The sequence below is a fragment of the Diospyros lotus genome, chromosome 10 (assembly GCF_014633365.1).
Source record: "Diospyros lotus cultivar Yz01 chromosome 10, ASM1463336v1, whole genome shotgun sequence".
Taxonomy (NCBI): domain Eukaryota; kingdom Viridiplantae; phylum Streptophyta; class Magnoliopsida; order Ericales; family Ebenaceae; genus Diospyros; species Diospyros lotus.
Window position 1 is genome coordinate 21,765,587 of NC_068347.1, and position 72,089 is coordinate 21,837,675.

Genomic DNA, 72,089 nt, shown 5'->3' on the forward strand with positions numbered 1-72,089 from the left:
GTTAGTGATGTTCCTTAATACTATATTTAGATGACGTCTAGCATGTGTGTAAAATACATATGATATATCTATGTATATCTTCATAAAAGACAAGTTTGCCATCATTCATTACTCTCTAGTCTGTTATATAAATGAATCCTGAATTTTCTGTTTGAGAGTCTTATTCTTAAAGGTGATAAGAATTTGTGATGAGATTATCTGATAACTGAATTTTTTAAATATTCCTAGTTTTTAGATTAATCGAATGGGGACTCTGATTAATCGAATATGGACGATATGATATTTACTATCTTGATTAATGTGAGATACTAATGGTTAAGAGTGATGAGTCACATCCCATATGGTATGTGATGTTTTTAGTAAACTCGTTGGTGGTTGTTGGAGAACAACATGCTAAATGTGACATCGATGATTGATCACATGGCATTGTGAATAATGATCTTGTCATCGAGTTGTGAATGTATAACTTATCCTTTGACTTAAACTGACACAGTTGTCTTGTGTATTGGTGTGCGGGATTTTCTAATGCATCGAATCATCTAATTGCGAGGTGGGGACGTTCATCTATGTGATTCCGTATTATTAGTCCAAAGAGGCAGATGCTCAAGGATATGATGCGTCAGGAATAGCGGGCAGGGCTTGTACATGCTATAGTGCATACAAAAAGCGAAGCGAAGAGTTTCAGGGGGAAGTATCCCCCTGAACCCCCTCTGTTCCACCTGTCTGCACCCGTGGTTCACTCACTAGAAAGAGAGGGAATGTAAGATTTCTTTTTATAAGAAAATGAGCTTTCAGGGGGGTGAGGCAAACATCTTGTGTGGTCTATTGTTAGTGTGATGGGAAAGTCCTTAGCCAAGACATTATGATTAATCAGGAAAGTATTTTCTGAGGTGTCATCTAATTGCGTTGATAAGATTTAACATATAGCTATTGAGTTTGTGAGTTTATCGTACAATGACTCTCGCTCCCTCGAGACGTTGAGTGATGAAAGAATTGTATTATATGGTAATTGTCAACTGTAATAAAGTCGCTTGAAGTTTGATTTCATTGCCTTTTATATTGTGTTAGGCCATTGCTAAGTGCTTTCCAGGACCTTTTAGAATGTCTCGAGAACATGGAAAGATTCTCGTAGCGAGTCGAGGTGATTCGGTTGGCATTAAAAATGGTTTTAGCGTTATTTGATTATTATTAGACAATGAACTTAGAAAGTCACACACCATATAGCGTGACATCTGGTATCGATACTATGCACCTATTATGTCTTGGAGATCATTAATAATTAATGATAGGTTTTGATATGTCATTTAAGTGTTAATGACATGGTTTGTTAAAACTTAATGAATCAGTTGTAGTTTCTTTAGAAACAGCAGTGGCAGTCGACTACTTCATTTAGACAGTCTACTGCTTCGATAGTTGATTGCTTGAAGCTAACAGTCGACTGTTACTACTGCTTTAGCCCAAGTTTGTGCCTTACACATGGTAACAAATTAGAGAGGGCAAGTGGTGAAATTGAAGGCTTCAATTTGGCCTCTAGAGATAGAAAATCAAAAGGGATTTGCAGAGAGTGATTTTTGGCTTGGCTTTTGGCATTGCTCTATTCCTTCTACTTCCGTTTCTATCACATAAATATTTACAGATAGCTTGACTATTACGTTGGGTAAACCTGGATTGTTCGGGAAGATAAACAGGTGCGAGTGAATTAATGTCCTCAGGCTAGCTCGGGACAAGGACTGGGACTTGGTATTAAATAGCTTGCTAGGTGTGGATGGAAACCCTTCACGTGTTGAGGAGGATTCACTTTTAATGTATAAACAGTTTCTACACCCACCTGACATCATGTTACAGGTACATTATTTATTAGATTTTATTTAATGAAATATCGTGTTACTTAAATACTAAAGTTGTGTATAGTAGATGTATTTATGACTTTCGTTGTGTATATCTAATACACAAATTTGAGATTTTACCTACACCATAAGTCAAATCCAACACATACACTAAGTTGTAATTTGTTTTTGACAACCTCATTGTGTCTTCTAATCCTGTTATGAGTAAACATATTGTTTCTTAGAAAATAACCTATAGAGGAGGGGGGTTCTATAAATTGGATTTCAAGAAAATTTTCAAAATTTTTCTTCGAAGTCTTTTTGTTTAGTGAGTTTGATTTTAAGTGTGTTTTGTTGATGAATAGTATAAACACAATCAAACATAAATACACAAGAATTATAGAAGTTTGACTTTAAGAAACTGTATCAAGCTTCAAGATTTTAATATGGAACATTAAACAACCACCTTAGCTTTTTGACATGAGCTAAAAACCTCAATATAACATCCTTATTTAATAAAAATACTCTTGAAACAAGTCAAAACTCCTCAAAGTAAATGCTTTATCCTCTCACACACAGATGAATTAATTATAACAACAATAAAATGATGTTGCAATCTTTCCAAAGGGTTGAGCCAACTTCCTCATATTAATTAAGTTTTAATGATTAATAAAAATATTTTTATGATATAAATGTATTTTTTCTCATATAAAAAAATAAATTTATTTTGAATTAAAAGTGAGTATAAAGAGTAAATTTATTTTGAATTAAAAGTAGATTGTTTTTAAACATATTTCCTTCTTTTGATTATTTATGTCTCAAAAGCTTATGTTTAAATTTTCATTTATTGATAAATGTTTTTATTACTTATGCAAAAAATATATTTATTTTGAATTAAAGGAGAATTACTTTTAAACATGTTTTCTCTTTCTTATACAAAAAGTAAATTTATTTTGAATTAAAGAGAATTGGTTTTAGACACGTTTTCTCTTACTCATTCAAAAAGTAAATTTATTTTGAATTAAAGGAGATTGCTTTTAGACATGTTTTCTTATTTTAATAATTTATGTCTCAAAAGCTTATATTTAAATTTTCAAATCTTTATTTCTTATGTAAAAAGTAAATTTATTTTGAATTAAAGGTGAGACATGTTTTCTTATTGTTTGATAAAGTTTAAACATTTTTTGAATTTCAAATTTCATATTAATCATTTCTTTAGTGGCTAAAATGCTTATAAATACCCCCAAACTCATTTTTTGAGTATCCATTGCACATATTACACATCCAAATCTCCCAAAAGCTCTCAAACTAATTTTCAAGTATTCTAAGGCTCTCAAAGATTCATTGTTCATCCATCGAAGAGCCACAAAGCAAGAGGAGAAAAGTTCTTCAAGTCTTCTACGACAAATCCGAACTTATCCATTTAAGGTTATAAATTTATTTATTTAAATATTATTGTCTTGTATAATTTGTTCTTAATTGCTTATTTGTGTCTAAATATGGATAAATTATTTATAAATATTTAAATTATTATTGAGAATTGTATAGGTTTTCTAGATCCATTAAAATCTAAGTGGATATAGTTTTCAAGGTAAGTTAGAAAGAAAATCTTGGTGTAGTGGTTGCCTAGAACCTATTGTAATTTAAGTGTGTATATAATTTTCAAGGTGAACTAGTGTGAAAACTTTGGTGATTTTGATTTAGTGGAACCTTAATGGTGGTTAGACCTTGTGAGAGTGGACTAGGTGTATGTGTAATATCCAAAAAAAATAAATAAATAAAATAAAAGTATAAATTAAATTTATCTAAATTAGTTTAAATTAATTAAATTAGTTAATGAGTTAAAATGAGAGGCGGTGCGTGTGCTAAGCATCAAAAGAATTTGCCATTTTTGTGTCTCTCATTGAAGCTTCTTGAAGCTTCTAGCTGAGAAGGAGAAATCGCGAGAGAAAGAGTAAGAGAGAGAGAGAGAGGGGGAGAAGGGGGGGTGGCTGCCATGGGAACTGGCCGAGAGCTCGGCCATGGCAGCCGAGCAAGCAACCAGCGGCAGCAGCGGTGGAGACGCGAGCAGCAGCGGCCAGCAGGTGCGCGGTGCCGCGCGGAGGCTGCAGCGGAGATCGGCGCTGGTGCGCGCAGGCGTGCACGCCATGGAGGAGAAGAAGGGGGCAGCAGCCGCTGGGAGAAGAACAGGGGAGAAGAAGAAAGGAAGAAGAAGAAGAGAAGAAAAGAAGAAGAAAGGAAGAAGAAGAAGAAGAATAAGAAGAAGAAGAAAGAAGATGAAGGAGAAAAACGCTGGAGTAGTGGGCGCGGAGGAGGAGAAGAAGAAGAAGAAGAAGAAAATAAAAGAAGAGGAAAAATATGAAAAATAAAGGGATTTTGGGATTTTTCGGCAAAGGAAGTGATTAGGTACGTGGGTAAAAATTAGTCGAAGCATGTCATGTTTAAATTATAAATTTTACGCGATTAAAATTAATTAATTTGGGTCCCGATTGTGTTATTTGTTAGGAAATGATTTAATTTACCTCGGGAGCTTGAGAGAGGTCGGAATCAGCTAGTTTCAGGCAAATTCCTAACCCTTTCCTCATATTCTTTAATTCCCGTGAGAAATCCTATGATTTCTCGTATTTTATACGCTCCATTCGTCTGTTTCGGCTCGTTTATGAATTATGAAATTTGAGTTATTTAATTTAAATTTAATCTATTAAGCGGGCTTTGATGATTTTATTAGCGTGATTTAATTTAAAATAAATATGAGACTCATTGAGATTTTAATTGTGGTGCGCTTACGTGGGATTTTAGACAGTTAATTATTTATATTACTGGGTTAGATTTAGTTAATGCGAGCCATGGTTTTACTAATTACTAGGGAAACGTTTTACTTTGCAGCGGGAGCGCAAGAAAGGTCAGAAACGGCCATGTAAAGGCAAGCTCCTAACTCCCTCTTCATGATCTTCAATTCCTGTGAAAGACCCCACGATTTTTCGTATTTTATCACCTCCCTTACGTTAATTCGGCACCTAGCCTTATTTGTTGAGTTATTATTCATTTGTTTTAGTTTAAATTAAATCCAAGACATCTAGAGTTTTATTTGTTATGAGATTACGGGGGTTTGTACCGCCCCCACTCCTTTTGGGAATGATGTCGGACCCAGCTTGGGAACTAGATTCCTAGACGTGCGGGTTTATTTATGATTTTATTAGGTTTATTTACAGTTTTTTCCTGGATTTATTTATGATTCAGTTAGAGCTATCGAGCAGTAGGGCAGGGGTCGGTTGTTGGTGACAGTGGGGTAGACTATTGTACGGCCCTAAAGTGGACCGTTGGGCGGACACTCCTAGTCACTGACCGTTGACCGGTGCCGGGCACTGTTGACTAGCTCTGCCGGTATGTGATTTACTGCATGATTAGATACCTTGTATTACTGTTCACGATTTGATATGCACATGGGTACGGGATGTATGTTGGGATATTCATTTATTGAGTATGCTTGGACACGGACATTCTAGCTTGGTTAGGTTGCATCCAGCGCGGCATATGCATGGCGTGTGGTTTACTATGTGGGCGGAGCATGGCCTAATGCCTGGATGTATGGGCGCCTTGTATCACGTTGATGCTCACTATGCCATTGCATTTCTATGTGCATTGCATGGATACTAGTAGTATTTAGTTCTCGGACGGGAATACCGTTCCAAGGGAGCCTATGGCTCGGTTGTTGGGAGTACCGACGGATACGGGTGACGGGAGCACCGACCCGGGATTGCGCGCGCAGGTTTGTGGAGATATTTGTTGCCTTTTGGGGCAGCGGCAGGTTGGTATGGGACTTGGGTGCCGTGTGTCTTGTGTAGGCCCCAATGACCGGTATGTGCTTTTATTATGCTTTACTATTGTATTGTAGCGTCTCATGACTTGTGTGTACCTGGGGGTTTGTTCTGGGGAGAGATTTCTGGTTTTGTGTAGCCTTTAGCCTTTCTTTCCTTATGCTTGTTGAGTCTCTCGACTCACCTTGCTTTCCATCATTCCAGGTAGTGGCGGCGTGGGCCATGGCAAGGGAGTCAGCTTATAGCGGCAGAGTCAGTATGGTGTACAGGAAGTCCCGTCAATCCCTATCCACTCTGATGGTTGAGTAGGATTTACTCTATATCTTTTTTACTGTGCCAGGTCATTCCTCGAGTTCGTGTATGTCGGCACAGGAGTCTATATTCATTTATTTATCTTGTGACCGCTGTGTTAGCGGGGTACCCGCAGTGCATGCATGTCTTGAGCGTTGCTTCCGCTATTCTTATTTTTTTGTGTATGCATGCCGGGGTGGTCTTTGTCTCGTGTTTCATTATTTTCCCCTTCCGTAGGCACTCCCGTTCGGATAGTCCGAGCGGCTGGGATATCCGGGCGGGGGTGCTTACAATGTTAGTATCAGAGCGTAGTTTGAGTCAGTTTTGAGGGACGAGTTCCTGTACACTAAGGTTGTCGGGTAGAGTTAGGGAGGTCAAGGTGAATCGAATAGGGTCAGGCTGCGTCAAGTTGAGTTTTGCCGATTCGTGTGAGAGACTGTGTCCCAATTTATGTTCGTGCAGGGGTGATAAATGCACGTTAGGAAGGGACCGCAAAGGGGTATGAGTAGGATTTATTTAGGACTTGTGCCTGCTCTAAGTGTTCAGGTAAGAGGTTGGAATATATTTGCCTGATATTTGGTGGTTTTTACAGATTTTGAGTATTCCCAATAGGACCCGAAGGCCTAGATCCCAATGTACCCTTACCCAACTCGGATGATCTCTTAGTATTGGATTGTTTATGGTGTCAGTGGGAATAGGAGTTTGCTTCTAGATGGGGAGACGGGCAACACGAAAATGAGTACGTAGTGAGTTATATGTATCGGCTTGACGAGTTGTTTCAAGAGACGATCCACGAGATTTATGGGAATTGTCAGAGAGACAAGTTATGTTCGCCCGTGAGCACATGAAGGACATGTGGAGGCGACTGACTAAAGTAATAATTGATGATGTGAGTCTTCATTCCCATTATGATGTTTTTGCCAGGGCTGTGAGGCAACAAGCTGCCATTTGGGAGCCTTACCAAGGATTGGTACAGGACGTGCCTAGGATTGGAGCACTACCGGACACTCAGTCAATCCAAGCTACCGTGAGGGTGTCGTCATAGCCACTAGAGGGACCCGTTGGACCTAGTTCTAGCATAGCTAGCAATGAGGATTTAGCGTACCTGGCAGAGGAAGCTACCTCGGTTGCCAGGGGTGATGAGGAGAGTTCTAGTTAGTGAGATTATTAGGGGGGGGCCATAATGCAAATATGTGGTTGTAAATTATGAGTGTAAGGATGCGAATTGTGTGGGAAACACCAGGTACAATGTTTGAAGGTATTATGTAATGAGATGTATTAGGTAAATTTGTGAGCCTTGGGATCTTTAGGAATCAAGTGGTTGTTGCTATTAGTAAGAGTATCCTAGTCACTTGATGTGATAAATAGTATGGACCTGGGAAGTCATAGGGTTGACTTGCGATGGATATTTGGTTGCAGATCGTTTTCGCTGAGACCGAGTGGACCAGATATCTGATTTGTGGTGGATTTGTACGGCTGCTATGAGTTTGTGGCCATGCCATTTGGGCTGACCGACGTCTTTGCAGTATTTATGGATTGATCGAGACTGGCGACAGAGATAGAGGTCTGGAGTTCCCTTGGTCTCGCTAGGTGTTGTCGACGCCCTATTAAGGCTAGCGTCAATTTCACGAGAGATGAGGTCATGGTAAAATGTGAGATGGAGGTCCATGATTGGATTTTGCCAGGGGTGGTACGAAAAGGCCCCACTATGTGGGAATGTGCTATAGAAGTCTGATGGTAAATTGAGGTTCTGAGGGGTTTGCATTTCCTTGGAGTTTTAGGGCAGCAACCCTAAGTTTTAATCGAATCTGGATGGATAACTCGGAACACTAATACAAAGTCCCAAGAGAGATCTGTGATGAGAATTCACTGAAAGACTATTATGGAATTGAGGACTTGGCTTTTACAGCGGTTATGCTGTTTGGGAGATTTGGCATTACTACCTGGCTAGGGTGTAGGTGTTTAGTTCTCACAGGTGAAGCGGAGTTCAGGTGACGCCGCGATTGGCGTGAAAAAAGACTAAGGCTGTGAGATTTTGTAATAAATAGGGTAAAGCAAAAGTGGTAGTAGACGTTTTGGGCTGTCGTGGAGCATCCGTGGAGTAAAGTGAATTAGGAATAAGAAAATTCCCTCTAAGATTATTGTTGTGGGAGATACCCAAGTGTATGGCCAAGGCCGAAATTGGATACAGGTCTAAGTAACTGTTGGGTTCTGCTGCAAGGATAGTAGTTGCTATGAGTACGCGCGGTACTGATCACGGACCACATGCCCTAGAGTCGGTTATTGACCGGTTGAGGAGATGAGATTTCCCTGGGTGCTGGTTAAGTGGTACATCGACAGAAGCATGACATGGCTTGTTATGCCAGTTAAAAGAATGCTTAACTCATATCTTTAAGTCACTTCTCCCCAAAAGCAAGATCTATGAGATGCCTCGTGGACTAGAATAGTTACTGATACGGTGAGGTGTTTTTAGTCGTACAGGTTATAGAGTAAATAAGACTGGTTCTAAAGATCGAGTCCCAACTACTGGAAAAAGTCATTGAGGAAGTCAAAGTTAGTATTTAGCGATCAAAAGGAGGTATGGCCAATTAGCTATGGGGAGTTAAGATCAGCAGCAAGATCAAGTTAAGGATTGGTGGTCACCGAATAAGTCACGATTGAATGTGCCAATTCCTTTAAGGAGGGGAGATCTGGTGGCATTTGGATCTCGAGATATAATGCGTGGATAACGTTTATTCCTCAATAATCCTGATTAAGTGACTACCCCTATTTATTGATGGGACCCCGAGTATTCGCGACAAATTATGGGAGAAAGTACTACCGAGAAAATGCTGTGTACCTGATTGAGAATCAGTTGGAAAAGTCAGACTAAAGGATATTGCTGTTGAATCCTTGATTGAGCATGTCGTATCGTTTCCATGTTCTCATGCATCGTAAGTACGTGGCAAGTTTAGGTCACGTTACCGAGTATTAGCTTCTCGACATGCAAGAGGATAGCCCCACTCCTATCGTTACCGAACGCACTTGAAGTTAGTTGCAGTGCAGTGAGATTTGTGTTGCAAACTAGTTATTCATTGAGATTTAATATCTTTGACTTTTGAGTTTGCCTTAGGATGATATGTGAGATAGCCTTGAGGAACAGTTGGATTATGACATTGTAATAGGTAAACCTTGTGGTTGTAGGTAATTTGATTGATGAAGTTCCTTAAGCGGGTTAAGGTATTAATAGTCATATCGTGTTCCAATTGGGAAGATATGCTAGTATATTAAGTCAAACCGGATGTGTAGTAGATTTTGACTTGGGAGAATTGGAAAATGATGACATGGAATGTCCTGAAAGAGATATTGGGCAATATCATGAGAGTTGTGAGTGTATCTTGAGGTCATGGACTGAGTGCGAATTTCGAGGACGAAATTCTAATAAGGAGGGGAGAATTGTAATATCCCCCCAAAAAATAAAATAAAATAAAATAAAAGTATAAATTAAATTTATCTAAATTAGTTTAAATTAATTAAATTAGTTAATGTGTTAAAATGAGAGGCGGTGCGTGTGCTAAGCATCAAAAGAATTTGCCATTTTTGTGTCTCTCATTGAAGCTTCTAGCTGAGAAGGAGAAATCGCGAAAGAAAGAGTGAGTGAGAGAGAGAGAGAGAGGGGGGGGGAGAAGGGGGGGTGGCTGCCATGGGAACTGGCCGAGAGCTCGGCCATGGCAGCCGAGCAAGAAACCAGCGGCAGCAGCGGTGGAGACGCGAGCAGCAGCGGCCAGCAGGTGCGCGGTGGCGCGCGGAGGCCGGCGCTGGTGCGCGCAGGCGTGCACGCCATGGAGGAGAAGAAGGGGGCAGCGGCCGCTGGGAGAAGAACAGGGGAGAGGAAGAAAGGAAGAAGAAGAAGAAGAGAAGAAAAGAAGAAGAAAGGAAGAAGAAGAAGAAAGAAGATGAAGGAGAAAAGCGTTGGAGCAGTGGGCGCGGAGGAGGAGAAGATGAAGAAGAAGAAGAAAATAAAAGAAGAGGAAAAATATGAAAAATAAAGGGATTTTGGGATTTTTCGACAAAGGAAGTGATTAGGTACGTGGGTAAAAATTAGTCGAAGCATGTCATGTTTAAATTATAAATTTTACGCGATTAAAATTAATTAATTTGGGTCCTGATTATGTTATTTGTTAGGAAATGATTTAATTTGTCTTGGGAGCTTGAGAGAGGTCGAAATCAGCTAGTTTCAGGTAAGTTTCTAACCCTTTCCTCGTATTCTTTAATTCCCGTGAGAAACCCTATGATTTCTCATATTTTATACGCTCCCTTCGTCTGTTTCAGCTCGTTTATGAATTATGAAATTTGAGTTGTTTAATTTAAATTTAATCTATTAAGCGGGCTTTGATGATTTTATTAGCGTGATTTAATTTAAAATAAATATGAGACTCGTTGAGATTTTAATTGTGGTGCGCTTACGTGGGATTTTAGACAGTTAATTATTTATATTATTGGGTTAGATTTAATTAATGCGAGCCATGGTTTTACTAATTACTAGGGAAACGTTTTACTTCGCAGCGGGAGCGCAAGAAAGGTCAAAAACGGCGATGTAAAGGCAAGCTCCTAACCCCCGCCTCATGATCTTCAATTCCCGTGAAAGACCTCGCGATTTTTCATATTTTATCACCTCTCTTACGTTAATTCGGCACCTAGCCTTATTTGTTGAGTTATTATTCATTTGTTTTAGTTTAAATTAAATCCGAGACATCTAGAGTTTTATTTGTTATGAGATTACGGGGGTTTGTACCGCCCCCACTCCTTTTGGGAATGATGTCGGACCCAGCTTGAGAACTAGGTTCCTAGACGTGCGGGTTTATTTACGATTTTATTAGGTTTATTTACAGTTTTTTCCTGGATTTATTTATGGTTCGGTTAGAGCTATCGAGTAGTAGGGCAGGGGTCGGTTGTTGGTGACAGTGGGGTAGACTATTGTACGGCCCTAAAGTGGACCGTTGGGCGGACACTCCTAGTCACTGACCGTTGACCGGTGCCGGGCACTGCTGACTAGCTCTGCCGGTATGTGATTTACTGCATGATTAGATACCTTGTATTACTGTTCACGATTTGATATGCACATGGGTACGGGATGCATGTTGGGATATTCATTTATTGAGTATGCTTGGACACGGACATTCTAGCTTGGTTATGTTGCATCCAGCGCGGCATATGCATGGCATGTGGTTTACTATGTGGGCGGAGCATGGCCTAATGCCTGGATGTATGGGCGCCTTGTATCACGTTGATGCTCACTACGCCATTGCATTTCTATGTGCATTGCATGGATACTGGTAGTATTTAGTTCTCGAACGGGAGTACCGTTCTGAGGGAGCCTATGGCTCGGTTGTTGGGAGTACCGACGGATACGGGTGACGGGAGCACCGACCTGGGATTGCGCGCGCAGGTTTGTGGAGATATTTGTTGCCTTTTAGGGCAGCGGCAGGTTGGTATGGGACTTGGGTGCCGTGTGTCTTGTGTGGGCCCTAAGGACCGGTATGTGCTTTTATTATGCTCTAATATTGTATTGTAGCGTCTCATGATTTGTGTGTACCTGGGGGTTTGTTCTAGGGAGAGATTTCTGGTTTTGTGTAGCCTTTAGCCTTTCTTTCCTTATGTTTGCTGAGTCTCTCGACTCACCTTGCTTTTCATCATTCCAGGTAGTGGCGGCGTGGGCCATGGCAAGGGAGTCTGCTTATAGCGGCAAAGTCAGTATGGTGTACAGGCAGTCCCGTCAATCCCTATCCACTCTGATGGTTGAGTAGGATTTACTCTATTATTTTTTTTACTGTGCCGGGTCATTCCTCGAGTTCGTGTATGTCGACACAGGAGTCTATATTCATTTATTTATCTTGTAACCGCTGTGTTAGCGGGGTACGCGTAGTGCATGCATGTCTTGAGCGTTGCTTCCGCTGTTCTTATTTTTTTGTGTATGCATGCCGGGGTGATCTTTGTCTCGTGTTTCATTATTTTCCCCTTCCGTAGGCGCTTCCGTTCGGATAGACCGAGTGCTTGGGATATCCGGGCGGGGGTGCTCTCAGTATGTGAAGACATCGAACCACTATAAATTGTTTTGTGCCTCATTGTATTTATTTTTGTTATATCTTGTGATTTACATTTATTACTAATTTCAAATATAATTTATTAAATATATATTTTTTAATAAAATTATTAATTAATAATATTTATTAAAATTAAAAAAAAATTTAATCACTTAATTCACGTCTTCTTAAATGACGATCTTAAGGGACCAATACAAATAAATTCAAAATAGAGACAAGAGCAACAATGATGCAATTTAATGAATGTTTCAACACATTCTTCTTTAAATGCATAGACTTTAGAGTTGATAAGCAAGTCTTCAATGGTTGAAAAGCTTGTTTTTAAAGGTCCATCTGTCTTCCACCCATTGGAGGAATCAACATTTGGGAGACTTTTTAAATTTGGATTTTGTTGATGTCTTTGTCAACCTTACATGGAGAGCTCCAATGTTGCGGAAAATTAATTCTCAAAAATTAGTAAGATCAAAGTTTACATTTTTTGACATGCAATTAATGTCACACAACAAAAAAAGGAACGTTCCTATATGAGATTATCCAAATATGATAGTCCCCTAGTCAATGAATCATTCGGTGCAAGAGTACAATAAGTCAGATTTACGATAAAAATATCTTCTTAGAGGACATTTGTTAATTAAGATATGAGTTAGAAAAGTCAAGATATGGGATGCGTCCTGAACTTTTATCATTTCTAACATGTTTGTTAAGCTTATTTAATCATTCTTAAAAAAATCATTAATGACATCTTATATTAATCTTTCAAGATAAGCATATATTGGTCTTTATAGATTAAGAAAAAAATAATATTTGTATCTTTTAGTGTATTTTAAAAAATTTAATAAACAGTTTGATAAAAATTTTAAAATATTTCTTAACTTTATCTTGACTATTCCATATCTTGATTTGAAAATTATTTTAAATTTATTTTGATACTCTCTTATTTTGTTCATTTTAACAAACGCTATATTAATAAAATAAAAAATGTGTTTTTCTCTCAACGGGCCAGACCCAATTTGGGTTCCGCTACATGGTGAAGCCCATGTTGGATTCAACTAAGGTATAAGTTTCAGGTCTCGTTGAAGCATGATTGGAGTCATTGTGGTGGTGGCCAGGCGTTCAGCCAATGTGATTATATATATATATATATATATAAAATATCTATGTATATATATTGGAGTTCTTTTAGTACTCGATCTCTTTGAGAAAATGTAATTATAATTATAATTATATATATTTGTATAATTTACACATATTTTAGGTTAAATATTTTTTTATAGAAATATTTTTCACACATATTTTTAGAAGGTATTGCAAAAAAACATATTTTTGGAAATATTATATATTATATATATTTAGCTTATAGATAAAATTTAAAACTCTGAAAATGTATTTTTTTGGAATTTGAAATGTATTTTTGCAATTAAAAGTATATCCAGTTATTGAGATATTTTGGTAAAAAAATCCTTATCTTGATGCTTATCATATGTATTAACAAACATATGGAAAGAAAAAATACAATTATCAGTGGATTCTAAAAAATTTAACAAACAGTCTTATAGAAATCTTAGAATGCTTCCCGGTCTTATCTTGATCATTTTATATTTTGATCCGAAAAGCATGTCAATCTTATCTTGATACCACATTATCTTGCTCATTTTAACAAACGCCCCCTATATATATTTAGCTTATAGATAAAATTTAAAACTCTGAAAATGTATTTTTTTAGAATTTGAAATGTATTTTTGCAATTAAAAGTATATCCAGTTATTGGGAAATATATCTTTTGTATTTAATTAAAGTAGATTTTAAGAGGAGAGAAACTATAAGTAAAATGAAAGGTAATTTTTATAATTTTGAAAAATTTGACATTTTTTCATAATTTTTTAAAATAAGTAAAAGCAACCAAACATCATTTTTTTTTTATTATCAAAATAGCAGAACTAAAAAGTAAAAATTAGAATCTGAAAACAATTTCCCGCCTTTTGCTTTTCTCTCTTGCAGCTTCCAAACACAGCTGAAATAGGCTGTGGCGTAATTGTGAGAAATACCAGGGATACGTTCGTCAGCTGACCTCCAACTCACCAGACAACCCAATTCGAGGAGAGAGACCAAGCGGCGACACCGATCTCACCGTCACTTAATCCTCGATCTAACGGCTAAATATGTCGATCCGTGTACTTCAACATGATTGGCCCTATTTCAAAATTCTAATCTCTATATATACATGTTACCGACTCTCACAACTCTTGCACTGAAGATTTCTTTATTCTTTTCCGCAAAACTGTGCTCCGTCCTCTCTCTCTCTCTCTCTCTCCTCCCCCCCCCCCCCCCCTCTCTCTCTCTCTCGATTTCAGTAATTCGTCTTTGAATTTCCGATGGCCGGAAGAGGCAAAACCCTAGGATCTGGGGCCGCCAAGAAGGCCACTTCCAGGAGCAGCAAGGCCGGCCTTCAGTTCCCTGTGGGCCGTATCGCCCGGTTCTTGAAAGCCGGCAAATACGCCGAGCGAGTGGGTGCCGGAGCTCCGGTTTACCTTGCTGCTGTGCTCGAATATCTCGCCGCTGAGGTAACTCTTCTCTCTATTATTCGGTCGAACCTTTTCCATTCTGGCAAAAAGTCCCAATTTTTAGGGTTTCGAATTTTCTCCCCTCTTTGTTAGCTTTTCACCTATTTGAATTTCTGGTAAAAATCCCAATTTTCATAGGGTTTTTGACTCTTAGGATTCGGATTTCTTTCATTTCTTGTCCAATTTCCGAACTCAATTTCAATTTCATACGAAAAGCCCTAATTTTTAGGGTTCCCAAGTCTAGGGTTTCAATTTGTGTTCCTTTCCTTTCAATCTCTTTCCTATCAATCTCAACTTGTGGATAAATTTGATAATTGATGGATAATTGCGTGTTTACAGGTCCTAGAGTTGGCCGGAAACGCTGCACGGGACAACAAGAAGACCCGTATTGTTCCTCGACACATTCAACTCGCCGTAAGGAACGACGAAGAACTCAGCAAGCTCCTGGGAGACGTGACAATTGCAAACGGCGGTGTCATGCCGAACATCCACAACCTTCTGCTCCCCAAGAAGACTGGCTCATCGAAGCCCTCTGCTGATGACGAGAGCTAAGCTTGTGAAGAACAAACGCCGGTTGAGCTGAGTTCTTGATTTCAAGTTAAGAGTCTTTATCAGTACTTAGGTTTAGAGCTTAGAAGAATCTACGTGGGTCAGTTATATTTTTCATGGAATGTTGCTTAGGGGTTGCTTAGCAAGTAATGTGAATATCGATCGGTATTCTGTCTTATTAACAGATGCACTTACATTGATGAATGAATGTTAGATGTGCCCTACTATTTTGTTTCTATGCTTATTCTTGGTTCTGCAACGTTCGAATTTGTTGCTTATTGATTCGACTGAATAGTTTTTTGCCATCTGTGAAAATTGCTTGCTTGTGAGTTGTGACAGGTCTGCAACTGGGTAGTGCTTCAGTTGAGCTAGTAACAGGGGCAAGTGTCAAGTTGTGTCGTAATTGCATTGTTCATAACCACCTACTGGTAATTTATGGGAGTGATGCCATTTTAGTACATCATTTGCGATTTTGGTGTTTCGGGATGGTGTTACCAATATGGGCATGTGTTGGGGTGTAGAAGCAGTTGGATCTTGCCACACACTTGCATTGAAGAGTTTGTGCCACTAGTTTTGGCAAAGCATCTGGAGATGCCTTTATTTGGGCCATGCTGCCGGTTGTTTAGATGGATGAATTTGCATGAGGATTATGTTGTTGGGAGACGAGAGATATCTTTACTGCTCGCGCAGTGAAGTGTGGATGGACAAAACGGTTGCTTTCTCTGGGGAATGGAATGGATATGAACGAGGAAAGATATATATATATATATATATTTATATTTATATTTGTTTTGGAGTGACATTAATCATTGGATACACTTTTTATCTGTTTTAATTCAAAATCCTACTTTTTATTTCTCTCAAATTGGGAGATCGGATGAGATGAAAATAAATGAATTAATTGTGTTTTGATACTGTCACTATTGAAACGGTATAATAATTATATTTTAATTTTGTAAGAAAATGTGCTAATTTTTGTAAGATAGTATAATAATGGAGTGTTAAGAATTCAACTTGCTATTAATGAAAAATATTTTATATTTCAGTTTCGTTGCATTTTTTGTCTTCCCAATCCCAACAAAGTCTTCTGATTTGGATTATTAGTTGTCTAGCCACTTCATCGTGCTGGGACTGGCTAGGAGTGCAAATTTTGAACCACAGTAACAGAATTAACTGAAATCAAATTAATTGAAATAATTAAAACTGAACAAATTAAATTTTGAACCACGGGTAATTGAATTGAAAATTAAAAATTGAAGTAACACAGATAATTGAAAAAACTAAATTAACTGAATAACCGAACTGAGAAAAGCTAGGAAAAAATAGACAAAAGAGTATCTCATTTTGGTTAGATTTTTCAATTATTAATATCAAAAAAATTGAACAGAATAATCAAAATTCTTAAAAAAATAATTGAACCGAATCCAACTTAATGACCGAACTGCTATGGTAAAATATTGAACTCGCTTACCTTTAATTGTATTTTTTGAAAATATTATTAGTAATTATATAATAAATTTGATATTTCATTAATAACTATAATTTAAACCTAAAAATATATTTGATATGTATTGTAATTTAAACCTATTTTAATTAATAAAATAATATATTCAAATCTAAAAATATATTTACATATACTGTAATTCTGATATATATATATATATAGAGAGAGAGAGAGAGATTCACGATCGCATGACAAAAATGGTGAACAACGACCGGCGGATGGCAGATTGCAAGCTGCGGACAGCCCATAATGACAATAGTGTTTACAGTTGCGAACGACAGTGGACCTTTAGCAAACGGTGACAATAGTGGTCTAAGTTCACAGAGCTCCACTACAGGCAGGGGCGGATGTAGGCGGGGGGGGGGGGGGCGCACGGTCTGTGCCAGCCCCAATTAAATAGGAAAAATATATATAATAAATATAAATATATAAACTCCTAAGTATAGCCCAATCCCAAATCCCTCACTTCATCCGCCCCTGACTACAGGGTCAGAGAGTCACAGAGAAATTTACAAAAAGGGAGACAAAAAGATAAAATTGCCCCGCCCTGCTTTCTTCTCTCCCCTTCCATTGCCCTCACCCTTACTTCTCTCTTCTCCCTCCTATGGCTACTGCCCTAGCCCCGTCGCCGTTTTTGCCTCGTCTCGTCGTTGCGCCTCCGTCGCCTTATCGCCCTCACCTCGCCTCGCTGCCATCGCCGCCTTGCCTTGCCGAGTGACGATCGACGAGGCGAGGCGACGATGGCAGCGAGGTGACTGAGGTGAGGCGAGGGCGAGGGCGACGGAGGCGCAGGCGCAGCGGTGAGACGAGGCAAGGGCGACGGTGGCGAGGCTAGAGCAACGACCATGGAAGGGAGAGGAGAGAAGCAGGGGTGGGAGCTATCCATGGGAGGGGAGAGAAGGCAGTAGGGTAGGGGCAAAATTGTCTTTTTGCCCTCTTTTGGTAATCCCATCGGGTTTTCTAGCATTTTCCAAGTTCACGTATGTTAGAAAATCAAGGAAACAATGAAGGAATTTTGGGAAGAAGGGTGAGGGATTTGGGGAAGTTGGATGGAAATTTTTGATTTTTATGGGATACAATAATACTTTTTCTTTTTTTTTTTTTTGGGTCAACAGAACAAAAGAAAAGTTCTTAGTTTTTCAAAAATAATGACGAGATAGTGTCTAAGGTATATAATGTATAAACTAGTATTTAACTATGTTACACTGGAATAGAAACGAAAATGGAAAACGTTTTTGATAGAAAATAGAAACGTGAAAACGAACATTCTTCTTAAAAAATAAACATAAACAAGGTCTAAAACGAGAATAAAAAATGTTTTAGAAATGAGGAAATGATACACATGAGGTATTTTTGTGCAACATAAGTATTTAACATAGCCAAACACATGACTTAAAAGAATTAACTAGCGTTTAAGCTCTGACAGGCTCTTAGTAATAAATTTTGCTGATTTCTGCTTAAGCCATCAAACTGTGCAGGAGCTGAATCAAAACGGTGAAGCCACACCATCTTTGAGAAATGATGTACATAACCTGCCACTAAAAAGATGGAGTTGAAGTCGTCTCAATGGTCCATTGATTTGATTTTGGTGGTGAAAAACATCTTATAACAAATAATAACAAATTGCAGGCGTGGGACACTGGCTGAGGCAGATGTTACAGAGTAGAGGAAAGAGAGGGGTGGGGAAAGGGGGGGCCCTGACGAGCGAAACCCAAGTCTGTTTTCATCTTCTTCCTTGTGTGTGTTATATTTCTCTCGAACAGTTAATATTTTTACTATCAATCCCTTAAAATTTTTACAAAAGTAACTGGCCGCGTGTTCAATTTTCATCATTTATGGACCCGATCAGTCTACACATTTTGCTTTAGGCAATTTATGTACTTTCCCCCAATCTTTTATGTAAGTCAGTGAAAACGAACTCATAAAAACTGATTAAACTCTAAACAAAGCTATAACAATGTTGAAGCAATCGCTACTATATCTTGGAACAATGTACAAGCTACATCTCCAATTCCCAAGAACTGAAAATTATCAACAAAACTGTGCTTAAATGTGACTAAAAACAAAAAGAATTAAGATATTTTAACGGTGTTCGTCATCTGGGGAAGCCCCAAGACATCTCCTTATACCATTAAACATGGAAAGGATTATAATACCGCATTGTTAGATTCATCTGTAAGTTGTACACTTGTATTTATAGCTGTTGAAATTTGGCTTCACCGAGTTGTCCTCACTGATCCAAAAACTTGCTAACCAATCGTTGTCGCTTACAGTAATCCCAGATGGAACCGAAAAGAGTCCAACATTCTGTCATGAACTTCCACTAACACTAAAACTCCACTCCAGCTGAGTACATGTCAAGACAAGAAAGTATCAACTATCAGATGTTGATTTGTTAATACAACACTTCCTAGTTAAAGGAGAGGCAGGGCAGAAAGTGAGACGTTATTTCACAAGTCTTTGGAGTTTCATATACCTGTTGTTCTTTACAAAATTTAGGGACTGTCATCATCTGAACTAGAATCCATCCGTCTATCTGTTATAGCCTGAATTAGGTGCTGGCGACGATCAGGAGGCAGCTGAGGAGGATCAGGTGGCTGCCGAGGAGGATCAGGGGTCTGGCGAGGTTCTGAAGGAGACTGTACTGTTGCGCCTTCCCTGTTTGGTGTCTTATTTGGCTTCTTTGGGACATCTTTAACCTCTCTGCATACCTTGTCTAATATTACCAAGAAATCACGAACAACGACAAACAATCGCAGGCCTTCTTCCCTACCAGAATTCCCATGGAAGTAATCTACCGTGCTCTTCACCAGAGCCATCATCCTTTTTTCTTCCTCGAGCAATGATGTGATATCAACCTCAGCATCCTGCACAAAACTTTTTAGAGTTTGGTGGAATCCATTTCCTTCATCTATTTCCTTCATATCTGAATTCAGGAATTCCCGCACTTTCAAAAATCGATGACCAAGTTTGGCTACAGTTCCTGTTATGGTATCATAATCCAGGACTGCTGCTTTCTTAACATTCTCAAGCTCACCACTCAAACCCGAAACCACCTGAAGACCAAGGCTGCTATAGTGTTCATCTAAATCATGGGCAGGACCCTCAGGGAGCTCTCCAGCTGCACGAACAGCCCTAACACCTTCTGAACGAATTATCTCCTGCACAACAAAGTGCAGAAGAGTGGTTTTTCCATCTATTCCTTTTACATCTGATAATTTCAGAAGTGTGTCAAGTTTGAAAGCTTGTGCACCCCCACGGAATGTTCCATCATTCATGCGATTGCCTGTTTTAAGAACAGCTTCCAGGAGCTTGAGGAATAAACGGTTATTCTTTAGTTCTGTGCAAGCAGCCTGTCGTGCAGAAAAGATACCTCATGACTAAACACAGTTGTATTTATATTCATATACATGACCAGAAAATGCACATCTAGTACTGCCAAATGCACAACTTACTGGCAGAGCAGCAACTTGACAAGCACAAAAACATACCGGGTAGATGAAGCATGTATCTCCAATCCTCCTTAACATCATTTAAGATGCTTAGAACATGTTTTTTATTTTCTCAAAGTAAGAAGATCAAGAAGAAGAAAAGCATCACTCTCAATGTTGACAATATCACTTTTTCTAATCAGGTATTCCTTAATAGATTTTACCAGATAATCTCTCTCAAATCTGTTCATAATAAAGGAGAACAAAGATACCTTGTCTCAGTGAAACTAATTTTTTCTGAAAAATGTTATTTCTGGATTATTCAGTACTCTACATTCTGTACAATAAAGGATAACAGTATCATGTCAATCTTGAAAATATTTTTTCAAGTCTTTTGTGCAAGGCCTCACATAAGACACCCAAAACCTTTCTTCACTTGGTCTATCTGGCCTGAATTTTGCGAGTGATACCAATGCCAATTTCTTGGTATGTTATCTATGATTGACCTGACAATGACACATTACATCGTATTTTTGACCTTCAAAACTAACCGTTCCATTCTTCTCCAACTTTCTTTCAAGTGACAATCTTCCTAGAGCCCATGAACTTTGAATTATTATAAGTTTACATCAAGGATCTGCCTATAGATGCAAAAATAAATTATTCCCAGTGAACGCAGAACATTAAAGAAAAAGTTTCTTTAGTTCTATTGATAAGTATAAAGAAATAGTTTGAATACAAATGCTCAAGGCTTGGAATCAAAACCAACCCCAATATTCAACTAAGATTCGCATTTCTTGTTATCCTTTACTACCATAAGATAATAAATTCATACATGAAATATACAAGAAGTGACATATAAGCATAATATATACACACACATGTTCCAAGAGCATTAGGTGGCGAGTCAGAACCTTCTAGAATAACATAAGTTTAGCGGAAAAACATAACCACTTGAAGTTGCATTATGTATCTCAACAAAATAAATCACAGGTAACAAACTAACTGTGGACAATTGAGAAGGAATCGGGAGGATAGCCGGATAAATAAAGAGTGAAGCTGAGATAAGGTTCCTAAAATCAAGGAGTGATAAAGTTTGAAAAGAGAAGATAATACAGTTTGAAGATTAGGCCGAGTAGTTCCCCTAGAGTTGATTGTATTCCTAAATTTTAGAGATAGTTATTTTGTACTTTTAGATAGCTTAGATATCTATCTTGTACTTGTAGATAGCATAGACTTGTATATATCATAGGAATCCTATGCATGTATATATAGGGCACACTCGAATGAATAATCATGGAATTCTTCTCCCTAAATAATTTCTGCATGGTATCAAAGCATAATTTTTTCTTTTCTCGTTTTCAAACCCTAGGTGTTAACCACTGCACAACTTAGTTTTCCCAATCCCTTCTCCACACAACCTTTCGATTTGCTAATTTACACCATGGCCGACAAGAGCAATCAATCCTCCGAGATTATCCCCTTACCAGCCAACAACCCGGGAGCCATTGATAACAATATGTTCACCATTACCGGACATAAGTTCAATGGACAGTGCAATGGTCCCAATCAGTGATGATATTCATCTATGAAAAGGGGAAGGATGATTACTTAACCAGAGCATCAAGCAAACCAGGGGAAGAAGATCCAAAGTTCTGGATTTTGAAATCTGAGAATAACATGGTAACGTCCTGGTTCATTAATTCTATGACAAATGAAATAGGTGAGAATTTTTTGTTATATGACACTGCACAAGATATCTGGGAAATTGCTAGGGAAGCTTACTTTCATATTGAAAATACCTCTTGAGTTGTTTGAGATTGAAAGTATGCTAGATGATCTTAGGCAGGGTGAATCCCAGGTAACACAGTACTGTTAACTCTCTAAATAAATATTGGCTTCAATTGGATAAATTTGATAATATCCAATAGAAGTGTTCAGAAGATTCAGCAAAGTACAAAAAGATTGTAGAGCAAAAGAGATTATACAAGTTTCTCATAGGTTTGAACAAAAACCTAAATGGAGTTAGAGGGAGAATCCTTGGTACAAAGCCTCTACCAAGTATTCGGGAGACTTTTTCTGAAGTTCGTAGGGAGGAAAGTAGGATGAAGATCATACTAAAACCTGCAACACCAAATCTGGAACATTCAGCCCTAATCACTTGAGGCACTCCACAAACATTTAAACTGAAGAAAGGACATCCTTGGTGTGATCACTGTCATAAAATAGGACACACTAAGGATACATATTGGGAAATACATGGCAAACCACCAGATTGGAAGCTGGCCCTTGAGAGGAAAAGTAAAGGCAACCTATCCTTTATGGAGGAGACCACCTCAGCCTCGGCACCTGATTTTTTTTAGCAAGAAGCAGATGGAATGGCTGCAAAATATGTTTGGCAAGGCACAAATCTCCCAGTCTTCTACAGTGGCATTTGGATCTATAGCCCACAAAGGTAATTTATTACATGCTTTCACTGCTAAGCGAGAATTGTCTACTATGTGGATTATTGACTCAGGCTTGTGACTACATGACGGGACATATCAACCTACTATCCAGCTTTCAACCTTGTGATATAAATTGGACAGTAAAAATTGCAGATGGCTCACTATCAAGGGTAGTAGGGACCGATTCTATTGCTCTATCCAACGATATTACCCTGAAATCAGTTCTTTTGGTGCCTAAGTTGGACTGTAATCTCTTGTCAATCAGTAAACTTATTTTTGATCTTGATTGTATTGCCAAGTTCTCAAAAAATGTGTGCGAATTTCAGGATCGGACTTTGGGGAAGATGATTGGTAGTGCTGAGTCATGTTCGAGACTTTATCTTCTTACAAGGACTGACTCCGGGAACAACCAAGTTCATTCCAACAATTGCTACTCAACTAAATGCTCTGTCTATCTCTCTAATTCCCATACCAGCAATGATAGTGCAATCATGTTATGGCACTATAGGTTAGGACATCCAAATTTTATTTACCTTAGGAAATTGTTCCTTTCATTGTTTAAGAGTCAAGATCCACATGTGTTTCAATGTGAAATCAACATGTTAGGAATAATTATCCTAGCCAGATTTACACTTCATCCTATCCTTTTTCCTTGATTCATAGTGATGTGTGGGGGCCTTCTGGGGTAAAGAATATTGCTGGTTCTCGTTGGTTTATTTCTTTTATTGATGATTATACCCGGCTTACTTGGGTATTTCTTATGAAAGAAAAGTCTAAAGCTGGTCATATTTTCCAAACTTTTCATTCAATGGTGCAAAGACAATTTAATGCCAAAATTCAAATCCTAAGAACAGATAATGCCAAGGAATACTTTAACTTAATACTTGGGACTTATCTTTCAAATCAAGGCATTATCCATCAAAGTTCTTATGTTGATACACCCAACAAAACGGGGTTGTCGAACATAAGAACAAACATATTCTAGAAGTGGCCAGATCTCTATTATTCTCTATCAATGTCCCTAAACAATTTTGGGGTAAGCCATTCTTACGGCCACCTATCTCATCAATAAAATGCCCTCACGAATCCTCAAAAATCAAACACCAAGTCAGATTCTTCTTACATCTTTTCTCCACACTTGGGTGCTTTCTCCCACATCCCACTAAAAGCCTTCGGCTGCCCTGCCTTTGTTCATTTACACCACCAATTTCAGAGCAAACTTGAACCTAAATCCATCAAATTCATCTTTCTTGGCTACTCTCCTCATCAAAAAGGTTACAAATGTTATTCTCCCAAACATAAAAAGTTTTTTACCTCAATGGATGTAACCTTCTTAGAACATCAGCCCTATTATCCCAAACCTAATATTTAGGGGAGAACACTCCAAATAATCCTCAAGAATATCAGTTTTGGGATATCCTCTCACTTCCTAGCCAACAACAACAACAGCTTGATTCTTTTCCTAGCCGAAAGCAACCTGATCCTAGCCAGCAACAACAACAACCTGATTCAACAAACCCTTCTATCAATAATCATCCTTCTCATACCAATGAATTTCAAGTTTACTCTCGGAGAAAGTCTCAAAAGGAGAGTGAACAACAGGCATGCCCCAGGACTGACCAAGACATTGATCTGAATCTATTGGTGAGTGAAAGTACCACTATTGGTGATAATTCTGATAGTTCAGCTATTGATGAGGAACTTAATTGGCCTATAGCATTGAGGAAGGGAGTAAGATCAAGCACTCAACACCCTATTCAAAACTATATGTCATACAAGGGTCTCTCACCAAAATTCAGTGCATTTATCTCAAATGTAAATAAAGTGCAGGTTCCCACCACAATTCAGGAAGCCTTTCAACACCAAAAGTGGAAGAAGGCTGTCCTAGAGGAAATTAAAGATTTGGAGAAGAATGAGACTTGAGATATAACAAACTTACCACTTGGAAAACACCCAGTGGGCTGCAAATGGGTATTTATTGTGAAATATAGAGAAGATGGGCAGATTGACAGGTTTAAGGCCCGCCTAGTGGTAAAAGGCTTCACCCAATCTTATAGTATTGATTACCAAGAGACATTCACCCAGTGGCAAAGTTAAATACTATCAGAGTATTACTATCCATAGCTGCTAATTTGGATTGGCCTCTCCACCAATTAGATGTGAAGAATGCATTCCTAGACGGAGACCTAGAGGAGGAAGTCTACATGGAAATTCCTCATGGATTTGAAACCAATCTTATGAGGAACAAGGTATGCAAACTCAAAAGATCATTCTATGGACTCAAGCAGTCCCCTAGAGCCTAGTTCGAAAGGTTCATAAGGGTAGTCAAGAAAGATGGATACAATCAATGGCAAGTACACCACACTTTATTCCTCAAACATTCCTCGGGAGGTAAATTATCTATCCTCATTGTATATGTGGATGACATCATCATTATAGGAAACAATAATTCTGAAATGAAGAACCTCAAAGAAATGCTTGCAAGTGAATTTGAAATTAAAGATCTAGGAAACCTAAGATATTTCTTAAGTATAGAAGTTGCAAGGTCTAAAGAGGGAATTTCTGTCTCTCAAAGAAAGTATGCTCTAGATCTTCTAAATGAAACATGTATGTTGGTTGCAAACTAGTAGGCACACCCATGGAATCTACTGCAAAGCTAGATATTGGCAAAGAATGTATTCCAGTTGACAAAAGGAGATATCAAAGATTGGTGGGAAAGCTGATATACCTATCACATACTAGACCGGATATAGGATTCTTTGAAAGTATTGTGAGTCAGTTTATGAATTATCCTAAGGAAGAACATATGGAAGCAATTTACCGCATCTTAAGGTACCTAAAGTTGACTCCAAGCAAAGGATTAATGTTTAGAAAAACAACAAACTGAGGAGTAAAAGTTTATAGTGATGCTGATTGGGTTGGCTCAATCCTTGATAAGAGGTCAACCTTTGGATATTGCTCATTTGTATGGGGAAATCTAGTCACTTAGCGCAATAAAAAACAATCAGTGGTCTCTATGAGTAGTGCGGTGGTTGGATTTAGAGCCATGGCCTAAGGATTCTGTGAAGGAATATGGCTGAGAAGATTACTACAAGAACTACAAATGACTATTGCTAAACTAGTACAAGTGTTGTGTGACAACCAATCTGCCATTAGCATGCAAAAAATCCAGTTCATCATGACCAAACAAAACATGTAGAAATCGAAGACATTTCATCAAGGAGAAGTTAAAAGAAGGGATGTTTCAACTTGTCTACACACCTACTAATAATCAAGTTGCGGATATTCTCACTAAAGCTTTACCAATGAGAACATTTGATGAATTGAGCTCCAAGCTTGGTTTGAATAACATATTCAACCCAGCTTGAGGGGGAGTGTGGAGAATTGAGAAGGAATCGGGAAGATAGCCGGATAAATAAAGAGTGAAGCCGAGATAAGGTTCCTAAAATCAAGGAGTGATAAAGTTTGAAAAGAAAAGATAATATAGTTTGAAGATAGGCCGAGTAGTTCTCCTAGAGTTGATTGTATTCCTAAATTTTAAAGATAGCTATTTTGTACTTTTAGATAGCTTAGATATCTATCTTGTACTTGTAGATAGCATAGACTTGTATATATCATAGGAATCCTATGCGTGTATATATAGGGCACATTCGAATGGATAATCATAGAATTCTTCTCCCTCAATAATTTCTGCACTAACAATAACAATTCCCCACCAGGAAGGCAGGGACATGAAAAGAAATGGCATTTCCAGCCATGAACTTGGGAAGGGAGAATCCTAGGTTTTTCTTCAATTCCCATATGCATGCGTGTGTGTGTGGATACACTTAAATAAACAAACAGACAAGTTTTGAGGATCAAAGCATTTTTTTTCCCACAATAAAAACCACAGAAAAACATAGCTGATATCATTTAAAAGGCCACAGAATTATATTAAGCAAATTTGTGAGCAAACAAAGAAGAGAAATTAAGTTCAGTTCTAATAGACCAAAGTCAGACTCCTAAAGGATTCAAACTGTATGGTCCAACAATGAAACCTAATATGAAAAACATACAATCATCAAGAAAAATATAAGAGTTACTCTTGGGATCTATTCTCTCATTGAGTTTCCAGTTTTCCATGCTTGGTGCTCTCTCAGTAAGTTTTGTACTCTAGGGAAAAACAAGTGAGAGGGGGCAAGAGGGATATAATGGTGGTGGAATGGATGTGGTATGAGGGGGTGAGAAGGCCATACAAGTCAAAATCTAGTTTGTAGGTTTGTCTACAATTTCTCTTAAAAAATTTGAAAACACAGGATACTTTTCAGCATGATTTGCTGTTAGAAATGAGTATTAAGCATGCTAGTGCCCTGCATTTTCAAGTTGATTTTTCAGCTATATTCTACTAGAACTAGGCATGGACTTTGAAGCAATTTTAAACTGGGCAATGGCAATCTACGTCACAAGTTATAAGATAAGCACTTCTAAGCTTGCCCTGTTCTTGTTATATTTGTGGTGACTATAAGCTATAGAATTTGATTATAACTGTTGTTGCCTCTTTTAGCATGAGTTCAATTTTCTTTCACTAGTTATGCAAGCTTATCTATGTAGAATCTCATTGGCTCAATGCTACTCCAATGATGTCAAAAGTCCCCCAGAATTAACTGTCCAACTCTGCTTTTCTTATTTTATTGTTTCCCTATCTTCCTTTGTTTTCCTAAGGTTGGGGTGGGAAGCTAGGGGACTCTTGGTTTATTCTAGGATTGGACCGAGATAAAATAAGCCTACTCAAAGCAGGGAGCAGGCAGGGGCCCACTTGCCTGTAAGGGTATTGGTCAGAGTATTCCCACTCCTGTCCTTTTAACTCATCCCTTCCCCCTGCCTTCCTGCTCAACAAAAGATATACATGCATAAACACAAATAAAGAAAAAACGAGGGGCAGACACATCTAACAACTAACAAGACTTGCTCTTGTTAATGGTAATAAGAAACATCTTTGCCATCTTGCTTTTAATTGACAAAAGAAAGTTGCTAAATCATTAGTTAATTTGGTCAGTGGACACAAAGTTTTAGCAGGTATTCACATAACAATAATAAATTAGTAATAACTAAAATTTCAGTACCATCATAACAGGAGATTATATAATCATAATACCGAATTTTCCAGCTTAACCAAGTCTTGAGTCTGAGAGTAAAAATATATGCAACAAAAGAGGAAAAAATAAAAAAGAAAACTTAAGGAGAAGAAGAATCACAAATCCAGTTTCCTATTACTATAGGTAAATATCAAGAAATGCATGTTTTCACAATTTGTCATTGAAAGGTAAAGGACTGGACTGCATTCCTCCGGAAATACATGTAACCATTTTATTTATACACCTAGCTCAAATTTTCTATTATCAACTCTACAACCACAGACAAAATAAATAAACAGACAACCCCCAAGAATTCAATGTCTTACCTCCAAAGTTGCAAAAGCCTCTTTAGTAATTGAAACATCCTCCTGAAGTGTGCACATAAAAAGCAACGATTCCAGCCTTTTAAAGGCAAATGGGATGTCAACCAATACTTTTAGGAATCGGTCTGCAGGCCCAAGTCGAGAAAGTTCACCACTGAAAAGCCTAATTTTCAGTTCTTCTTCTGATGTTGGTGCCATCCTTAACAAAGTTTGAAGGAACTCTGCTGGAAGCTCATTTCCTGGTTCAACTCAACAGTTAGATATTGTTGTTGATGTGCTGAAGTTTGCACTTTACTGTGAGTATAAAGAAGCAGAATATTGAAATGGAAAAAGTTATCTTAAAACATATTAATCAATCCAGTAATGTATATTTGTATTAAACAGGTTGTTCATCTTCACACAGTTCATCTTTCTGCTATCTTGAAAGAAAAAGGTTTTCAGCCCTTCCTATGTCATCTCTAAAACTTCTAAGGTATGGTAATGGTTTAGTATCAATAAATTACCATTGTTATTGTATCTTTTGGTTAGTCAATACAAAAATTACACAATTCACATAAAAATCTATCACAAATATCTGTTACTAGCTGAGAGATACTGAATTAGGTTGACAATTCATAATTCCAGAGCTTAAGGTGGATATTCAATGTCACTTGGAGGATCATTGTGATTTGCCTCATCAAATCCTATCATGCTCTTCTAGGCAGACTTCATGTTCCTAAAATTTATTACCATTAATGGCAGCCAGATATCATTAGAAAATGGTTGTTGCAGTGGTATTCAAAATTAACCTCCCAAAAGCTTTGCAATGATGTTCCAGGGCCCTGCCTACACTACATGTTTAAATTTCAGCAAAAAACCCCCACACACACATACACAAAGAAAGCGGCAACAATACCTTCTTTAAGCGCATCACAAACCTCTTCTGTTGTAACATTCAGTGCTCGTAAAAGAATTGCCAAATTTTGAGCCTTTTTTGAATCAATAAGTTGAATATATTGAGTTGAAGGGTCCTGAGATGATGAATTTTTCTTGGGGTCATTTTTATTTTTCTCTGGTGCGCTATATCCAAATAGAGTTTCTATCATCTCTTCATTGAACCTGTAAGTTAGTGGAAAGAAATTTACAACAATGCAGTTTCGATATCCATTTAGTCCACAATAACATCAAAAATCACCCAAATAGACTTACTGGAATGACCCTGATTTAATTTGATGCCAAACCATTGAGCTATCAGGGTTGGCCAGAACCTTGTCCCAGAAGAATGGCTTCAGCTTAGTTTTGGGAGCATCAGCTTCACTAGTGGTACCTGATGGTCCAAAAGGTGGAGCTCGAATTGGCTTTGAGCCCATGCCAGGTGGCCGAGGAAGAGGGACACCACTTTTTGGGGGTGGCGGAGGGCGAAGGCCAGTCTTTATGCCAGAGGGTATAGGTGGAGGTGGTGGTCCTGGAGGGGGAGGCTGTGGATTGCTAGAAACAGGTTTCTTAGGTGGTGGTGGCGGCGGTGGGGCAGAAGGAGTTGCTTTGGGGGGAGGAGGTGGTGGGAGAGGTGGTTCAGGAGGCAAGAGATCAGGCCTGCCAGGGGGAGGCTTTAGAGGAGGCAGTCCAGGAGGACTGACCAATCTTCCAGGAGGGGGCTTCAGAGGAGGTAAAATCTGTACAGAATCCTCTGCTGAAATTTTGCCAGTAACACCTATTGGTTCTGAATGAGTATGAGTATCCACTTTAGAAGTGCTGAGCCTGCCTGACTTGACATAAGAACTGCCATCTAAAGATGGCAGCATTATGTTATTGTTAAAGCTGGTATTGAATGATTGATTATGAAGCTTCCCACTGTTAATAGGATTCCCTACAGGCAATGACTTGTTTGAATTATCTGAGAAGCCAAATTCAAAATGACACATCAGAACATTAAAATGCAAATAAAAAATTTGCAGAAAGATAAAGAAGTGTGTCTCTACCAGTAGAATAGTCACTTAAGCTTAAGCTCAGAAGAGGCCTCTCATCTTTCATTCCGAGTCCAGAATCACTCCTACAAAACTTGAAGTAGCAGAAAAAGAGCAATGCAACAAAGACAAATGTCACTGCTGCCGTTACAGCAACAGCAATAACAACTGTTTTCTTGTGGTCATTTTCCTGTACTTTTGAAACAGAATTAGAATTTTCTGAAGAAGGTTCTCCAGCTGTAGGTTGTAAGTCTGAACTGTTGAAATTGGAGGGGAAGAAAGGCAACGTAGGAGGCTTAGCAGGGCCCTGAGAATCAGGAGCCTGAGAGACTGAAGGTACTTCATCAGGGGATGGTGCTGGGCTAGGTTTTGGAGATCCAACTGCAGGGGATGGACCAAGTGATGGTGCAGAAGAACCCTGAAGCAGTTGGCGTTGTCTAGGAGCATCAGTTCTGGCAAACAAGAACTCCAGATACTTGGTCTTCCAATTTTTTGAGTGGCCCTCTTCTCCAGAAACAAGAAGTGGAAGATTATTCTTTCTAAAACAATCCAGAAGAGTTTGCTTTATCTCAGGATGCAGGGTATGGATAGCTTTCTTTATGTCTTCTTTTGCCGAGAACATTCTTCTCCAAACAATCTCATTATAGGTACGGGACTTTTCACCTTGTACAAAAACTTCAAGATCTTCAACAGCTTCCCTTGCAGTGATCAACTCTACCTTGCAATGGGCCCATAATAGTTCAGCCTGCAGTCACATAATTCTGTTAGCTGTCAGCATACAAGTACCCATTTTGAATAGGAATCACTAAAAATACAACCAGCATTATAAAATCTATATGCAGCTCATTACCCAAAGCTTGACTTCAGAAAAGCCTCAAAGCACAACTAATGTTACTTAAAAAGATACATCAATATCAATGATAGAAACATGATTACATTCAATTCATGGCATCTGATAATAACAAGATGCTGTCAGTGGCCACCTGTTTCCTATCACATTTGCTTCTAAGCATGTCTTGAGGTGTGAGGACACATTAGCCCAACTTGTCATGCCAAACATGCATGGAATACAAATGATTCCTCAAAGAAAGAAAAAATATGAATGACAACAAAGTCACGAAAAAAAAAAAAAAAAAAACTTAACATTCTCATACAGTAGTAAAACTTGATGCAGTGAACCAACTTTTACTGACAAATTAGACATGGAGAAGGGATGATCAGAAGCACAATGCAGTTTGTCATCATTGGTTATCTATAAAATTTTCAAGATTAGACAAGACTTCTAGGAGGAAATCAGTTACATTAAATAATTGTTTGCTTCTAATTTAACATAGGAAAAATTTAAAGGTTCATTTCATAGTAAATAAATATTCAAGTAACCAAATAAAATTTGATTTTTGTTATTGGAGGATCTTCCCTCTTCCTAAATTCATTTTTAAGATGAAACCTAGAATAAGTCCAAGACAGGAAGGGACAGAATTATAAAAAAACAAGAACAGTACAAAATCCCAAGGCTTTTATAATATGACCAATAACTAGGAATGAAGATCTGGTTTGCTTCTTTAGAATATTTCTCAACTGCCGATCTACCTGCACATGTGGAATCATGTACATTAGCAGTCTAAAGAATTTTACATATTTATCACTGTATCCTTCTACAATTCTTGCTATTACATAATTTGAACTGTAATTGCACAGTGCATACTATCTTTCATCAATTAAAAGTATTAGAACCATTATGAATCTTTTGTCAATGTATTTAAGTTTCATTTATCTTCAGGAAGTTCCTTCTCTAGCTGAGGTTCTTCACTAAATATTATCAAGAATGCGGCTTTAAATGTATAATCAATATTTAGAAAAGCCAGAGATGGAAAGCAAGATTTGAATCAAAAGAATGGAAGAAATCAATAGCTTAATGTTGGTTATATATACTGATTTTTTTGGTTCCCACAATCTTTCGGACATGGCAATATCCCACTAGGCACGACCACTTGCCTTCTCTTTTGCAGAACAAGAGCTCAAAATCCTTGGGAAGCTCAAGATCATTGAAATAAAAAACTAAACTAAGGGGAATACCATATCTAGAAGTCCTTGTCTGAAATGTTAACCGCTGGAAGCAAAAGTGAAATCTAAATTCATTCATACAACCTCCGTTGATGCATGATCCACAAAAGCACCAACATGGCTTTACTTCAGATTTGGCAAGAAGTAAAGGCAGGCATAGAAAAAAAACAGATACACATACGTATATAGAAAACCGAAGCAAATGAAAAATATATATAGTGATGCTAGAACTAATCTAATAATACCAGGTCCTTATTTATCCCCCTTAAAGCCGAGTAGAGTTGACTGTCCAGTAACAGTTCTTCTGCACCTTTCTCGCCTTCTGAATCAGCTGCCGCCAAAGCAAAGAACAGAAGAGCAAATACAATGGAACACAGCATTCTTCCCACACCCATTTCCAGTTGGCCCTGAAACAACATTCCAAAGAAACCCTATTCTTTTCATCAAAAACCCAGAACCCTTGTATCTTTGAACATCCCCAAATCTCTGTAAAGCATTCACCAGAAGGAACTTTTTCTTATTTTTTCCTCAGGAAAACCCTTCAAGCGTTCCAATCAGACTTGGACGATCGCATCAACAAAATCTTAGTAAAATCTCGGAACTGGGTATCGCAAACCCTCACAAACCAAAACCCAGAACTTGTGCTCCCAGAAATGCCCGAAATGTTCAACCTAACAAAATACCCACAAAGCCAAAATCAAGCTGTCAGAGCTCCACGGAACTGAATCATTCAATTGAATGCTCTCGCCCAAAATATAATCTGAGAATTTGACCCAAACAAAAGGAATCTCGAAGGAAATTCCCTCACTTGGGTCTTTGTTCATGACCAGATCCACCAGAAGGAAGAAGCAGAAAACAAAATAGCTGTAAAATAATGGTAGGCAGAGAGCAACGTGTGTTTGACCAGGTTAAATCACACGGGATGGGGAAGGGAAAACAATTTCTCGGAAAGCTGCCAAATAAATGGACCTTTGCCTTTGCCTGCATAATTTATGAATTTTGATGATCATTGGAATTGGAATATTTGTTCATTCGATTCATTATTTCGCTTGCTTCGAGTCATTATTTTTTATTATTAATTAAAGAACGCGAAAATGACGCGGAAAGGGCCGCCTCCCTCCTCAGAGCTTCCTATCATCCTTGACTTTAAGGGAAATTCAACCAAATCGGATTAGGCCTTTATAGTTGACCACCCAATGGCTCTAAGGGTGAGGTCTCTGGTTTCGGTTTCGGTTTCGGCTCCGGCTCTATTGAGCCATCGTACTTTAGTTGTCAGCTGTCTACAAATGCGAAAATGTATTTTATCTTTAGTAATTTGTTGTGTATTTTGCTTCTTGTTTTTAACTCTTTTGTGCTTTTTTATACAAGAAAAATTATTTATTTTTTTAAGAATAAAATAACAACCAAACAATCTTTAGCCTTTTTTTTAAAAAAAAAAGAATAAAAGAACTAATGGCAAAAATAGACCTAAAAAATTTACGAGTTATTCACTTCTGTTTGATTATTTATAATTTATTTGGATTCAATTTAATAAAAATGTATTTTGATATTTAAATATGATTTAAGTAAGTAAACATTCACTTAGTTTTGATTTTGAAATTTTAAAATTTCTTCAATTTAGTAATTTATAAAGCCTCTACCATCGAAACACCTAACCATTCATACAAGAGTAGTAAAGTAATTTCGTATTTATACATCGCCAAAATATTCTTTTTTGACTTTTTATCATTTTTTGCAATTTATCTTAAATACAGGTTAAAGTGTTTAATTGATGGTGTTTCTGTTTGAAACAAAATAGAGCTTTTGAACCCAAAAACTATAAAAATTATTATTATTATTATTATTATTTGTGAGAACATTTTCTGATAATAAATAAAGATAATTTATATTTTGGGTAAAATGACATCATACTACCCCGGTTTGAACTATTTATATAAAAATCTCTTGTAGCATAAAAATATTTTGGGAGTTCTTGTATTTTGTCTCTTTTCTTTAGATGTTTCATCCATTAAACACCATAGTAATTAAAGTTAAATTCAATTAAATTTAATCAAGTACAATAAATAAAAATTTAAGAATAAAAGAAATGGCCCTCATACTGAACCATGAACACAATGTGGCGATGGAAACTCATATAGGATATAGTGGGTTGAACTTATTATCGTATCATTTATATATAATTTATAATTTAACTATATACTAAAATGCTTTAATTTTAGATATTCTATATAAGTAAGCCTAAAGTTGATATTCATATAAGTTTAAATTTAATAATCACTAAAACAACTCATTAATTTTGTTTGATATAAATGACCTGAGTTAAACTAGAGCTAGCCCAAACTAGACAATTTTTTAAAAAATAAAAATAAAAATGAGCTTGAGTCTCAAGTTTGAGTTCAAACTGGACAAAAATTCTAATTAAACAAGCTGAAGTCATCATGTGCTCCACTTGACTCAGTTCACTTTCAATCTTAGGTCCATTTTTAGTTTTTAAAGTACTGTGATTTATTTTTTTTTTTCAAATACCCATCCCCATTAAATCAAGTTCCTCTATTAAGTTCATATGGTTTACTTTTGATATTTTAAGTTTCTACAAGTTAATTTAATTTTTTATAATTCAAATCAACTATCAGATATAACTCATTTCAACTCTTGATTGACATATGTGGTTTTAAGAAAAAAAAAAAACACAAATTATAACAACCTTAAATACTAAAAAGAAATCATATTAATATAGAAGATTTGTGTTTTTCTTGTTCAACAAAATTTAGAAATTATAACAACCTTAAATTCTAAAAAGAATTCAAATTAATTCTAAAGAGGTTTGATTTGAATCATTTTACTAAAGGGGTAAACTGTAAAACTACTCTTGAGCTTTGATGTAATTGCAAAAACCAACCCTTATGTTTTAGAAATGGCAACAACCTTCTTTGTTATTAAATAATGAGATAAAATAATTATTTTACCCTTTGTTATATGCGATCCCCGGTGATCAATTGACGGGCTGACCCGGCCCAGCAGAACGACCCGAATCACCTAAGGCCCAGCAGAGCCGCCCGAACTCCCCAGAGGCCCCCCAGATCCGAAGCCCGAAAGCCGTCAGCCCATTCCTTCGAGACCAGAAGGCAGGTCGCTGATGCTAGCGAACCCGCTTTAAGCGAGCTAGCTCAGACGAACTGCAAGCATCACGACCTCAGCTCGTCGAGAGATACGCCCGGATCGGACGGCTGGAAGATCTCGGAATAATCGGAAACGATAGACACTTACCTATCGGGAGCAATCCGAATCCCTGAAGACAAGGGACCTATCCCTGATAATCCGAAACCAATGAGCAAAGCACTATCAACGGAATAGACTTCTTCCATACTTAGGACTAATTCGCATTGTAGGCTACCCTACTCTATATATAGAAGAGGGGACGCCATTGTAAAGGCGATCGAGTATCAGAAAATACATACTGTTACTCTGCGAGAACAACCGGAGAACGGTCGTGGACTAGGCACCATTCTGGCCGAACCAGCTTGGGCGGACGAACTACAAACGGTGCTTTGGGCGTATCGGACGACAGCTCGAACTAGCACAGCTGAGACTCCTTTCTCGTTGGTCTATGGGTCCGAGTCGATGATCCCAGCTGAACACAAGGTGACCAGCCAGCGAAGAGCCACCTTTAACTCGGAGGGAAATGACGAACTCCTAGCCACGAATTTAGATCTACTCGAGGAGGCTAGAGACACAGCTCGCCTGCGGATCGCCGTCTACCAGCAAAGGGTAGCGCGTTACTACAACAGAAAAGTTCGAGTCAGACGGTATAAGCTCGGAGACCGGGTGCTACGCCTAGTGCTCATCGGCGCTCGAAAAGCCAGTGACGGCACTCTAGGCCCGAACTGGGAAGGACCTTTTGTTATCCATAAGGACTTGGGAAACGGGGCATACCGTCTGGCCAACATGGATGGAGTTGTCCTCCCGCGAGCCTGGAACGCGGAGCACCTCCGCTCCTACCATCAGTAAAAGTGTTTCCATACTCATGTTTTATGTTATTTTTTTTTTATTTTTTTATTTTTTAACCTCGATTGAGATTAATAAATTTCTGGCTGATCAACTTTGTCAAACTTTGTTACCTGTCCTCCACAACAGCACTTTTAACATTTTTGGGGGGAGGGGTAAAAAAAAACCATGGTTTGCGAGCTGGGGCCCATTCATCTTAGTCGACGGGCTATGGTTTGTGGCTTATCTGAGCATTCCTCTTGGTCCTCCCCCAGGCCGTGGTTCGCTAGCTGAGGCCCATTCATCTTGACCCAAAGTCACGGTTTGGCGCCTACCTGGGCAACCACTTCCACCTCAGGCAAAGGGATCATTAGCTGAGACCCCCTTCCATCTTGAACAAAAATCATGATCTGCGGTCTACCTGGGTGTCCCCTCCCGAGCCAACTACAAGCAGCGCCATGGTATGTTAGCTGAGGTCGCTATGCGACCTACCTGGACATATATCTTGGCCGGATTTTCAATCTCTACACGAATTCACGGAAGTGCCCTGGTATGTTAGCTGAGGTCGCTATGCGACCTACCTGGACATATATCTTGGCAGGATCTTCAATTTAACGCGAAGCTATTCCCCTATATACTATGCGGAAATTTAGCTAAAGACATTCCGCGACCTATCCGGACATTCATCTTGACTAAATTCTGGGCAGAGACGACGACCGATTTGGTTATTCTTATTATCCTGGCTTGGGAAGCAGCTGTACGCAACGAACGTGACCTGCGAGCTACTGATCTCTCAACTTAATCCGATCATAAAAGCTCCTGGGTGCACTAAAAATCAGCACTTCAGGCTCGTCAGCAAGGTAGCTAAAGCGCTTTAGGTGTTATTCGCAACCTACTACTTAGCTAAGCAAAGCGTTAAGGACGGACAATTTGCGACCAACGATCAAACGATCTACATAAGAACAAAAATCGTTCGAGAAACTGCTCTTCAAGAGTCCGGGATTAAATCAAAGCGAATGAATATGTTATTACAAAGAACGTGTCATACAAGAACTATCTACCAAGCTACAATGTGAAGAAAAAACGCCTACATAAGCTACAAGGTAACCCGAGCCAGCGTCTGTCTCTGCTCTCCCACGAAGAAGTTGTCAGCTCCAAACACCCTCCCACTGTGGACCTCACCTGCAGAAAAATAGCTCTCCACCGCCGTTGCCCTTGGTGTATGATCTGATACAGATTTCAACCGGAAAACTGTCCCAGAACATACACCAGGGCGATGGCAGAACAAGCGGTATCCCCCGATCCAGGATTAAAAGAAAGGAACCTCATGAAGTATGTCTCAAGGGGTCATATCAGGCTATTTATAGACCAAGGCTATGGGGAAGAGAAAAGCAAAGTCAAACTAAGAAAATTGGAGCTATAATGGTAGCCCTGGTCCCCGGGACCAACGGCTATTCCCAAAAACCAGCAATTATTCCCAAGAATATAACAAATCCCAAGACGACGGTCAAACTTCGCAAAGGGAAGAGAAAGTCGGCATTAGCCCCCAGTCCGCACGACGAACTGCGAGCTAGGGGGAAGGGGGGAATACGCCAAGTCTTCAAGCTCAGTTTACAAGCTCGCTAAGGTTGCGATTTGAGGATCGATCTACCAAGACCTAACTACCGAGATCTCCAAGGTTCAGTCAAATAAAAGCTTGCGAGGAGAAAACACATGAAGCATGAAGACTTTGTTAAAAGAAAAACGTCTTACAAAGCAGAAATACAAAGAAAAACCCTAGCTAGGAGGAGCCACATTTTCGTCAAGATGAGCGGGAACATCTTCAGTAGAAGGAGCGGCCTCGAGCTGATCGGGCTGGTCGGGCTGACTAGAAACCCCGGCAGCCTCTTTTTCAGCTGCCTCAGCTGAAAATCTTGCGAACTCCTGGACAGCATCCTCGCCGAAGAAGGAAATGTCCAGCTCAGGATGAAATGTCCACAAAGTATACAAAAATTCGGCCGAGTTCTCTGAGGCAGCATCCTCGCGCTCCTTGGCTACCCGGGTTCCGACCTCGGCTTCTTTATGGGCAAGCTCCTTCCTGAGCCCCTCCACCTCGCGGGCTGCAGCTTCAGCTCGCTCCTCAGCCAACAGCTGCGCCTTTAGACTCCCCTCCAGCTCGATCGAAGCCCTCTTAAGCTTTGCGTTATAATCACAAAGGGCAAGAGCACTGGCAGATTTCTCTCGAAAAAGCTTATCTTCAGCATTCTTCTTGGCCTCCTCAGCCCTCGCGATCCGGTCTTCCTGCCCCTCATAATAAACCCGCATCTTCCGGGTTTCCTCTGTCAGATAGGTGAGGCTGTCCTGCAGCTTCTTTTTGTCGTCTTTCAACTTCCCAGCCAAACTCGCGAGCTTCTCCTTCTCCCTAAGGAGAACAGCGAGCTCCTCGGCTTGCTTCACACAACTGAGAACGGACTGGAAAACAAGCAGAAAAAGCTAAGCAAAACGAACAAAAAAGAAAGGAAAGGTCGGCAAAATAAGAACGTACCAGAAGACCATGGCGAGCTGAATATAACGGAAGCCTTTCCCCCGTAACGTCCTCCTTCTCCAGAGACCGGACGGAGTTGCCCAGAACGTTATTTAAGTTGTCCAGGAGGCGATCGAAGTAGACCCCTCCTGCGGAAACCTCTTCAGCTGCTGCCGCGGGGGGATCGACAGCCTTTTTTTTCTTCCCGGCCTGGATCCTGGTGGGAGACGAAGCCGATGCAGCCTTCCTCTTGCTCCCAGAAGCCGAGGCCGCCTGACCCTCTTCTACCAAAGCCTTTCCACGAGCAGACTTAGCCACAATCACCTCGGAACCACGGATTGTGATTGTCTCGTTGGCGGGTTGAGCAGTTGAAATCACCAGGGCTTCAGCCGTGGGGACTGCAGGCCCTTCAACCCTGGGCACATCCGCCTGAGCTCGCAAGGTTGGCGTTGGAGGAACCGCAGCAGAGGTCGCCGACGGTTTGTTGCGCGGAACATATTTTAGTTTTACCATCCTCGGCGTTGATGAACCAGCTTGTTCTCTCTGACCGCCTTCGTTCGAACTCGAGCTGCGATCAGCCTCGTCAAGGGTCGACTTGACGTCCTTTTTTCCCCGGATCCCGACGTCCCTCTTCTCTATCACCTTTGCGTCGAGGGAAGGAGCGAGCCCGAACTTGCGAAGCAGGTAGTCTGATGGCTCGATATCGTCAGCGTCCGTCTTTACAGCGCCGACCTTCTCCAGAAGCTCGACCTCGTCCCTGGTCAGGCTCGGCTTCTTACCTGAGGTATCTGAAAAAGAAGGCAAGCAGTCAAAGAGCGAGAGGAGCATAAAGAAAAGAAAAAAAAAAAGGGCAGGCAGTCAAAGGGCGTGAGCTCGCTTACTTGGGCATTGTACGAAGCTGAAGCTCGTGAGCTCGTGAAGGGAAGTGCAAGAGGCAAAAAACCACCGGGACTTGTAAGCCCCAACATTGGATTTGCCCTTTGCCTTACCCTTCGGCAAGAGCCTCTTATACTTGGAATTTAGGGCTGTGAGATAATATAGCCCGTCGCCTAAACTCTTGAAGGAGAAAAGGGACCTAATAACCCTAGGGGAAGGAGGCTCAAGACCTGCCCTCTTAAAAAGGAGGGCTAACGAAGAGAGTTGTGAGTAGGAGTTCGGAGTAAGCTGGAAGGGTGAAAGCTTCAGGTCGTTTAGAAGAGCTATCAAATAAGGAGGGACTGGAAGCCTAAAACCAGACTCCAGGTGTTGAAGGCTCAAAGCGATGAACCATTTAGGAGGGTGGGCAGCATGGTCCTCAGGAGAAGGAATCATGGCACTAGAAGTCGAGGGAAAATTATATTCATTGACCCAAGAAATGAGCTCGCCAAAGGTCACATTAGAAGGATGACGCTCGAACACTTCACGGGCTCCTCGCTCATCCCCAGATCGCTGAGACGGAGCAGCCGAGACTGACGAAGCGAGCTCGCGAGCATCCCCACCTCGCCGAGAGGTAAGCTCTTGGACCGTCTCCTCCCATCCTTCACATTCCGAAGAAGTCGGGGTATCCATGTCTCCTATTTGGTAATCGTGGTGCTTGTGACCTGAGAGGGACATCTATGACAAAATTAGGGTCAGGCCGCTGAAAGCAGACCGGCGCTCGCAAGACAAAAGAAAAAAAAAGCCCTAGACTCTCCCCATTCGATCAGGTCGCGCCAAAACTGCAAAGTAAGGACACTGCCTAAAGCAGGGGGGCCAGAAACTTAAGCCTGGTGGATATCTAAGAATAAGACTAAGCTCGCTTCGACAATCATAGGCCAAAAAGAGGGCCAAACGACGCTCTAAATACCAGAGGAAGACACATAGCCATCACGAAGAAGGCAGTACGCGGATAAATCCGAGAGACAGTAAACTAGAAAGCAAGACTAAAGGGGTTGCGAGGAACTCACCGGATAAACGGAAGACAAGCAAATGCTGAAACAGGGAATGGCGGCAAAGGCACCCGAAAATTGGAAAGGCGGTCGCAGTCGAGACAGAACAAGGAGACGAACAAGAACCTTTGCACACAACGAAAATTCGAAATGATAAAGCGAAGGGGGAAGAAAGTAGTCTCTCCCGCTATTTATACTTTTTGCCCGGAAGATCCTGGCCGTCGGATCAACAACAAAAAAAAAAAAATGGCTCATGGCATGCCCCAAGAAACTCGGCCGCACGACGGCTCATGGGACCCACAGGCATGATCACACGCAGTAATGGGGGAATGTGCGCATTTAAAGCAGTACGGGCAAGATGTGCCCTTTGAAGTGTTTCTCAAGGGACGGTTGGTCGTCCGGAATACAGCTAGATAGGTTGTGGCAACTAGAGCAGCTCTCAGTCCGCAGCTCGCACTAAGAGCTGGGGGGCTTATGTTATATGCGATCCCCGGTGATCAATTGACGGGCTGACTCGGCCCAGCAGAATGACCCGAATCACCTAAGGCCCAGTAGAGCCGCCCGAACTCCCCAGAGGCCCGCCAGATCCGAAGCCCGAAAGCCGTCAGCCCATTCCTTCGAGACCAGAAGGCAGGTCGCTGATGCTAGCGAACCCGCTTTAAGCGAGCTAGCTCAGACGAACTGCAAGCATCACGACCTCAGCTCGCCGAGAGATACGCCCGGATCGGACGGCTGGAAGATCGCGGAATAATCGGAAACGATAGACACTTACCTATCGGGAGCAATCCGAATCCCTGAAGACAAGGGACCTATCCCTGATAATCCGAAACCAATAAGCAAAGCACTATCAACGGAATAGACTTCTTCCATACTTAGGACTAATTCGCATTGTAGGCTACCCTACTCTATATATAGAAGAGGGGACGCCATTGTAAAGGCGATCGAGTATCAGAAAATACATACTGTTACTCTGCGAGAACAACCGGAGAACGGTCGTGGACTAGGCACCATTCTGGCCGAACCACGTAAAAGTCCTGTGTGTGTTTCTTATCTGCTTCAGTCTTCCATTCCTTGCCTTTTTGATACCCGTTATCACATTGTGGGCTCTCGAACTCCGGTTGACCGTTTCCGTACGTCAACACCCTTTATTTTCTCTCTTTTATCTCCTATGATTTAAAATAAATAAATAATAATAAACCTATTGGGTTCATCATCAACATTCTGTGTTAGGGTGCAATGAACCCATATGGGTTGAACGCTGGCATAACGTGGGATCATTGCTTGCCAATGATGAACCTAGATAGATTCATCACCCAGATGCATCTCGAACATAGATTTCGATTTGGATAAACAACGAATTTAGATATGGGTTCCAAATGTTCATCTCGAACCATATCTGGGTAGGTAGATAGGTTGGTAGGTGTGTGTGTATGTGTATGTAAGGGAATATCTAGGTTTGATTTGAACCCATATGCAAAGGTTTTTGAACCCCTAAAAGAAAGAGAAAGAAGAGAGAGGAAAAAAGGACTCATTTGGGTTCAATTTGAATCCAAATGTAGAGGCTTTTAGAGATATATATATACACACACACACAAGGTTTATTTGGGTTCGATCTGAATCCAAATGTAGAGGGTTTTGAACCCCCTAAAACATAGAAAGAGTGAGAAAGAGAAAAAAATAATAAAAAAAAAGGTTACCTTACACCAAACAAGAATAGAGGCGATCGGTGGCAACGGACATGGTGGCGGTTGTTACATAGGTAGTAGCAAGAACAAATGTGGTTAGGTCTTTAGAGAAAAAGAAGAAGAAGAAGGAAAAAAAAAAATAGGTACATTGGTGACGGTAGCTATTTAGTTGTCAGAGAAGGTATGGGGAAACAGTGAGAAGTTTTTTAAATATAAAGATAATTTAATTATTTATGAATATTTAACTAGAGTTAATTAATAGTAGTGAGCAAATGCAACATGGTTTTAAACCTCAGTGGTATTTGTTATATTTTTTCAAATATTAGGGATAGTCCTTACAATTATCTTAAACCTCAAAGATATTATGTGTAATTTTTTCTTTCTAACTTCAACTCTAGACAACATATTTAAGCTGAAGACCTTCCTTTCTAAGTTCAACTTTAAACAACAAGTTTAGGTTGATAACCAAGCATTTTAGCTTTATTTGTTGACTTACTAAGGTCTTATTTGAAATAAGGATTCTTAAATTGAAGGAACAAGGAAAATTAAAAAAAAAATTATATAATTTATGTATACAATTTATTTTTCTCTTCTTTTTTCTTTTAGAAATTCTAGTTCCAAATTAATCTAGCACAAAGGAAAAGGCCAAAAGGGGAAAAGGAAAAATAGATTGATGATGTGAAGATCAGTCACCAATTGAATTTATAAGACTTCACATGAGATTTGGATGACGTTTAAGCTAATCTGAACTTGAGATTTCTGCACAAATAAAACAAGAGTAACTGTCTAGGGGCTTAGTTGTGAAGATGCCACTCCAATATTTAAGTCCACAAAGAATTCGACAGATAGCTTATGGGCCTATGAAAGTAGTATAGAATTCCATGCCTTTTTGGCTCATCCCTTGAGGTATTTTTATACCTTTTGGGTAAAGCTATGTGATAAGGATTGCAATGAGAATTAGCTAATCTTACCTATGCTGCAGAGGACTAATTGATTCCTCTTGATTTGTGAGTTTGGAGTTAAATTAAATTGGAATTACTAAATAATTATGAGTTGTCTCATCCTAGTTTTATGGAGATTAGAACACTAGGTGTTAAAAGAGACTTGGAATGTCTATCTTATGATTCCTTATATTAGGTTTGGATTTATTTGTTCCCCAAATCTTAGGGATTGCCTCAAATTGAGGGCTTAGCCAATTGGGATTAATAATTAAATACTTCAAGAAAACCTTCAAACTAAATTGTGTGGGTAAGGATGACCCATATATTGTCCTAAAGGATACTGTATTGTGATATTATTATATAATAATGGCACCACAAGCTAAGAGGGGATTGCTTGGCACAATAAATGAAACAAGGAAATAAAGCAATAGAGGGACACAAACAATTTATAGTGATTCAGTCAAATGACCTAATCCACTATCTTAGCCACTCACTAAGAATTTTAAAGCCTTTACTAATGCCTCAATACTTGTGATCTAGTCCCCCAAGACTGGGAATTACAATCCATCTACAATCAATATAGGCCCTCTAGCATACTTGTTAAGAATTACAAATGATTTTACAAGGAGAGAGTCTAAGAGTTTAAACCTCTTAGTTACAAGATCTCTCAAACAAAATAACACAAGGCTTGAATGAGAAAATACAAATTAAGTACAAAACCTTGAGGAGAGAAACAAAATTAAGAACAAATTGAGCTCTTGAGTGAGTGGACAATGAATGCATGTAATAAATTATTCTCAGAGCTTTAAATGGACCATCTGCTCTTTATTTATAATTGTAGACAAAAGATTCTAAAAATATGGTTATTGGTGAGTTGCAATTCATTTAATGCACTAACAAATTAGCTGTTGGAGGTTTTTGCAACAAAAATGGTCGATAGATTCAAAGAATCGATCTATAGGTTAGTTCCAAAATTTCAAAAACAGTCAGCACTTGGAGCAAAATTGGTCGGCATCCTTGAAAAATCATCGACTGGTTTACTTACAGTGGCTGTCAATTGCTCATGGTTGAGAGCCTAAAAAAGATGGGTCGACAGTAAAGAGCAAAGTGGTCGACAAGTCCTTAGAATTGGTTAAAAACTTGGCCTTTGCTTTTTAAAACAACTTCATCCATTTTCGCCAACATTTTAAAATCAATTTTGAAATACAATTTTTGGAGTTTTATTTGAGAAGAAAGATGTAACATCCTTCACCAAGCGATAGGAAGGACTAGATCAACTTACCCTGATAGGTTTACGCGAATTTTCCAGGGGTCACCCATCCTTGAGCTACCATAGTTTAAACACACTTAACTCGAGAGTTCTTTATCCATATTCAGCTCAAAAGACATCTAACTGGTGTTGTTTCTTTCCTTACTATCCTTGATATATATACTAGCTTCTCTAGAGTCCCTTATTAAACTTGACCTTAGGCTCTCAGGGTATTACATTATCCCCTCTTGAGGATATAACGTTCTCGTCATGTGACCTTACAACTAGTCCTAGATCTTTTCATATTTGGGGGCTGCCATCCTAGAAGCCTGTCAGGAGTCGCTCCTTGTTTAGGCCCTCGGGCGCGCGCTCATCGAACCGTATTTTCCCAAGCTTAGCTCTGATACCACCTGTAACATCTCACATCGAGCGATAGAAATAACCGGATCAACTTACTTTGATGGGTCTACGCGAACTTTTCAGGGGTCACCAATCCTTGAGCTACCTTAGCTCAAGCACATTTAATCGGAGAGTTCTTTATCCATATTCAGCCCAAAAGGTATCCAGTTGGTGTTGTTTCCTTCTTTACTATCCTCGATATATAAACTAGCTTCTCTAAAGTCCATTCTTAGACCTGACCTTGGACTCTCGGGGTATTATAAAAGACTTTATTTTTCCAATCTCCTTTAAGATATATTGAGAAAAATGATTTGCATTTTAACTAAGATATTTAAATTGATTTTCATTTGAGACCTGTGAATCCCAAAATCATTTTATGTAATACCCGAGAATAATTTGAGGATAAAAAAAATGATATTTGATAAAGGGCATAAATGGAATTTTGGAAAAAATAAGACTATAGGGTACACTAACACATCTTTGGACGAACGAATTAGTCAGAGGGAGTACCCCGGGACTTAGACGTCTAAAGAAAATGGTACATCAATAACGAGCATCCCGAGAAAAGAATTATGGCATCAAAAGAAATAAGATCGAGAATAGTTTTCGGTACAACAAAAATACAACTGCCGATTAGGTCGTAATACCGAATTGTTATAGACGATGTCCAAAAAATCAATGGAGTGTGTCTAGGACTGATATTTGATGTATAGAACAACTCTTAAGTGATTTCAGGTTGAATTGAGTGGATTTGAGGTCAAAACGATCAATCGGGCCTAAGTATAATTTTCTAAAATTGCCCGAGGGAGGTCAAAACAGTAATTTTTCAAAAGTTTCAAGGGAGAAATGAGAAGTACTAATCTTGAGGGTCTTAGTGATGGTGCTGGGAAGATCAGGGGCTTGAAGATAACGGCCAAAAGGTAAAAGAAAGTTCAAGGGGGGCTAAACTACAATTTCTGAAAATCTGCTCAGAAATGGCAGATTTGGCCGCGATTTGCGGCCTGAAAATTCGACGATTTGGAAGCCTAGCTTCGTCAGGGCATGGCCAAGGACGGTCCTGGTGGCGTGTAGAAGAAGATTTGGCCGAAAATCGTCCACGTGGGGGTTAGTTTTGGCTTATAAATACCAAGGGTTTCTGGCCGAATTTGAAGCATCAAATACTCAAGTTTGAGGGCGAATCGAGGGAAGCCAATAAGGGGCTTTTGATCCTTGAGGCGAGGGGAGAATTTCTGGTAAGTTTCGTGAATTTTCGAGGTGTTTTGAGGGTGATTCGAGGGCTGATCGGAAAACTTGGCGGTCCGCCATGCCGCGCCTGAAATGGCTCGATCGGAGGGTTTTACGGTGTGGTTTCGGTCGGGGGTTGGTGCCATCGTGATCGACTGGAAGAGAGCTTCCAGCTGGTGTGATCGGGGGCGAATTCTAGTGCCGGCCGGTGACCAGCTCGCCGGAGAAGAAAGGGCGCGTGCAGTGCACGCGCGACTGCCACACGCAGCACCACTCGCCCGCGCGTGAGGGCGCGTGGAGGCTCAGGTATTTTTGAAAATTTTTTATTATTTTGATAAAAAATAAATTAGAAATTATGGTGGAAGGAAATTTTGAAAAATGTTGAAAAAAATGGTCATTTTGTAATTTTCAAGGGAAATAAGGTTTATGAAAAATAGAAGGAAGTATAGAAAAATTTTCAAAAAATTCTAGAAGTAAGGAAATATTTATTTATGAATTGTTGTGAAGAAAAATTGAGGAAAACCTTGAGTAGGCATTTATTAGAATTTTGGAGGAGAAATATAGAGGAAATAGGAAGAAAATTACAAAAATTGGAGAAAATAGATATTGATATGATTTTGAACAAACATGATGTCTAGGGTATTGTTGAAGCTCAAGGTTGAACTATAGAGTGCTTGGCACGGGAAACGAGGTCGAGCACACTTTTCGAGGAAATCAGAGTTACGTCTAAATGTGAGTAGTTCTACCGAAAAACTTGTTTGTGGCATGGTTTAATGTGAGTGTTCATCCCTATGGCTTGGTTTATTGTGATGGTTTGTCCAAACGGTTATTTACACATGCATTGAATTTTGTATGATAAATTGCATACATCGAAATGTTGATTTTAAGTTATGCATGTTATGATTTCCGGCATTGGCATGTTGTGTGTTGTCCATGAGGGACGTGGGTTGTTAACCTATGACGTAGCCCTGGGTGACAACACTCGGGATGCGTACCAAGGATTAATGCTATGTGACCCACTTGGGACGGGGCTGAGACGGACTTCACCCTACGGTACTCAAGTGGCGGGGCTGAGAGTGGACACCACCCTGGTTGTTGGCTCGAGTGACGGGACTGAGAGTGGACACCACCCCAGGTTCCTTTGAGCAATAGTATTAAGACCGAGGTGTCGTTGATTCCGGGGATAGTGCTGATATGACACTCTTGGGGTTAGGGTTGCGTTGGGTTTTGGAATGCTTTTGAGTAGGAGCGTAATGCCTAACAATGACAATGAAGTGATTTTCGGGTTCATTTGTTGAGGTTGTCCCTCTTAAGCAGGATTGGTTTGCCAATGGGTCAATGTGGTCGTGTTGCCTTTAGAGAAATTGTATTTCCCCCGGTTAGGGCTAAGTGCTTCGTGGGATTCTCTTAGGCTGGTGCATGTCAGGATTTGTCGGTTTTATATATGATTTTGTATATATTCATGAAAATGTTTTTGAACTCTCACTTAGATGATTCAGCATCTAATTTGGACTATGTCCCTGGAATATTCAAATGTTTCAAGTGAAAGTAGTGGCGCCAAGGGAAAGAATGTCATCGAGATGTAACTGCTATGTTTAGTTTTCGTAGGTTTTTGTCTATGATTACGATGTTCAGAGATTATGTAATATTTTAATATTTTCATGTGAAACATCTATTTGGTTATTGTAAAAGGAATTGTCAGATATATATCATTGAGGTTTCGATCTTGCTTCCGCTGATGTGATTGATAATACCTGTTTTAGTCTATTATTTTCTTAAATTTTAATATACTGAGAAGGTATAATCGGGATTGTCGGAAAATGATTTTGATGAGAGTATGTATATCAAGAGACTTATGTTGTGTGTATAATGTTGAAAAAAAAAATATATATATATAGATATATATATTCCTGAAATCTTGAGTTAACGCATGGTTGGAAAAAATCAAGCGTTACATTTTATAACTTGGTTATAAGATAAAGATATAAAATTAGTACTTTTCATCATCAAAACCAAAAAACAAGAGCAAAATAACACAATGTCTCTTTTTATGTGGATTATGACCTTATTTATCTCTAGATAATTTGGGAGTACAGTTCGCATAGGATTTGGGTTCTTTATGAAAATAGAGAATTTAGAGCTAAATTTAAACATTTGGTGTCGTATTTGCCCTTAAGAGTGGCTCTAAGGACTTGAGACTTTGGTTTACAAGGATTTTCTTATTTTTACCAATATCATTAAGACTTGCACTTTCTTATTCTAAGAGTGTGTTTGATTGTACATATTTTTTATGAAAGACAATCGAACATTCTTAATTTTTACATGAAAAAATATGTATGGTACAATCATTTAAAGGTTCTTTTCATGAAATTTATTTTTCAAGGAAGTGAGATGATTTTTGTTTTCTAGATAATATTATCTAAAATTAAATTCTAGATAATATAATCAAATACACCCTAAATATCAATAATTTTGAACTTAGAAAGTTAATATTGTGTCAATCATGCTCTCTAATTCTATGGCTGCATTTATTGAATTTTGGATACATCCTCTATTGTTGGCACGTGCACTACCTTTTTTTGATTTCCCATACATGTTTACGTGATTGTGTCATTCTTGCCATTATTACTACATTTTGGGCTTTCCCTATTTCTGGTAATGATTTCTTGTTGGGAACCGTACCATTTTCTTCTTCCTGGCTATGTATGGATACATATTGAAAAATATTATTGGTACACCTTTGTGTACACGTTGAACTACACAAAAATGATGTACATGTAGCATGACTCATACATATTTCTCTATTGGTTTCAAAATTTTTTGCATTCTCTCACTTTGTCTATGTCTCTTGTGATTTTTTGTCTTTTGCCTTTTATTCCCATTTTTTTCTATATGTCTCAGCCTTTTTCCTTCCTACTTCTTGTTGGAAAAATGGCTCTTAAATTCGAGAAGTTCAATGCCATGTAGGATTGAACTGGTCATGTAAGAGGTTCATCCTATTTTGCTCATATCATCAACATGCTTGTTGGAGATAAGAAAAAGGCCTTCTTGTTAGTTAATATACGATATTCTAGAGGATTGGCTGGTGGAGTTCAACTCCCATCTTTAGGCCTGCCATCATGTATTTGATAGATTTTGTTTCTAGAAGGCAACGTTTGAGTGGGGTATCCAATTATTATAGAGGAGAAAGGTTGTGGATCTGCTTCAGCACCTCACCATTACTTTTTTTTAGTTATCTCCCTTGATAGGTTTATCATCAATCATCAATTATCTGCTTTGTTGCTATTGTGGAGTTGACCACCAAGTTGTTTAACTTTTTCTTCAGATTCAAACGAGACACTGAAGATTGGATTTCCTTGGTATTAATTAAGGCTCATCGAGGAGAATGACCCCATTCAATTAAAGAAGCCCAACACCACTCACATTGTTTTTATTGGTCTTGGGGGATCAAAGGACTTTAATGATTGGAAAAGGAGGTTCGTGTATGTGACGCCTTGAACCCTAGATCCTACGGTTAGGGATCTCTACTAAATGGACCATGTTGGGAAAATATGAATGTCTAGAGTTGGAGAGTATTTCAGTTGAGGTTGCTCACGTCTCGATTATGAGCTAAAATTTTTGCAACGAGTTGCTTTAGGGGTTGAATCTTGCTTGTTTTGAGCATGATGGTATTGATTGTAAGTTTCTTTATCTATTTTTCTTTCCCTTACTTCATTACTTTTCTTTGCTTATCTCATTACTTATTTTGTAGTTAATGATCGATAGGGATGTGTTTTTCACCATAGACCTATTTGAGAAGATTTTGAACTTTTTTGAGATCTCTTGTTCAGAGACTGCCATGGTTGATGTTTGTTAGGGAAAAGGAAAGCAATCTACTAAGGTAGACTTTAAGACTTTTGAGGCCTTTAAGCTCCTCTCAAAGAGGCAGGCCATGGTGTAATCAAAGAACCTAACTTTTTGTCCCCAAGAGAGAGTATCGAGAAAAAAGGCATTAGAATTCCCCAAAGACCAAGGTGTCCAAACTTCAAATGGAGGTGTTATTTGAGGTGTTGAATATTGGGAAGTTGTCGAGGTCAAAAAGCCTTCCCCAAAATCTCAATCGGGTAAGTTTCTTCCCTTATAATCTCTTTTGTGGTAGTTTCCTGCTTGTTTTAGTGTCTTGATGCTTCTTTATTTTCTAAAGGTCACCCTTATATGAATGAGTTGTGGACACTTGAGAAATGATCTTGCAACCTCAAGAACTGTTGATTCGACATGCCACTAAAAGAAAGATGAAGTTGAGCCTTTTGTTGTTGACTTGGGTTGAGTGTCATTTCGTAGCATTTAAGCATTTTAAAGATTTCCCGTAGATAGTTAACATGATCTTCAGCCTTTACACTTCGGATTAGGAGATTGATGACATAAACCTCCATGTTCCTTCCAATCTAAGATTTAAAACATTGCATTTACGAGCCATTGGTACATGGCTCTAGCATTCTTGAGACTAAAGGCAAAACTATATAAAAATATAATCCTTGGTTCATAATAAAAGTTGTATGCTACTCATTATCTCAAATTTTTTTAACTTGATTACATTTAAAGTAAGCATCCATGAAGATCATAAGATGGTTACCTAATGTTGTGTTTACCAACTGATCAATTTTCAAGAGTGAGAAAGGATATCTTGGAAAAGCTTTATTGAGATCAGTAAAATATACACACATCCTCCAATCACTGCTAGATTACTTTACAAGGATGACATTAGACACCCATGTTGGAGAAAGAGCTTCTTTGATGAAGCCTACTGTCAAAAGATTATCGATTTTCTTCTTAATAGCTTTCTTTTTGATAATGGAGGAAAGTCATTTTCTAAACCACCAACTTTACCTCAAATCAAGCTTGAAGCAATGTTCGATGATTGTTGTATGAATGCCGAGCATGTTTGATGGTTGCCACGCAAATATGTAAGTGATGTTTTAACTTCAAGACATAAAATTGCCGTGAGCTTTATTACTTTTTAGGGATTCACTTCGGTGACGGATAATAGGGTTAGTGTTGGGTTGGCACAAAATATGACACCACACACTCGAGGGGGGAGGGGGGTAAATTGGGTGTTTTAAAAATTGCTTAACATTTGAAAATCTTTCCTTGAAATAAGATTTTAGTGAGTTAAAACAGAAAATATAAAATGTCAAATGCAATGTTTGAAAAATATAAAGCAATAACGATAAATGACACAAAAGATTTATAGCGGTTTAACTAAACTTAGCCTACTTAACTACCTTAGCTCTTCATTAAGGATTTTCAAATCCACTAAAACCTCATACTTAACTAAGTAGACCCTCTAGCATAAACCGTTAGGAATATAAATCTCTTACCAAACCTGATAGGCCTTCTAACACACAAGGTAGGAATTATAAGGAATACAATGAAGAATATCTAAGAGGTGACACTGTAACAACCTAGGTTTTCCACCTCAATCTTTATTTACAACAGCAGAAGCAAATTGATTAAAAATACACATTGCACGGGCTCTTACATACATATCATAGTATCAACTAATCAACTTTAACAAAACGCCCCATCTGAGCCTCTGTCCACACTCATCTCCAAGGATTTTTTTGGCCAAGAGAGCCCCATACACATAGCTATCAGTAAGGATCTGACACCACTAAACTTGACCACGAACTTCTCTTTCCTTAACCTGAAATGATGTTAAAAACAACATGAGCCACAAGACTCAGCAAGCATATTTGAAATAAAAGAGCTTCAATCACCACGACTAGCATTAACAAGGCTTCCCACATTTGTTCCCATGTCATGTCATAAGTTATTACATATACTCATTATGCTTTACATTATATGCCCATGTCAGGTTCCACAAGTTTGTATGACACGTATTCATAATTATGCAGATGGCCATTCGAGCTGAGTTTGTATTGTACATAATGCACCGTCATGCACATTCATGCTCACATTGCTTTTTACATCATGTACCCCCACGAAAGGTTTCACATCATAATGCAACACATGCACATGCTCAATACTATCATATATAACTTTAAAGCCCATAATACTCATCAATCATACGTTACCCTCTTTGGCATGGTAGCACACGCCTAACTTGCCCGGCACAACAATAGTAGTGCCCTCGCTTAGAGACCGAGGAGACAAATACCCATCATAAATCTCACTTGATAATCATATATACAATGTCATGCATGATCATATGCAACTCACACTATCATGTATATGCAAGGATTTTTACATAGTTGTTATGAGAATATTTATTCAAATAGTTCAAGGGCAAAAATCCATATGTTCCGTGTTATGCAAATCACATCATTGATCCCATATTGGTACATTCCCAAACACATTTATTGTAAGCACCCCCGTCCGGATATCTGATTAGTGGTTAATTTTGTAAAAAATTTGTTATAATTACAACCTTCTTTTGATCTTAAAAATGGCTTAAATTAGATATTAATATATATTTTATGGTTATATGCAAGTTTAAATCAAAAAATGAATGAAATGAAGTTCTAAAGTAAATAATAATAATATATAAAATTATATATAATACATATACATCATTATATGCATGCATGTAATATATATATAATATAATCTAATATATATATGTGCCATGTGTAATACATATATATAATATATAATTTATTAATAACATTAAATTATTTTTTTTAGCCATGAAGAATTTAAGTCCATGAAGAATTCAAACCCATGAAGAAATCAAGCCCATGAAAAATTAAACCCATAAAGAAATCAAGCCCATGAAAAATTAAAGTCCATGGAGAATTCAAGCCCATGAAGAATTAAGGCCCAATTTGAGCAACCCATGGAAGATATTATTTGGAGAAGACCTAAGGATTATTTTTAATCCTAATGAAGATTAAAAACTAATTTATAGAAATCTATTTTTATTTTTTTATGTGAGAGCTTTATTAGGTGTGTTTTTTAGCTAAAATCCATTTAACTTTATGAGTGCTTTATTAGGTATGTATTTTAGCTAAAATTCATTTAATATTAGGTGTGTATTATAGCTAAAATCCATTTAACTTTAAGTGTGTGAGTGCCCATTAAATATAATTATGTCTAATTGAATAATTGAAATTGTGTGGTTTGTATTGCATCTTGTGGCCTATAAATAGCTCACTTGATTGTATTTGTAAGTGTGATTATTATTCTTGAATCAAAGTTTAGTTATTTCCTTAAAATTCTTTCTTTGAGAATTGCTTTTGTTCTATCTCATTTTCTTTAGTATTTTCTCTTGTGATCTTACTTCCTTTCTTTCTTCTTTTAAATTCTTATGTCATTTATGGTTACTTTATTATTCACCGCCTAAATGGCCGGTTAGTTTATGCCTTTAAATTTCTACAATTTTAATTCTTGTCTTTTAATTATCCACCGCCTAAATGGCCCGTTAGTTTCTGCTATTTTAATTCTTGTCATTTAAATTCCGTTATTTAAATTACGTCGTTTAAATTCATGTCAATTAACTTTTAAATGAAAATGAGTAGCTAAATCTAATCTTGGGTTAAGGCAAGGACAGTGTCCAACGCCAATGATTCCCAAAGAAAGCTGCGCTTTAAATGAGTAACATTAATTTAAATTTCAGTATGAGTGTGTCTTAATTATTGAGAAATCACTGGGTTTGGATTGGAACGTAAGCCTAACTTAGAGCTTTCATGTCACGCATGAGAGTTACTAGAACTGGAAACGCTATCATACCCAAACCCTGATGATTAATTTAGTTGTCTTGTATATTAATTGTAATTGGATTTATGGTAGTTGCTTAAATTAGAATCTCACATATCATGTATGAGGATTGCTTAAACTAGAACTATCATAATCTCTAATTGCATTTAATAACAAACCCTCACATCTGAAATTAAATTAATGTTACTAACCTTATCTGTTAAAATTTGGGAATCAACGGGTTGGCACTGAAATTGTCTTAACTCAAGTACTATCCAATTTTATATTCTCACTTTAAGTATTTATTTCAATTACTGCCTTAATTTATTTCCTAGTATCTGTTGTCTAAAAAATAAAACCATAAAAAAAACCTTGTTGCCAATTTGTCCAAATGTGTGTACGTGTGTGTGACATTCTTTTTCTTTTACCATAAATAAATCTCTCAGTGGACGACTTGGATTCATCCAGAAAATATAAATTTAAATTTGGACTACAACTGCACTCGTACACTGGCAAGTATAAACCTCTCACCAAAATAAAAAAAAAATATAAAAGTTTTATTATGATTTGTTTTTATTGTGTTTTAATTGCAGGGTGAGAGTGCAGTCAATATCCCTACCACCCGATTTACCAGAACGAGAGCTCCTACGGGAGGAGAAAGAAAGAAACACAAGACAGAAACTACCTTGGCATGTATACACAAGAATTAAGACAGTAAAAGCTAAGCTAAACACATGCATGCACTACGGGTACTTCGCTAACACAGCGGTCACATGATAAATAAATGAATACAGACTCCTATGCCGACATACATGAGACACGAGAAATGACTTGGCACAGTAAAAAATAAGAGAGTAAATCCCTGTCAACCATTAGAATTGACGGGGACTGACAGAACTGCATGTACACCATACCGACTCTGCAGCTAGATGTTATCTCCCTTGCCCTTGACCCACGCTGCCATTACATGGAAAGCAAAGTGAGTCGAAAGACTCAGCAAGCGTAAAGAAAGAAAGGCAGTAAGCTGAACATAACCAGAAAACTCTCCCTAGAACATCAACCCCCAAGCACACACAAGCCATGAAACGCTCAACACAGTATAAAAGCGAAAATAAAAGCACGTATCAATCCTTGGGGCCCACACAAGACACACGACACCTAAGTCCCATACTAACCTGCTGCTTCCTTGAAAGGCAACATATATCTCCAAAAAACCTATGTGCGTTGTCCCGGGTCGGTGCTCCCGTCACCCGAATGCTCGCTTCGGCCCTCCCGACACCCGATTTGTAGAATAGCCAAGCCGTAGGCTCCCTCGGAACGGTCTTCCCGTCCAAGACCTGAGAACTATTGGTAACCATGCACATAAAAATGCAATGGCATAGTGAGCATCAACGTGATACACTGGCGCCCATACATCCAGGTATCAGGCCATGCTCCGCTCATATAATAAACCACATGCGATGCATATGCTCATGCTAGATACAATCTAACCATATTAGGATGTCCGTGTCCAAGCATGCTTAGTAAATGAATACCCCATCATGTAACTCGTACCCATGTGCATATCAAACCATGAACGATAATACAATATACTAAATCATGAAATAAATCACATAAACTACATAATGATAGAGCTAGTCAGTAGTGTCCGGTACAGGTCAACGGTCAGTGACTAGGAGTGTTCGCCCGACAATCCACATCAAGGCCGTACGATAGTCTACTCTAATGTCACCAGACAACCGACCCCTACCCCACTACTAGATAGCCCTAACCAATCCATACCTGAGAAAACCATAAATAAACTCGTACCTCTATGAACCTAGTTCCCAAGTTGGGTTCAACATCATTTCGAAAGGAATGGGGGCGGTACAAATCCCCATAGGCTTTCAATAATTAAAATTCTAGAAGTCCCATATTTAATTTAAATCATACCAAATGAATAACAACTCAATAAGTAATGCTGGACGCCGAATTAGAGTAAGGGAGGGCATAAAATACAAGAAACGATTGGGTCTTACACGAAAGTTGCAGGGTTTACAGAGGGGGTTTAGAGCTTGCCTGTTAATAGCAAATTCTCACCTCTTTGCTTTGCTGATGCACAAATTAATAATTTTTACTAATTACACTAAGTTTCGATACAAGGCCTATACGCGTATTTCCAACAATCTAGTTAAATCGGTATAAAATCGAGTCTATTACGGGTATACGAGGTCACTAAAAATTAGAAAGTAAAAAGGACTTACCTTATTTTGCAGATTTTGGTCCTAAATGCCAACGCATTGCAAAATAATAATAACACTAAAATAAGCCACAATATAGCCTAAAAATAAGATTTAATCCATAGAAAATGTTTAATACAAGCTAATTAATGACCTCGCCCTTCAGATCTTCAATTGCATGGAGAAAAATCAATTTTTCTAATTTTTTCTTCTAATTTCTCCCTTCTTCGCCATTGCTTCGCGCCTGATTCTTTTCCAATTTAGCTCTCTGTTTCTCCTCTAATTGAGCTTCAATTAAGCCTTAAATAGTAGCCGAAATCGGCCAAAAAACATGGCCAATTTGGCCTTAAATTTATTGCAAAAACAGAGGGCATGGGAGCAACAACGCGGATGCATTAGCGCACGCCACGTGGTCGCAACTGGCTGCCCACCGCCTTGCCCAAAACGACATCATTTTGGGCAAGGTTTTGGTTGAAAAATCAGCCCAAATCCCTTCCAGCGCGCACGCACCCACAGCTCTAACCCGCGATCTGCAGCAACCCCCTTCACGCGCACAACTGCCTGATCCAACCACTTCTTCAACATATATATGCACTACATTAATCTTAAAGTAACTCTCAGCTACTTTCGCAAATCACATTTCAACACCCCCAATTTTCATTAATTACACACACGCTTGAACTTCCATTTACACTTATTCCACTAACACCCCAAGTTTCAAAAAATTCCACTAAATTAATTTATTTTACTATTTCCATAAATATTCTCAAATAATTTAATTAATTACCTTATTTACCCATTTTCTCAAAATAACATAAATAAACATTTTCTCTTAATTCCTCAAATACTCCATAATGACTTCAAACACCAAAATTAATAATCATTATTTATTTCCCAAATTTCAGGATGTTACATTTATGGCATAAGCCTTTAGCCCAATATTCATAAGCCAACACGTTGATATTTGACATGATTATAACATACAATTATGGATCCCTCGTATGGGTAAATATTTGTACCACCTCACCTTCAAGATTAGGGATACTGCTCGTTATTACTCACATTATTGATTGGTCCATCATATTTAATAATATTAAATATTAGACGGAGGCTAGTCAGTTGATTGCCATAATCACATCGAGTCTCCTCGACTCTTTAAGAACCTAGCCCACATTGGTTCGACATCATTCTCAAAGTAGGGGCAATACAAAACCCTGTTGACAGATGTAATCAACAACACCAAGGAATCATTTACTTAACTTATTCCATTGACAATAGATCCATCAATAACGCATAAGTCATATAATGGTTGCCATGAGGATTTACATTATTAATACGTGGAATTGAGTCACGGTAAGAGAGTGAATAAAATATATAAAACAACGGGGATTTGCATAAGGATTTAAGAGCACGTAGAAAGGGGATTTAACTTACCTTTTAATAGAAGATTTCAAACTTTCTACTCACCCACCACAAAAATTAGTATTTTTACTAAAACATTATAACCGCAGATTTAATCCCAGAAGCTAGCACCACGACCCTGAGTTCCTTAAATAAAAATCCAATATATTGAACCATAAGAATTATTTATTACAAACATTACCTCTAATATCTTTAATTTAATTTTAACTATTTTTGTACTCACCTGGCACACGCTGTCTATTTTTTCCAAATTTCCTCTTCATTCTTTCTTCTCTGCGCATACCACATTCTATGAATCTTCTGAAGCCTCCTCACTATTTATAGTGTCCCTATACCCACGGATTACACCTCAAATCCACTGTTTCATGCCCACTAATTTTCTTAATTAATTCATTGTAATAATTCCCCTCATGTGTAGGAGTTTGAAGGTAAATTGAAATTGAATTGAAGACTAGAAACTAGCAAAATGGAGGGTGGCAACAGAGCCACCAAGGCGCAACACGTGGAGCTCCCAGCCATTGTCGTGCGACCTCCTCCTTTGGTTTCAAAACGATGCCACTTTGAGTGCTGAAAGCTAATTAAAATCAGTCAAAATTCCCTTAGCGCGCGCCTGCTCCGTCAAGAACCCAGGTCGTCTGGTTGATCCCTCGTGAGTGCAACCTGCCGTGCTGCCACTTACCTTTAACCTATACAAACCCCAATTAATTTTAATATGACCTACGACCAATTTTTTAAAATTGCTCCAGCGCCCAGAACTTTCAAAATTCAACACATACACCCCATGTTAATAATTACACTTATACCCGAATTTACCAAATATTTTTCTATTTCCTCAAGATAATATAAATTAATATTTTCTCTTAAATCCCCAAATATTCAATAATTACTTCAAGTACAAGAATTAACATTTATTATTTATCTTCAAAATTTTGGGATGTTACAAACACTCCCAGTTGCAATATCTCTCAAACAAAATATTTAAACGTTAAAAGAAGATAATACAATTGATATATGTAGCCTTTTGAGAGAGAAAATGAAAGCCTATGCACTAATGAGAAAAATGAATACAATGGTAAGCTCTTGACACTTTATTTCCATTCATTAGCATTCTCTAATGCTTTCTTGGGTTGTATTTATAGGGTTTTCTAAAGATTAAAGAAAAACTAGTCGTTATTAGCCATTGAAGCCTGCAAAACTAGCTGTTAAATAAATATGAGAAAAAAACAGTCGACAGGATCATAGAAATGGTTAATAAGGACAAAAGCAGTAAACTAATTTTTATGCAATAGCTCTCGACCAACCCCAGTCGACAACTATTGCATAGGACTGGTTGATTGGCTTGGAAAGCCGGCTGATAGCTACCAAGGAAACAATCGATCGATTTTTAAAGACAATCGACAATTTGCTTGCCTTTAACAACCCAAAAATAAATGTACAAAACAATCGACAGTTTCACTAATAGGTAGATAGTTTTGACTTCAAAAAGAGTATTCTTGATATGAAAAATATTTTGACATTCTCAACACATTTGATTTCAAAACAAATACTAAAAATTCATTTTAAAATAAATATATAGGATTTTGTAAACATTAAAAGCACATATAATCTTTGACATTGATCGAATAGAATTATTTCTATTTTCAAAGATAAAATATAATTTATTTTAAAATTCCAAATATAAAAAGTTTTTTTTTTATCAAAACATAATCAAAAGCAAAACAACAATCTCTCCCCTTTTGATAATGACAAAACTACTATGAAACACCCAAAATTCTCCTCTTTTTTGTCATAATCCAAAAATGACATTTTGCAAAAGGATTGAAAAGATTTTACCATTTGATAAAGTGGGAATTAGACAAAATAACAATTTAAGAACACTTTGGGGTAAGAAAAAACTTTAAAACTCCCCTTTAATCAATACATACATAAAAAAAATTTGAAAACAATTTTGACACTATAACTCCCCTTTAATTTGAAAAGCTAATATGATTGAAATCTTTTGATAGAAATTTTCAAGAAAAATCATAAAGGTAAACTCATTATTCAAAATCATTATAAACATTAAGGGTGTGCAAAAATTCAGATAAACCGATTTAACCGAATCGAACCGACCAGTTCGATCAGTTCGGTTAGGTTAGCCTTAATAATCGGTTTGGTTTCAGTTACCCATTTAGCAAAAAAATGGATAGTTGGTTCGGTTCGGTTCGGTTATTTGGGTCAAAATAACCGAACCACTAACCTGTTCTTAGCTCCCAACACACACCCCCGCAGCCTGACCCCCCCAACCCAAGTTCATTGTTCAGGCCCTGCACACCCAATAGCCCGAGAGTCACCCCCTTCTCCCACTTGTTGAAGGCGACAACATCGAACCCTAGGTCCTTAACTGGCTAACCCTCACCTTGTCGTTGCCGTCGAACCCAAATGCACTCGTCGTCGGCTTCTTCCCCCCTGCCAACACCCAACCCCTCTGCGATAGATAGCTCGAGAGTCACCCCCTACCTATCGAAGGTAAGAGCAAATCGAACCTTAACCAGCTGGCCCTTACCTCGTTGTTGTCATCAAACCCAAACACCCTCGTCATTGGCTTCTTCCCCCCCCCCCCCCAACACCCAACCCCTCTAGGCCAGATACCTCTTGAGTCACCCACCACCCGTCGAAGGTGAGAGCAAACCGAACCAACCCTCACCTCGCCTTCGGCTGCCTTCCCTTCGTCCTTTTGCAATCGCCCCTTCGTCCTTTCTCTCTCAAGAGATCGAGAATGAGTGATTTCGAAACCCTAACCCTAACTTGTTTTAGATTCAGTTTGTTCATTTGTTAATTTGTTTCAGATTTAGTTTGTTCATTTGTTAATTTGTTTCAGATTCAAGTTTGTTCACGTTCTTCAACAAGGGAGGCAATTGCGATGTGCTTACAGCACTATATCTTGGCATTGGGGACTGCTATGATGATCCCTACATTTCTTGTTCCCTTGATGGGTGGAATTGATGTCAATCGGTTAGTCCTCCTCTAAGTCCTCTTGGTGTAGAATTTGTGTTTTTATATCATTGCTCATTCTCAAAACACCAGTTTGTCCTGTTCTCTTTCTTGTTGATTTGCCCGATTTGTATCCTATTTTGCTTCATTTTTTGTCATTCAATCTTCGATGTCACACATTGTTGTTTTCATATTTGGAATAGAGGTAATCAAGTCTTATTCTGAATGAATGTTAATTACTTGGATGCTGGTAATCAAGGTTGAATGAATGAATGTTAATTATTTTCCATTCAGTTTCGGTTAGGTCAGTTTTTGTGTAGGTTCAGTTTGATTTTTTGGGTAGGTTTTCAGTTCGGTTAACTCAAATTCAGAATCGGTTAGTTGGGTTTTGGTTAATTCGGTTAGTGTAGGTTTTCGGTTCCGTTCGGTTCGATTATATGTTAAAGGTCAGTTTAGTTCGGTTAGTTAAAATCGAGTGGTTCGATTCGGTTATAACCGAATGCACACCCCTAATAAACATAAAGAGTTGAGATATACCACAAGATTGAATTGACAAAATCTCTTACACTTGGTTAGCAAAAATGAGGGGCGATCTTCTTCTTCACCTCCCTCTTTCTTTCAAGCTTGATTCATCCTTTAAAGACTTGACTTTGAGCTTCATTTGAATGTCAAGCATACTAGCAAAACAAGTTATTTTCAAGATTTTGGTGCATAAACCACTTTGGGTTCACCATTGTTAGCATAGAAAGTTTCTTTTGAAACCCATATTTGTTTATATCTTTTGGGATGATTTCTTATAAAACATTTATTTTTAAAATGTCCACAATAATAACAAATGATTTTAGAATGTGAGGCAAAAAATTATTTTCTTCTCACAAAGCTATTTTTTCTTTTTTCTTCGACTCTCAAGAGCATTTTTCAATTCTTCTTTTTCTTTGTTGACTTTTTCAAGAGATAATTTTAAACATTGATTTTTCTTTTGAATTTCATCATTTTGAGCTTTCAAAATATTCTTCTCATTTTTTTAAAAAAAAACTTTATTTTCTAAAGACAAAAAATTCTTTTTTAACAAATTATTTCTCAAACTTAATTTCCTAAGATCTTGTGCTAATTCATCAAAAGCATTTTGTAATTTTTCAAAAGATGAATCATCATTTAAACTATTAGAAGATTGAGATTTTACCTCATGATCTTCATGTTGTGTCATCAAGCATAGGTTTCCATAAATTGATTCATTACTCGATGTGGATTGATCTTCATCACTCCAAGTTATAAAGGCCTTCTTCTTGAATTTTTTCTCACTTTTCAAAAATAATGGACATTCTGATTTGATATGTCCAAACTTTTTACGTCCAAAACATTTCACTTCTCTTTTATGTTTCTCCTCCTCAAACTTATCCTTCTTCTTCCTTAGGTTTCTTCTTTCTTCCAACTCTTCCTTCAACCTTTTCCCTCTAATGAATCTCTTGAATTTCCTCACTTTCTTCATCATCATCCTCGCTTTCTTCTTTTTCACTTAAAGAATGTGAAACCTTAAAAATAAGAGACTTATCTCTTTTCTCCTCATTATCATCTCTCTTCATCATAATCTCATAAGTCATGAGACATCAAATCAAATCATCAAATGATAAAATATCTAAATCTTTAGCCTCTTGAATGACTGTCACTTTAGGATTCCATTCCTTGAGTAGACTCCTAAGAATTTTTCTTTCTCCCTATTTGAGTAAGTTTTTCCTAGAGCCTGTAACCTTGTAACAATATCATTAAACCTAGTAAACATATCCTTAATAGGCTCTCGAGATTTCATTAAAAAAATTCATATTCATGAATTTGTAAATTTACCTTTATTTCCCTAACTTGACTTGGACCTTCATGAGTAATCTCCAATTTATCCCAAATCTCCTTGGCTATTTTGCATGTGGATACTTTATTGAACTGCTCAGGTCGAAGTCCACAAAAAAATATGTTCATAGCTTTGACATTTATCTCCACAATCCCCTTTTCTTTTCTTGTCCATTTTCTCATCTTCTCCATTGGGGGTAGAGTGACTCCATACACGATGGTCTCATAAACGTTGAGCTCTTGACACTTTATTTCCATTCATTATCATTCTCCAATACTTGTTGGCAGAATTTATTTTTTACTTGTTGGAATTATTTAATTAAATGAGTCAGTAGTTGACATAGTCAACAGTTTTTGTTGTTAGTGTTTGCCCTGCTTTTTAGGAGTCAATGGGAAAGTTGGTTACTAGTTAATAGGAAAGTGGTTATGCACGTGGAGTTTGATTTGTGGGTTGTAATGCCTATATAAAGGTAGCTTAATTGATGAATATATTGTGTAGAAAAGTTCCTCTCTCTTCCAAAAATTAATTTGTTCTCTGCAATTCTATTCTCTTTATCAGTGGTATCAAAGCTTGAACAAGATAAAAAGTAAGAGAGAGACTGCGCAACTCCTGAAGCAACGAGTCCCCAGAATAGAAAAAAGTAGCAACTTTATTTTTCTCATCTTTTTCACTTTTACAACAGAATAAATGACTTCTGATCGCTTTGTGCATCCAGCTATTCCACGCTTTGATGGTCATTATGACCATTGGAACATGTTGATGGAGAACTTCTTGAGGTTTAAAGAGTATTGGCATGTTTTTGAACCTGGTGTGGCAACCCCAACAGCAGCAAGGATAGTTGCAGAGGGGCAACAAACTTCAACCAGTGTGGCACTTATAGAGGCACAAAGAGCAGAGTTGGAAGGATTGAAGTTAAAGGATTTGAAGGCCAAGAATTATTTATTTCAGGCTATTGACTATCCCATCTTGGAAACTATTCTTTGCAAAAATACTTCCAAGGATATCTGGGATTCAATGAAGAAAAAATATCAAGGCTCTTCTAGAGTGAAGCATGCATAACTACAAGCCTTGAGAAGGGATTTTGAAGTTTTGCAGATGAAGGATGGTGAATTTGTTACAAGTTATTTTGGGAGGACTATGGAGATTGCATATAAGCTGCGATGCCATGGCGAAACAATTAAAGATGTTATCGTGGTAGAGAAAATTTTGTGTTCTATGACGCGGGATTTTAACTATGTTGTTTGCTCCATTGAAGAATCAAAAGACATAGATGCATTATCTCTTGATGAATTGCAGAGCTCTTTGTTGGTCCATGAACAGAAGATGAACCAAAGTTCAACAGCAGAGGAACAGGCTTTGAAAGCTTCTACCAATACTCATTCCAACAGTTTTAGAGGAAGAGGTAGAGGACGAAAAATAGGAGATCGAGAAAATAAAAATGACAGTAGAAATAGAGATGGCAACAGAAATTTCAAAGCTAATAATAACCAATTTGGAGGCAAAGGCAGATGTCGGGATTATAACAAATCTAAGGTAGAGTGCTATAGATGTCATAAATATGGTCATTATGCTTTTGAATGTTATTCTAGGCTGTCTAATGATAAAGAAAAATGGGAGAATTCAAACTTCATGGAAGACAAGAAAGAAGCAGAAACATTCTTGATGGTTGTTCAAGAAGAAAAAACCAAGTAAGATATTTGGTATGTGGAAACAAGCTGCAGCAACCACATGAGTGGAAGTAAGTCTTTTTTTTTTTTCAAATTTAAATGAAGATTTTCATTTTACTGTCAGCTTTGGTGATTGTTCTACTGTGAAAGTAATGGGAAAATGCGATATTAAGATAAAAACCAAGAATCGTCTTGTGGAAACAATCTCTAATGTGTTATATGTTCTTGACTTGAAGAATAATTTGTTGAATGCTAGTCGATTGCAAGAAAAGGGGTATGTAATCACGATTAAGAATGGTGATTGCGAAATTTATGACCCTGTTAGAGGTGTTATTGCAATTATCTAGATGAGTTCTAACAGGTTGTGTCCATTGAAGATTCAAAGTATTCGCTCTTGCTTGATGGATGAAATAAAGGATCCCTCATGGTTGTGGCACTTTTGTTATGGCCACTTGAGTTTTGGTGGATTGAAGACCCTCCAACAGAAGAACATGGTGACAGGTCTTCCACAAATTACTGCTCCCTCCCAAGTCTATGAAGAATGTGTTGTTGGAAAACAACATCAGACTCAGTTTCCCAAAGGGAAGTCATGGAGAACAAAGGATTTCTTGGAGCTGGTACATTCAGACATTTGTGGCCCAATAAACTGAACCTCTAACGGAAGTAAAAGATACTTAATTACCTTGATTGATGATTTTTCCAGAAAAACGATGGTTTATTTTTTACAGGAAAAATTAGAAGCTTTTACCACATTTAAAAGCTTCAAAGCTCTTGTAGAAAATGAAACAGGCAAGACTATTAAGTCTCTTTGAACAGATCGTGGTGGCGAGTATTACTCAAAAGAGTTTGAAGACTTTTGTATGCAGCATGGAATTCGAAGAGAGCCTACAGCCGCATATACACCACAACAAAATGGTGTCTCAGAGAGGAAAAATATAACCATTCTCAACATGGTGAGAAGCTTGTTGGCCAAAGGAAATGTTCCAAAGACTTTTTGGCTGAAAGCAGTAAACTGGAATGTTTATGTGTTAAACAGAAGTCCAACTTTTGTCGTTTGAGATAAGACACCTGAAGAGGCCTGGAGTGGAAGAAGACCAGCTATAGATCACATCAAAATTTTTGGATGTATAGCTTATGCCCATGTCCCGGATGAGAAAAGGAAGAAACTTGATGATAAAGCTGGAAATGTGTCTTTCTTGGAGTAAGTGAATTATCCAAAGCATATAAATTATTCAATCCACTAACGAAGAAGATTGTGACCAGCAGGGATGTTGTTTTTGATGAAGAGAGCACTTGGGATTGGAATAAGCAGCACCCTAACCAAGTCATTTATGATGATAATGCTAAGCAGGAGTAAGTTTCAGCATCCTTTATGCCCGAAAAGTTCGTCAAATACAACTCAAACAGACACTGAAGCTTCACCGTCAGTTGTTGAAGCAGGTGAAGAAGAAACACAGTCTGTTCGCCGTGTTAGAAGAAGGCCTGCTTGGTTGAAAGATTATAAGGTAATTGGATTAAGTAATCTAATTACTCAGTTTACTTTGTTTGCAGATTGTGATCCTACAACCTTTGAAAGTGTTGTCAAAGAAGAAAAATGGTAGAAAGCAATGGATGATGAAATTAATTCCATAAAAAGGATGATACTTGGGAGTTATGTGATCTTCTCGAGGGGTACAAACCCATTGGTGTAAAGTGGGTCTTCAAAACAAAGCTGAACAAAAATGGTGAAGTTGACAAGTACAAAGCACGCTTGGTGGCCAAAGGATACAATCAGCAATACGAGGTTGATTGTACAAAAGTTTTTTCTCCAGTTGCAAGACATGACACAATTAGGTTGCTGGTTGAATTAGCGGCACAAAATTCTTAGCCTATCTTCTAGCTAGATGTCAAATCAGTATTCTTGCATGGGTATCTAGAGGAATAGGTATTTATTAAGAAACCTCCTAGCTATATTAAGGTTGGAAATGAGAATAAAGTCTATAGATTAAAGAAATCCCTTTATGGACTAAAGTAAGCCTTGAGGGCTTGGTGTAGTCGCATTGAGGCTTACTTTCTTAAAGCTAGTTTTGTGAAATGTCCTTATGAGCATACAATGTTTGTTAAGATTGGAAATAAAAGGAAAATGCTCTTAGTCTGCTTATATGTTGATGACCTCATATTTTCTGGGAATTATGCTACCATGTTTGGTGAATTCAAGAAGTCCATGATGAATGAATTTGAGATGTCTGATCTTAGTTTGATGCATTATTTTCTTGGCATTGAAGTGATGCAATCAGATGATGGAATTTTTCTCTCTCAAAAGAAATATTTGGTAGAACATCTGAACAGGTTTCAAATGAAGGACTATAATCCTGTAAGTACTCTAGTGGAGTGTGGCATGAAGCTATACAAAGATTGTGATGGGAAGAAGGTTGACAACACGCTGTACAAGCAAATTGTAGGCAACCTAATGTATCTAACTTCAACAAGGCCATATATTATGTATTCAGTGAGTCTAATAAGCAAATACATGGAAAATCCCACGACATTACATTTGTTAGCTGCTAAGAGAATCCTTTGTTATTTGTAGGGAACTCGAGATTTTGGGCTATACTACAAGAAGGGTGAAAAATCTAGTATAGTGGGTTTTACTAACAATGATTATGCAGGAGATCAAGATGATAGAAAGAGCAACTCTGGTTATGTCTTTATGCTTGGAACAAGTGCTATTTCATGGTTGTCTAAGAAGCAACCAATTGTCACTCTGTTATGTACGGAAGCTAAATTTGTTGTAGCAATGACTTATGCTTGCCAAGCCATATGGTTGAGAAGAATCCTTGAGGAGCTGTAGTTTAAGCAACCCAGAGCTACCACAATCTTATGTGACAATAGTTCAATAATCAAATTGTCAAAGAATCCAATGCTACACGGAAGAAGCAAACACATTGATGTGAAGTTTTATTTCTTGAGAGATCTTTGGAAAGTGGAACAATTGATCTAAAGTACTGTAAGAGTGAAGACTAGGCTGCTGATATATTCACAAAGGCTCTCAAAAGGGAGTTGTTGTGAAGCTCAGAAAGTTATTGGGTGTCTACACACTATACTCAGTCAAGCTTTTTAATTGAATGTTAGCAAACATCAGTTTAAGGAAGGGATTGTTGGCAGAATTTATTTTTTACTTGTTGGAATTATTTGATTAAATGAGTCAGTAGTTAACGTAGTCAATAGTTTTTGTTGTTAGTGTTTGCCCTGTTTTTTAGGATTCAGTGGGAGAGTCGGTTACTAGTCAATAGGAAAGTGGTTATGCATGTGGAGTTTGATTTGTGGGTTGTAATGCCTATATAAAGGCAGCTCAGATGATCAATAGATTGTGCAAAAAAGTTCCTCTCTCTTCCAAAAATTAATCTGTTCTCTACAATTCTATTATCTTTATCGATGCTTTCTTGGGTTTTATTTATAGGCTTCTCAAAGATTGAAAAAAAAACTAGCTGTTATTAGCTGTTGAAGCCTACAAAACTAACTATTAAAGAAATATGCGATAAAAACGGTTGACAAGCTCATAGAAACAATCGACATGGACAAAAACAGTCGATTGGTTTTTATTTAGTAACTATCAACCTTGGTTGGTCGAGATCTTACATGTGATCAACTGACAAGATTGGAAAGTCGATCAATAGCTTCTAAGGGAACAATTTACTGATTTTTAAAGACAGTTAATAGTTTGCTTGCCTTTAACAGTCGAAAAACAAAGGTACAAAACGACCAACAATTTCACTAACATAGTCAACAGTTTTGACTTAAAAAAAAGTGTTCTGGATATGAAAAATATTTTGACACTCTTAACACATTTGATTTCAAAACAAATACTAAAAATTCATTTCAAAATAAATATATAAGATTTTGTAAACATTGAAAGCACATATAACCTTTGGTATTGATTGAATAAAATATTTTTCATTTTCAAAGATAAAATATAATTCATTTTCAAATCCCAAATATAAAAAGTTTTTTTTATCAAAACATCATCAAAAGCAAAATAGCAATTAGGTCCTCAACTAGTGTAGGGGAAAATTATCGATATTCTTCGATTATTATTACTCATTTTGATTGAAGGCTACAATCCCTTTCAATATTTTGGTCTCCAATTATGATTTGGGGGTTGAAAATTTAACCTTTAGGTGAAAGATGAATATAATAACAAAAGAAAAATATGTTAGCTTAAGAAATGGGGGTGAATTAAGCTCACCCTAAAAAAATTATACAAATGAGTAACAAAAATAGTAAGTTAAATATGTTATCTTAAGAATGGGGGTGAATTAAGCTCACCCTAAAAAAATTATACAAATGAGTAACAAAAATAGTAAGTTAAAAGCTGAAACAAATAAGGTAGAACACCAGAATTTTAGAGTGCTTTGCCCCCAACTACCTACATTCACTAGTTGAACACACTATTAAGGATTTGAATCACTTACTATACAATAGCTTTTCAAGAGGCTTAGCTATAACCTTTACACAAGCTTTTTCAATGATCAAGTTGTAACCCTTACACCGTGTTTTTTATCATAGGCTAAAGTACAAACCCTTATAAATTGAGATAACTTAAAGTTTTGTAAACACTTGGGAGAAGCCTAAGCAAATTTTTAAGTTAAGTATACAAAGGGCTTCTCATAGAAAAGTTTCAGAGAGTACAAAGGATGGAATTACTAAACATACAAGAACCTCTCTGAAAAAAATGAATTAAAAAGATGAGAACTGAATATTTTGATCTAAGCTTATCTTGACTTCAGTTCTTTTTCAGTTGAGAAATGTAAGTGTGTAGCTCAAACTTTCTTTTCTTGTTTGGTTATTTCATTTTCTACCTAAGAGTTAGGTATATATATATATATATATATATTTATAGGCTTCTGTTGGGATATTTCATCAAAGCCTTCAAACCATAAAAACTTTTTTTGTTTTGTTCCATGCCAAAAATCAATGCAACATGTCAATCATAAGCTTATTTAATACAAAATCATTCAAACAACATTTAATATAATTATGATTGTTTGGATTTGAGAAATTAGTTGCATTTAATTTAGTGCAATGGTTATAATTTTGAAATTTTGTGAGGATTAATTGATTAATATTAGAGATTAGTTTCTTAACAAAAATGATTACTTGATTAATATCAATGTTGTTTTAATTTTTTGTATATTAGTTTTGATGATGAAAAACATATTTTATTAAATCCCTAAGTCATGAATCAAGGTGGTGGTTTTCAACATAAATCAATTTTAATATCAAGTATTACTTTGTGTGAATGAAAACCAAATGAATTTCAAGTATCGAGATTTCAAAGTCATATTTTTCTAAGTCTGAAAGGTTAGCGCCTTATAAGGAGATATATATGAAAATATTTTCTTTTTAGAAAACTACCTCCCGGTAATTCAATAGCTAACATTCATTAGTGATAAAATGATTTTTAACAAATTTTTCAAGAAATAGAAAGTGTATATCTTGGAGGTGGTAAAATTACAAAATCCTAAGTTTGTACTAAAACCCAAATTTTACTTTCTTATTCTTATGGATTTTGATTTTTTAGATATTTTTATTGAATCCAAATGGGGGGTACTTTCTTATTTACATTTATGTATTAAAGTAAATGGAAGGTAAAATATAAATTAAACAATCAAGTGTGCTTCTATATGTTATCTGTTAAATTTTCAGATTTTCCAAATGGATAGTCGACTATGTTGTTTAGTGCTGTCAACTATGCCTGTCAATAGTTGATTATGTTATTAAGGATAGTCGACTATGTTTGTATAATCTGTCGACTATATATGGCTTTTGTCGACTATTTTTCGTTCTGTCGACTATCATGTAAGGATAGTCGACTATGGCTTTTCTTCTGTTGACTATATTTGTACATGATTTTCAAAATCTTCTTCATATTTTTGTATCTGTCGACTATGTCATTGTGTTTGTCGACTATGGGTAATATGTGTGAGAAGATAGTCGATTATGCTTTCTTATCTGTCGACTATGCCTTGTTTTATTTGAAAATATAGTAAAAAATACATTATATTCTGTCGACTATCTCTTTTGCAGAAAGCTTCCAACGGCTAGTTTTTCAAATTTCAATAGTCACAAACGGTTGCATTTCTCTTCAATCTTTTGGGAAGCCTATATATACAACTCAAGAAGGATCAAGAGACGACTAATAGAAGGAAATGAGATGATCTAAATATTACAAATCATTTTATTCAAGCTTACAGTGTTCTGTGCTTTCATTGTTATATTTTTATATGCAAGACTTCGTTCTATCATTGTAAATCTATTCTTAAGCCCAGTTTCCATTGTGAGAGAACTTCTAACTAAGAGTGTTAACTCTTAGCTTCTCTCTTTCATTTGTATTGTTGTTACTTTCCTAACTTGTGTAGTTAGAGGGCCTATTTGAGTGGGAGGTTGTAATTCCTAGTTTCGGACTAGAGAACCTACTTGGTTTAAGTAGGGGGTTTTAGTGAATGGTTTGAAAAATCCTTAGTGAGGAGCTAAGGTAGTGGATTAGGCTTGGGTTAAGCCGAACCACTATAAATCCTTTGTGTTCTTCTTTTGTGCTTGTGTTTTTATTTCTTTTATTATATCAAACATTTCAATAATCCTCACTTGCATTAGATTTTCCATCAAAAAAGCTTTTAAGTTTCAAACTAAGTTTTTAAAATAACCAATTCACCCCCCTTCTTGGTGTATGCCATAGCACCTCCTGGTCCAACAATCAAGCCTTAGTCAATTAACCTCAATTGTTACTTGAGTAATTTTTAGTAGAAATTCTTAATCGATTAATATACTTGGACAGTCAATTAATATCATTGTGATTCGTCCAAGTGATCTTTTACTCAATTAATGACTATAATTAGTCGATTATTTCAACAAGATCTTTAAACACTTGTAGAATTAATAGGATAGTACTCGATTATCTTTTCCCTTACTCGATTAAACTTGAAGAGTACATCTATTATACCTTGTTCTTAGACACATTAATATTACTCAAATATAATAACAAGTTACTTGATTGTTTTGCTAATAATTGAGATGTTAGTCGATTAATATACAAGCTACTTGATTAATTTACTGATACTTGAGATGTTAGTCGATTAATATTCGAATCTACTCGATTAATTAACTTCAGTTTGATGTTACTCGACTAATATAGGATATTACTTGAGTTATTGACTTATGTTGAATTTGAATTCTAAACTCCAGATTATCATTATTCAATTAATTTAGGATTAATAGTCGAGTGTTTTGGTTGAACTTTTTAAACTGAAGTTCTCGGTTCTTTATACTTGATTAACTCACAATTTTACTCGACTTTCAAATTAGTTGAATTGTTGATGTCTTGATTATGTGTTTTGTACTTATTTAACACATGTTTTGTAAGAAGTATCAAAATCAAATAACTCAACAATAACTTTAAGGGTGTTTAGTTGTAACGCCTCACTTTTCCGGGAGCGTTATGACTTGGGACAATTCCAGGACAATAATTTTTTTTTTCTTTCAAACTTAATTCTAAATCACATCATACCTCGAATCTGTCCCAGAATTCCCATACATTAATCTCGAAAGAGAATCACTATACACATCAAATGCGGAGGCAAAGATCGAAACCTGATATCTTAACATTGATCATAAATCAATTCTTACATCTTCATTAACCACAAGGATATACATCAACATTCCTTAAAACATTCAGATTTCAAAGTAGCAGAACTTAAATACATGGGCTACATAACATACGTTTCACTCTTCATGCACTCTGCTAAGTGCCATTTCATGCCTCATTTATCCTTGAATCTGCTACAATCTCCACCCGGAACGTTTGAATATTCCAGGGGCAAAACCCAAGTTAGATGATGAATCATCTAAGTAAGGGTACATAATGCTATGTCATGTGTGTATGCAATGTCTTACCTCGTAGGTGTCAACTGCACCCCTCATGTTACCTACCATTTTAGCGGCCCCCTCTTTCGAAGCCGAGGTGTATGGGTGCACCTTTGGTAAAGTAGCGGTGCCAGTTCGTACTCCCTACAGCCTCAAATGCGAGTGATCAATGATATCAACGTGTATTTATGCATTTCATAGTCATGTCATGTATGCAGTCTACGTGCTGGATACATATCAGCGCATGTCAATATAATGAAAACATTTTCGAGGAACATAAACTACTTATAAACCAAGTGTTTTCCATAAAACTAACTTCAATTGGGTAGTACCACTTACCTTTCTCAAGCTTATCGGGCTACCTCGATATCCGTGCCTCGACTCGTGCATCGCCTCGATTTGTGTGCCAACCTCAAAATTCGACAAGTCACTTCAACTTATTCCTCAAAGCATCCTAATCACCATAATTTAATTAAACATTAAAATCTATTTTTCCATAATTTCTGGCATTTTCTACCATTTTTT

The 72,089-nt window shown here is 37.7% G+C and overlaps 2 protein-coding genes across 4 annotated transcripts; one reads left to right on the forward strand and one right to left on the reverse strand.

The window, feature by feature from the left end:
- Positions 1-14,260: 14,260 nt before the first annotated feature.
- On the forward strand, positions 14,261-15,364 carry LOC127810810 (probable histone H2A.1). The gene is made up of 2 exons (XM_052350363.1): positions 14,261-14,579; positions 14,919-15,364. Exons 1-2 carry the CDS (start codon positions 14,391-14,393, stop codon positions 15,129-15,131), a joined length of 402 nt encoding a protein of 133 aa, XP_052206323.1. The 5' UTR covers positions 14,261-14,390; the 3' UTR covers positions 15,132-15,364.
- A 3,218-nt stretch (positions 15,365-18,582) lies between these two features.
- LOC127811489 (formin-like protein 5) lies at positions 18,583-32,955 on the reverse strand. 3 transcript variants are annotated; one of them, XM_052351400.1, is made up of 7 exons: positions 32,200-32,955; positions 29,906-30,635; positions 29,136-29,793; positions 28,843-29,045; positions 27,951-28,186; positions 19,109-19,985; positions 18,583-18,978 (listed from the first exon to the last, which is right to left on the reverse strand). In XM_052351400.1, the coding sequence occupies exons 1-6, from the start codon at positions 32,371-32,373 to the stop codon at positions 19,128-19,130; spliced, it is 2,859 nt and encodes a 952-aa protein (XP_052207360.1). In that variant the 5' UTR covers positions 32,374-32,955; the 3' UTR covers positions 18,583-18,978; positions 19,109-19,127. The 3 variants fall into 3 exon arrangements, with proteins under 3 accessions (XP_052207360.1, XP_052207359.1, XP_052207361.1); XM_052351399.1 differs by having other exon boundaries at positions 29,136-29,820; positions 32,200-32,954; XM_052351401.1 differs by having other exon boundaries at positions 29,136-29,820; positions 29,906-30,651; positions 32,200-32,954.
- Between the last annotated feature and the right edge of the window lie 39,134 nt (positions 32,956-72,089).

Excerpts from the sequence above, each read along its gene's own strand:
- LOC127811489 (XM_052351399.1), bottom strand. The coding sequence starts at position 32,373 with ATGTTGTTTCAGGGCCAACTGGAAATGGGTGTGGGAAGAATGCTGTGT. Across the intron at positions 29,046-29,135 it reads ATTAAATCAGGGTCATTCCA|GTTCAATGAAGAGATGATAG; the intron begins GTAAGTCTATTT and ends ACTAACTTACAG. Across the intron at positions 28,187-28,842 it reads TTGTGATGCGCTTAAAGAAG|GAAATGAGCTTCCAGCAGAG; the intron begins GTATTGTTGCCG and ends GAGTTGAACCAG.
- LOC127810810 (XM_052350363.1), top strand. The coding sequence starts at position 14,391 with ATGGCCGGAAGAGGCAAAACCCTAGGATCTGGGGCCGCCAAGAAGGCC. Across the intron at positions 14,580-14,918 it reads TCGAATATCTCGCCGCTGAG|GTCCTAGAGTTGGCCGGAAA; the intron begins GTAACTCTTCTC and ends GCGTGTTTACAG.